Here is a 72089-nt window from a genome sequence, read left to right as displayed (position 1 = left end):
ACGCTGGTTTTAAAATTTCTTTATTCGGTCCTGCTTCAGCCCCTACATGACTCCGCCAAAAATTATTAAAGGAGACGCGACCCCGATCCCGCCCAGCGGTAAGCGGCCTAAAACTGAAACCGGCTCTCCTGACAAAATGGCGGCGAAACACGAGGAGACGCAAATAGACATTCTCATTAAAGAAATGCGCTCCTTCAAGAAAATCATGCAGGAACAGGTAGATGCAACCAAATCGGTACGAGCAGAAATTGAGGCCTTAAATGATCAGTTCGTTGATGCCAGACACCGATTAGACGCCCTTGAAGAGCAAACATCTTCCTTAACTATGAAATGCACGCTGCTGGAAAAACACGACAAACTGCTGACCACGCTGCAGCGCGACTTGGAAGACCTGTCGAATCGCGGCAGACGCAGCAATATTCGTATCATTGGGATACCGGAGGCAGCGGAGGGGTCAGATACCATTTCCTTTCTAACAGAGTTTCTACCGAAATCGCTTGGCTTGTCGTTTGCAGTCCCACTAGAAATAGAACGGGCCCATCGTGTCCCCTCACACACCTCGATGCATCTCACCAAGCCACGGCCCATTGTGGCGAAAATATTAAGATTCCAACATGCATTACAAATAATAAATGCAGCGAAAACGCATCCTCAACTGCTCTTTCAGGGTAAGAAATTTTTCATAGCTCCTGATGTCGCTAAATCTACTGCACTGAAACGGAAAGAGTTTTTATCTTACCGTCAACAACTGAAAGATCTCGGGGCCAAATATGGACTTCTATATCCAGCTAAAATGAAGGTGACCTACAATCACCACACTACTTCTTACTTGGAACCGGCGGACCTGAAATCTTTTTTGGACTCCATTCAAAATGCTATGACCTGAAATGTCTGCATTTTCCCTGGCTCTTTTTATTTCTAGGGAATAATTGATGTTGATTTCTGCTGTTGGTGTGGAGCGGTTCAATGCTCCTTGGGTTGCTCTTTGATACCCAGGTTCACCCATACGTTGTGATTTGTATGATACACATGCGCATGCTCTTATTTGCAAGTATGCCTTGTGTATGGAATGCTGATTCCTTTCTCTCCTTTTATTTTCTTACTTGCCTTCTCTCTCCTGTTACTTCTGTGTGGAATGGTGTTGCTGTACTCATGTCTGATATTTATCTGATTCAACATCCCTTGCTTAGGGATGGCGAATATGCAGCTATTTTATTATTGTGTTTTAGCTATGGCTGATCTCCATATCCTAACATACAATGTCAATGGGCTTAATCACCCAATTAAACGCAAAAAGATGGTTAATTATTTAACTGCTAAGCATCCAGATGTTATTTTCCTTCAGGAGACACACCTTCCCTCTGCATCCGCTCTCAAACTGTCCATCAAAGGTTATACATCTCATGTGTTCTCGCCCGCCCCTAATAAAAAACAAAATGGGGTTTCTATCTTTTTTAAGAATTCCATGCCTGTCACTATATTATCACACAAAGCGGATGCAGAGGGCAGGTGGTGCCTAGCTCATGTTGTACTACATTCTGTGGAGTATGTCTTTCTAAATATATACGCACCAGTTTCAGATCATCCAGAATTTTTCAGAAACATTCAATCTGTTTTGCTTGAATTCTCTTCCAAATCTTTGATCATTGGAGGTGATTTCAATCAAATTCAAGATATAGTCTTAGACAGATCCTCTTCTTGCAAACCCTCTCAATCCAAGACATACCTTGAATTACATAGCCTTATAAAAAACTTTTCTCTCCTTGATCCGTGGAGATTACTTAACCCCAAGGGCAAAGAATTCACTCACTTTTCACCTCCACATAACACTTACACAAGATTAGATTACTTTCTTGTGTCCTCTAGCCTCACTCATCTCCTCACTGCTACCACCATACATCCTATCAATCTCACTGATCACGCCTCTGTCTCCTTGTACCTCCTCGCCTCTGTACCATCGATCTCTCCTCCCTCGTGGAGATTAAACAACCATCTTTTGATAGATGATGATGTCATGGATAAAATTAGAGCATTTACTGTTGAATTCTTTGATATTAATACCAAAGACCCTGAGGTATGCCCTTCAATTATATGGGAAGCGTATAAGGCCACGTTGAGAGGTGAACTGATTAAACTCTCGGCCTGGAAGAAAAAACTCACTTTGCAAAAAGAAAAAGAATTAGAATCCTCCATCAAACAACTGGAATTGCAACATATGGCGAATCATATTCATGATCCCTCTACTTATTATAAATTATTAAAACTCAAATATGAATATAATTCTCTATCATCTTACAGGGCTAGGCAAGATTTATTTGTAATGGCCTCCGGGCATTATATCGGGGACAATACTATGGGAAAACCACTTGCTAATTACCTTAAAACGAAGTCTAAAAGATTCACTATATCATCTATCTGTACTTCCTCAGGTCAACTAGTCACCAACGATGAATCTATTAAAGACCAATTTGAGCTATTCTATTCTCATCTTTACAACTCTGATCTTCCAACACCTACCCCTGACTTTGATTCATTTTTAAACAAGTTAAGTCACCCGCAATTAACAGTTTCAGCCAAAACTACACTAGAACATCCCATCTCTGTAGATGAAATCATTTCAGCTATAACATCCATAGCGAAAAATAAAGCCCCCGGCCCAGATGGAATTACCAACGAATTTTATAAAAAATTTAGCGCCCTTCTAGCCCCATACCTCTTACAATATTATAACTTTATTCATACCTCTCCCGACAAACAATATAATTTTGCAGAAGCTACTATTGTAGTATTCCCTAAACCTGATAGAGACCCAACCTTGGTTAAAAATTATCGCCCAATTTCTCTTTTGAATTTGGATTACAAAATTTTGGCTAAAATACTTTCTACCCGGTTGAACAATGTTATTGCTGACCTAATCCATGTAGACCAAGTAGGCTTTATCCAACAACGCTACATAGGAGACAATCTGCGACTTTTTCACCATATTAATGCCTTTGCTAAGTCATCCTCGGAACCGGTAGTCGGACTGGCCATAGATGCTGAAAAAGCCTTTGATCGAGTAGAATGGCCTTTCCTACTACGGGTTCTTCGGTGGTATAATTTTGGTGATTATTTTATTGATTGGATTAAAACATTATATATGTGTCCAGCATCTAGGATTCTGATTAATAATTCTCTTTCCAACAAATTTTTTCTACATCGTGGTTCTAGACAGGGATGTCCCCTCTCTCCACTATTGTTCAATCTCGCCTTAGAACCCCTCCTCTTAGCCATACGGCAATCCACTCACATTGAAGGTATCCCATCCATTCATCGACAAATCAAATTAGCGGCCTATGCCGATGATGTCCTTCTATTCATTCGTAATCCCACATCTTCTCTCCCAGCTCTTGTCACTATTATTAAAGAATACTCATACCTATCCGGATACTTGGTTAATTGGGAAAAATCAGAGCTTTTTCCATTGAATGATTTAATTTCCCAAACGGATCTAGCTCACTTTCCGTTTCATTGGGCTACCTCACCAGTCAAGTATTTGGGCATTTTGATAGATAAAGATCCCTCCCTTATTATGGATCTTAATATTGCTAAGATTAAATCTCTCATTCAACAATCTCTGACCACCTGGTCCCCCCTGTATCTGTCATGGTGGGGTCGCCTGGCTTCGATCAAGATGAATCTTATGCCTCGAATTACTTATATTTTATCCATGCTACCATCACTGTGTAAACAATCGATCTTCTCTTGGATTGATAGGAACTTACTGCGTTTTCTCTGGAATAATAAACAACCCCGAATTGCTCTCACCAAATTACGTGCCTCAAAGGAACGAGGGGGTATGAACTTACCTGATTTCTACCTCTATTATTTGGCTTCATTGGCTAAATATGGAGCTCATTGGACACGAGATCACTTCCCCTTGGATCTACCTCCTTGGTTGGAACTGGAAATTCATATCTGTTATCCTTTTCCCTTACATTCTTTCTGTACCATGCTTATTCCTACCCCTTTGAAGAAATATGGTTTATTAAGTGCAACTCAACAGGCGGTGCGACGTCTGGATGCCATGACAGACTCCCCGTTATCTAGTAATATCACAATGTCTATTTGGAACAATCCCAGATTAAAACATAATAGTAAAATGTTCTTTTGGAAAAAATGGCAAAAGACAGGCCTTTGGTTTGTAGATCAACTCCTGCATAATAACAAGTTAATGACTTATGCCTCCTTCTGTACTCAGTTTCCTTCCCTTGCGAATACTTACTCTCAGTGGTTGATTTTGACTTCGACCATATCTTCTATGCTTTCCTCCCTGACGCCTTCTTCTTCCAAGTCTTCACTCCACACTTGGAACAATATGGCGCTATGCGGAGGGAAAGCGGTTTCTTTGTTTTATAATATTATGAGAGACTATAAATACACTTTCTCCTGTCAAGATATGATTCACTGGAAATCGATGATATCATCATCCTTCTTGAACATTAACTGGTCCCTCTACTGGACGAGAACTAATCGCCCACTACTGTCCTCCAGGGTTTCCCAATCCCTTTATTTTGTGATGTGGCAAGCGAATTGGACACCTCATCGCATGTGGAGGGCGAAACTGAGACCTACTCCTACCTGCTGGCATTGTCAGACCACTGATGGGACCTTGGATCACATGCTATTCCATTGTTCTGCTGTTCGTCCTTTCTGGGACAGCATTTGGAAGACAATTAAAACTGTTACAACCTGTCAATCAGATATCTCCTTTGACATTGTTATGCTACGTTCTCAACATCCTTGCTTTGTCAACACAGACTGCCCGACAAAACTGATAGACACTATGTTTGCCATTGCTATTATGCATATCCTTCGGAATTGGAAATCGGCTTCACATCTGGACTATACGTTCTGGTGGAATTCACTGTGTATGTATAATAAACATGAACAATATGTCATTGAAAAGCGCTGCATTTCACATCTTCCCTCTAAGATCCCTACCTCGCCTTGGAAATATCTTGAAAAGGCTCATTAATATGTGTTATCAACCATTCCACACTTCATCTTTCGATTTTGTTTTCTTCCTTTCTTACCTCTTCCTTCCCTCTTCCTTCCTTTCTCTCGCACTGTTGTGCTATTTCTTGCTTCATGATCAGTTTTTTTTTTCCCCAGTGATAATGTGATAATTCTATTGTTATACTAAATATGGATGCATTTCAGTGTGATTCTTGATTATGTTTTTTGTATTATTACTCAAAAACTCCTAATAAAAAGTTTTGAACTAAAAAACAAGAAGAGTTCCACCTCTTTATCATTTTGGTAACTCTTCTTTGAACCTTTTCTAATTCCGCTATATCAATTTTTGAGACACGGCAACCAAAACTGAACACAATACTCAAAGTTGCACCATGGAGCAATACAGAAACACTGTAATATTTGTGGACTTATTTACCATCCCTTTCCTAATAATTCCTAGCAACCTGTTTGCTTTTTTACCAATCACTTCTGCAGCTTGGGCAGAAGATTTCTGCATATTATCAACAATAATACCTAGATCTTTCTCTTGGGTGCTGACGCCTAAGGTGGACCTTTGCATAAGGTAACTATGATCTGGATTATTTTTTCCAGTATGCATCACTTTGCATTTGCCTACATTAAATTTCTTCTGTCATTTGGATACACAGTCTCCCAATTTCCTAAGGTCTTCCTGCAATTTTTCACAGTCCGCATGTATTTTATCAACTTTGAATAGTTTTGTGTCATCTGCAAATTTAATGACCTCACTTATCAGTCCAATTTCCAGATCATTTATAAATATGTTAAATAACATCGGTCACTGTACAGAATTAAGTGGCACTCCACTTTTCACCCTCTTCCATTGAGAAAAATGGCCATTTAACTCTACCCTTTGTTTTTTTTTTTGTTCAATAACCAATTCCTAATCCACAACAGATTAGGTATTGAATGGAAGGGGAAGAGACCACTGATGGGGAAGGAAAAAAAGGAGATAGGGAGGACTTGTGATACAAACTATTAGAGATGAACTTGAATTTTGTTTGGGGGGTGGAGGGGGGGAAGAGAAGGAATCCTGAGAGATAATGTACAAGATAGAGAATGATGAAAGGAAGAGAGAGCAGTGGAGGACGAGAAATGGAACAATAAGAATAGGCAAGAAAAATAAGAAGGGAAGGAAAGAAAAGAAAGGATCAGGAACAATGGGCAGAAAGAGATAAAAAGAAGGATTGGTAACCATTATATCAGGGTTAATCTTGATCAGGATAAAGGATCTTTTTTAAGGTAACCCATCAAATAATATGGTGAACATCCCACTGTAGAAGGATTAGCTATCCTGCGTGGTCCTGCTTGGAAAATTATAAGAACAGCCTTACTGATTCAAACCAATGGTCCGTCTAGTCCAGTATCGTACCTTCAAAGTGGCCAGTTCAGGTCACAAGTACCTGGCAAAGACCCAATAGTTGCAACATTTTACTACTACTGACATGACCGATCCAGGGCAAGCAGTGGCTTCCCCCATGTCTGTCTCAATAGCAGACTTTTCTTGCTTGACAGATTTGATGCCTTGTAAAAAGTTCACAAAGACAGTTACAGGTTGTGGACTGAGAGTGTTGTGCTTATTCAGAGAAGTGGAAGATATAGAGATCCCATTCATAGGCATTGTTACAGAGAAGACTATTAAACAGGAATAGAAATGACAATCATTATATCCCAATAGAAACAAATTCAGATGTACTAGGTCCAGGTTCTCATGCTGTCAAGGATGAATTCGTGGTACTGGCTGAGGTCCCTACCTCCCTGGCTAAAGTGACTTCATTCCTCTTTCCTTATGGACTTACCTCCTCATTCTAAAACAAGTCACCTAAAGTTAGGCACCAGCTGAATGTGTAAGTTATAAAATACCAGCACTTGTGGTCGAGATTGTTAGTTATGTGCACGAATGCTAATCAGGTGCTCAGTGTTATTCTGTAACTTATGCGTACAATTGCCTAGTATGTAATTATAAGGGGAGCAACATGGGTGGGGCATGGGCATGTCCAACATTTACATGTGCAGCTTACATAATTATGCAAGTTACATGCTAAAGTGCCAGATTTAGCATTAACATTAGGTCTACTATTGATATTAGAGAATGACACGGTGAAAAAATTGGTCCCCGTCACCGCCCCGTCCCCGTCTCACCATCCCCGTCACCGCCCCGTCCCCGTCTCACCATCCCCGTCACCGCCCCGTCCCCGTCTCACCATCCTCTTCACCGCCCCGTCACCGCCACTGCCATCCCATTCACCGCCCCGTCACCGTCACTGCTGCATACATAAAAGCCTCAAACGGGTACGATTTTATATACTTTTCTAATATCTCCCCTATGTATCTGCCATTGCCCCCCCCTGTGTCCATATTCCATCCACATGGCATGTCCCCTTTTTGTCTCTGTCCCTATGCCCCAATGCACATAATTTCCCCTCTTTCTGTTACCTTCCTGTGTCCAGATTTCCCCTACCTTCCTCTTCCATACCAGTGTGTCTCTTCGTTTCAACCCCATCTAGCTTTTTTCCCTCTTTCTTCCCCCCCCCCTGCTTCTAGCATCTGGCTCACCTGCCTGTCCTTCCCTTTCTTTCCTGCTGTGGGTTTTTCTTTCCGTTTTCATCACCTTGGCCCAGAATCCTTTTCCCTTTCACTCCCTCCTTACAGTCTGAGCCGGGAACACTAGCGATCGCACGGTCCTCGCAGCCCCCACCCGCCTGCCCAATCGATCCTAGTGTTTAGCCAGCTCTCTCCCTTCTCCTCACCTTAATTTGCAGGCTTTCTTTTTCAGCGACCTGCACGCTTTCCCAAAGAGCCGCACACGCGCGGCTGCTCAGTGTTCAATCTTCTGCTCTGCTGCAACTTCCTGTTTCCGGTTGCGTCAGAGCAGAAGATCGAAACTGAGCAGCAGCGGGTGCGTGGCTCTCTGATAGCGTGCGGGTCGCCGAAAAAGAAAATCTACAAACTAAGGTGAGGAGAAGGGAGAGAGCTGGCTAAACACTAGAATCGATTGGGCAGGCGGGTGTGAGCTGCGGGGACCGTGCAATCCTTCATGCCTCACTGCGGGGACAAGACCCATTCACCGCCCCGCGGGCGGTGAATGGCCTTGTCCCCGTCGCCGCAGCGACTGCTAGTTTTCTTCCCCGTTTTCGGCGGTGACCCGCGGCTAAAATGCGGTGGCCGCGGGTAAACCGCCACCGTGTCATTCTCTAATTGATATGTCTTAAGTGGACATGCCTGAATGTAAATGTACAGATGTTTTCTATTCTAGTGAATTTCAACATTTTTCATCTCATGGTACACTGAAAATGTGCTAGAATTACCAAGGCACACCATCAGTCCAGCATTTGTACCTTCATTCCCCCCCTACACACACACACACACTAATGGTTGAGCATTTGGTCTTCCTCCCCCATACCAATGGTCCAGCATTTATTCTTTCCTCCTCCCCCTACACTAATGATACACCATTTGTTCTTTTCTCTCACATACGCACACCAATGGTCAAGCATTTGTTCTTTTCTCCCCACCCCTAATGATCTAGAAGCATTTGTTTTCTCCCCCTCACACATCATCAGTCCAGCATTTATTCATTTCTCTCCCCCCTCCCCATGCCTGTGTCCCAACATTTGTTCTTTTCACTCCCCCCATCAGTTCAGCATTTGTTCTTTTCTCTCCTCCCCTCCACACCAATGGTTCACCATTCCTCTTTTTGCACCACAAGCAATAACCCTTCATTTCTCGTGTTCCACCCAAAATAGGCCAGCATTTCTTCTTCTCGCTGCCCCCAGTAGTCCAGCATTCTACCTTCTCTCCCCCATCAATGGTCCAGAAACCCCTTCTCCCCCTCCATCAATGGTTCAGCATTTCACCTGCTCTCCCTCCCAAATCAATGGTCCAGCATTTCGCCTTCCTTTTCTCTCCACAGCCCCAGTTCAGCATCTGTTCTTGTCTCTCAAGCTCTTCTTCCACTGGTGATCCAGGTCTTTCTCTTACCTCTCAACCTGCCCCCTCACCCTCCAAAATACCTTTTAAACATTGTTTTTTTTCATCCAGAAATCTCTGTCAGCAAAGAACGATTCATACTCACTGCTTGCTCCAAGCTCCAAGTCTTCTGTCTGATGCCTTCTATCTATGCAGAAACAGGAAGTGGTATCGGACAGAAGGCTGTGAGCTCTGGGTGAGCAGCATGTGTGAATTGCTTCTTACCATTGGAGACCTCTGGAAGAAAAAACTAGTTTAAAAAATTACTCTGGGGACTAAATCCAGTCCTGAAAACCAAACTGGCTAGGTATGCCTCCAGGAGAGAGTTTTGAAGCAGTGTGCTATTCTATAAAATGGTACCTTAAAGCAGTGTTTCTCAACACATGGTGCACGTACCCCTAGGAGTATTGAACTGCTTGTGGGAGATATGCAGCACAGGTCTCCTGCCCCCTTTCTTCAAGCACAAAAAATAAAGTCACTACATACATTAATATGTTTAGCAAACTTGTTTCTTGCTTAGAACTCTGCTCAGAGACATGAAGGCTGATTACTCGGCCTCACCTACCAATCATTGCAGTGTTCATAAAAACTTTTATCTTCAATACTCTTTTTTGCGCTAGCTTATCCGCTATGCTGAAAATGTTAATGTGTTTATAAGTTCTAGTGAACTATACAAAATTACTTATCTTAGAAACAGTGACTGGTTCCGACGTGCACGTTTCGTTTGCTGCGTCAGGGAACCGACAGTAACAGCTGAGTTTAAAGCTGGTAGTGAAGTCACTGAAACAGAAAATAAATATTGTGAGTACTTGTATACTAGAGTGTAAATGCAAGTTATAAACTTCAGTACTATCTTATGGCTGTTAACTGGAAGAGTACACTCACCATTAGATTACAAAAATAGATGTCTCAAAATAATGTTCTTTCTTCGGCGTTTCAAACAGAGCTAAGCAGGCTTACAGACGCTATTTATAGATAATGCAGTGCCGGTGAGGCTGTCACGTCAGAGCATTAAGACGTCACTGCCCTGGCCTGCAAATGCTATTACATCATCAAATTTGAAACTAAAGCTTTATTCTCAAAGGAAACCTGTTATTCACTAATGCACTCGTGCTGGAAAAATGCATAAAGGAATGTCTGGGTGGGTACAAATGCAGTCTGGGTGGGTACAAATATTGAGTTAAAGGATTTCTTAGAGTGGTTGAATCAACAAGATTCCACGTTACAATTTACTGCCCAATCCAGCAACCAATCTTTACCATTTCTTGACATGAATATTTCCATCGCAAATGGGGAATTCAGTACTTCCATCTATAGGAAACCAACGGACCGTAATAATCTTCTTAGATACGACAGCCACCATCCAAGACATTTACGTAGAAATATTCCTACGGGCCAGTTTTTGAGGCTAAGAAGATTATGTTCCTCTAGGACTGAATTCGAATGCAAAGCTGAAGATATGAAAGAGCGATTCAAAGAAAGAGGTTATCCCACCTCTGTAATAAAGAAAGCTTACAAAAGAGCATATTGGTCCAATAGGGAAGTACTGTTATCCCCTTCTGTTAAATCCAAGGATGCTGAAACAGTATGTGTTTTGCCATACTCTCAACATGTTTTTCAAATTAAACATATAATTCTGCAACATTGGGATATTTTAAAGTATCATGAATGTTTCAACATTTCTCCCAAGTTTGCCTATTCACGAACATGGAACCTGAAACAACACCTTACAAAGGCTCTTTACCGTTCTGAATCATTCAGACAGTATGAGAAAGGCACTCACTCCCCATGCACAGCGTGCTCTGTATGTCAGTACAGTGTAAGATTAGAAGATTTACAATTACCTGGATGGGTGATTAACCGTAGATCCACAGCCCTTACTGACTGTAACACGAAAAATGTGGTCTACATTATTCAATGTCCCTGTCAGAAGTTATATATAGGGCACACTGTCAGAAAAATTCGCGTACGCATCGGTGAGCATGTAAGCAGGATCGTCAAAGCAGTTGCAGAAGCCCCTCTTACACCACACTGGCTTCAACATGAACATCCCATTTCCTCACTGCGATTTTCTGTTTTAGATGCTCCTATTCTCCCCAGGGGAGGTGACATGAAAACTAAACTGTATGCCTTAGAACAAAAATGGATTTACACCTTAGATACTTTGCTCCCCCGTGGGCTAAACAGTGAGGTGGAGTGGAGAGCTTTTTTGTGATCATTTTGTACATTCCTTTATGCATTTTTCCAGCACGAGTGCATTAGTGAATAACAGGTTTCCTTTGAGAATAAAGCTTTAGTTTCAAATTTGATGATGTAATAGCATTTGCAGGCCAGGGCAGTGACGTCTTAATGCTCTGACGTGACAGCCTCACCGGCACTGCATTATCTATAAATAGCGTCTGTAAGCCTGCTTAGCTCTGTTTGAAACGCCGAAGAAAGAACATTATTTTGAGACATCTATTTTTGTAATCTAATGGTGAGTGTACTCTTCCAGTTAACAGCCATAAGATAGTACTGAAGTTTATAACTTGCATTTACACTCTAGTATACAAGTACTCACAATATTTATTTTCTGTTTCAGTGACTTCACTACCAGCTTTAAACTCAGCTGTTACTGTCGGTTCCCTGACGCAGCAAACGAAACGTGCACGTCGGAACCAGTCACTGTTTCTAAGATAAGTAATTTTGTATAGTTCACTAGAACTTATAAACACATTAACATTTTCAGCATAGCGGATAAGCTAGCGCAAAAAAGAGTATTGAAGATAAAAGTTTTTATGAACACTGCAATGATTGGTAGGTGAGGCCGAGTAATCAGCCTTCATGTCTCTGAGCAGAGTTCTAAGCAAGAAACAAGTTTGCTAAACATATTAATGTATGTAGTGACTTTATTTTTTGTGCTACCGACTTCTTTAGTCACTCAACAGTAACCTTACTGTAAGAGTTACCCCTACATATTTTGTTTGACTTAGTCTGCAACTTCATTCAAAGGGGTTAGATTCGATTATGGCATCCACCGGATGGGACATCACCATGTCTTATAGTGAGCAGCAAGCTATGGACCTTTTAGCAGAGTTTCATCTATTCAGTGCTTCTGAACAAAACACTGCTTTTTCAGATTGGGATCAAATTGAATCCACTCATAAAAGAATAATACGTGCTGAATTGCATGCAGCCACTTTAGCTGAATATTGTAGAGTAAAACGCATACCCAGAGGCTTAAGAATGCGTACTGAACCTCGTCTTTTTCTAGAAAACAGTAACTTTGTACAAAAATGGAATGCCATCTTAAATAAATGTTCATATGACCTAATGTTGTTAATTATCGAGACCACCAAAGTAGAAATTGATCAGTATAAAGTTGATTTACAATCCTACACTGATTTTTTGAAAACTACTGTACAACTTGATGTATATGACACACAATTTCAAGATCTTCAAAAAAAACTTGATGAATTTAGAGCTGACTTGAAAGTTTCAAAAATTAAGAAATTTCGACGTGATGAACTTGACTACCAAAGAGGTTTTGTATACAACTGGATGGATAAATCTAGGCGAAGACCTGTTAAACGTCAACCATATGCACAAACATCCAGTGACACGTCAGAAGAAGACACACAAGCCATATCAAAAACCGTATCTCTAGTCACAAGTTCAGGTACAACAACTTCCAAGAAGCCTTTTTTGTCCACAAGTGCAAAAGCAGTCAGTTCAAGATCGACCAGGCAAAAAACGACACGACCGTAGCAGTTCAATCTAATGTTTTCAACCTATCAAGCAGATCTTTGACCAAGCCTGAATTGGAACTCTTAAACAAAGGGTTATCGTTTGTTCCAACGGCTAAATATAATCCTTTAGACACACGAATAGGGCTCTATAAATTCATGCGCAAGCTCAAACTGAAATACTTTTTTGATAACAAGAGTGAAGACAGCACGGATCAAATAAGTGAGCAAAATGAGGAGGACAAGGAGCAAATATTAACTACTCCAAGACTTAGATCTAAGTGGAGTCCTCCGGGACCTATTGATCCCCATATTAAAACTTTTGAACAACTAGTTGAACGTGACCTAGCTATTTTGGAAACTCAACCTACTGTGATCAGGAACAATCTAACATCAGTACAGAGAACAGCATTAAATAATCTAATGTCAGATAAGAATATAGTGATTAGATCAGCAGATAAAGGAGGAGGAATAGTCATTATGAATACCAGTGCATACACGCGAGAGGCATGGCGACAGTTGTCTGACGCGGCATATTATCAATCTATTGACCATGATCCTTTAGTAGAATTGCAAGAAATTATTTCTGTTGTATTAGTACAAGCTTTAGAATCAGGAGTTCTTACTGAAGGTGAATATAAATTTCTTATATGCCAGTATCCAATTACACCTGTCATTTATTTTGTGCCAAAAATTCATAAGTCGTTGATAGACCCTCCGGGACGCCCTATAGTAGCGGGTATAGGCTCTATTTTAGAGCCACTATCGGAATTTTTGGACCTTCAACTTAAAGATCAAGTACCTTTAAGTGTATCGTATGTAAAAGACACTGCCTCCATGATTAATGTTTTGAATACTTATAAAGATATTCCAGATCATGCCACTCTAGTCACTCTTGACATTGCTGCCCTGTACACGAACATTTCGCAAGAAGCAGCAGTTTCCATTATACAGTATTATTTGAATCTTCAGAATCTATCTGCTAAGCGAATTGATTTTTTAGTCACCATAGCACGGTTGGCCTTAAGTAAGAATTATTTTGAATTTGATGGGCATTTTTTCTTTCAAATTTGTGGTACTGCCATGGGAGCAAAGATGGCACCTACCATCGCATGCCTTTATGTGGCTGCATTTGAAGATCAACATTTATACCCTTCTCCACATTTTGCAAAGTTTCTATTATGGAAAAGGTACATAGATGACGTTTTTGCAGTCTGGGTGGGTACAAATATTGAGTTAAAGGATTTCTTAGAGTGGTTGAATCAACAAGATTCCACGTTACAATTTACTGCCCAATCCAGCAACCAATCTTTACCATTTCTTGACATGAATATTTCCATCGCAAATGGGGAATTCAGTACTTCCATCTATAGGAAACCAACGGACCGTAATAATCTTCTTAGATACGACAGCCACCATCCAAGACATTTACGTAGAAATATTCCTACGGGCCAGTTTTTGAGGCTAAGAAGATTATGTTCCTCTAGGACTGAATTCGAATGCAAAGCTGAAGATATGAAAGAGCGATTCAAAGAAAGAGGTTATCCCACCTCTGTAATAAAGAAAGCTTACAAAAGAGCATATTGGTCCAATAGGGAAGTACTGTTATCCCCTTCTGTTAAATCCAAGGATGCTGAAACAGTATGTGTTTTGCCATACTCTCAACATGTTTTTCAAATTAAACATATAATTCTGCAACATTGGGATATTTTAAAGTATCATGAATGTTTCAACATTTCTCCCAAGTTTGCCTATTCACGAACATGGAACCTGAAACAACACCTTACAAAGGCTCTTTACCGTTCTGAATCATTCAGACAGTATGAGAAAGGCACTCACTCCCCATGCACAGCGTGCTCTGTATGTCAGTACAGTGTAAGATTAGAAGATTTACAATTACCTGGATGGGTGATTAACCGTAGATCCACAGCCCTTACTGACTGTAACACGAAAAATGTGGTCTACATTATTCAATGTCCCTGTCAGAAGTTATATATAGGGCACACTGTCAGAAAAATTCGCGTACGCATCGGTGAGCATGTAAGCAGGATCGTCAAAGCAGTTGCAGAAGCCCCTCTTACACCACACTGGCTTCAACATGAACATCCCATTTCCTCACTGCGATTTTCTGTTTTAGATGCTCCTATTCTCCCCAGGGGAGGTGACATGAAAACTAAACTGTATGCCTTAGAACAAAAATGGATTTACACCTTAGATACTTTGCTCCCCCGTGGGCTAAACAGTGAGGTGGAGTGGAGAGCTTTTTTGTGATCATTTTGTACATTCCTTTATGCATTTTTCCAGCACGAGTGCATTAGTGAATAACAGGTTTCCTTTGAGAATAAAGCTTTAGTTTCAAATTTGATGATGTAATAGCATTTGCAGGCCAGGGCAGTGACGTCTTAATGCTCTGACGTGACAGCCTCACCGGCACTGCATTATCTATAAATAGCGTCTGTAAGCCTGCTTAGCTCTGTTTGAAACGCCGAAGAAAGAACATTATTTTGAGACATCTATTTTTGTAATCTAATGGTGAGTGTACTCTTCCAGTTAACAGCCATAAGATAGTACTGAAGTTTATAACTTGCATTTACACTCTAGTATACAAGTACTCACAATATTTATTTTCTGTTTCAGTGACTTCACTACCAGCTTTAAACTCAGCTGTTACTGTCGGTTCCCTGACGCAGCAAACGAAACGTGCACGTCGGAACCAGTCACTGTTTCTAAGATAAGTAATTTTGTATAGTTCACTAGAACTTATAAACACATTAACATTTTCAGCATAGCGGATAAGCTAGCGCAAAAAAGAGTATTGAAGATAAAAGTTTTTATGAACACTGCAATGATTGGTAGGTGAGGCCGAGTAATCAGCCTTCATGTCTCTGAGCAGAGTTCTAAGCAAGAAACAAGTTTGCTAAACATATTAATGTATGTAGTGACTTTATTTTTTGTGCTACCGACTTCTTTAGTCACTCAACAGTAACCTTACTGTAAGAGTTACCCCTACATATTTTGTTTGACTTAGTCTGCAACTTCATTCAAAGGGGTTAGATTCGATTATGGCATCCACCGGATGGGACATCACCATGTCTTATAGTGAGCAGCAAGCTATGGACCTTTTAGCAGAGTTTCATCTATTCAGTGCTTCTGAACAAAACACTGCTTTTTCAGATTGGGATCAAATTGAATCCACTCATAAAAGAATAATACGTGCTGAATTGCATGCAGCCACTTTAGCTGAATATTGTAGAGTAAAACGCATACCCAGAGGCTTAAGAATGCGTACTGAACCTCGTCTTTTTCTAGAAAACAGTAACTTTGTACAAAAATGGAATGCCATCTTAAATAAATGTTCATATGACCTAATGTTGTTAATTATCGAGACCACCAAAGTAGAAATTGATCAGTATAAAGTTGATTTACAATCCTACACTGATTTTTTGAAAACTACTGTACAACTTGATGTATATGACACACAATTTCAAGATCTTCAAAAAAAACTTGATGAATTTAGAGCTGACTTGAAAGTTTCAAAAATTAAGAAATTTCGACGTGATGAACTTGACTACCAAAGAGGTTTTGTATACAACTGGATGGATAAATCTAGGCGAAGACCTGTTAAACGTCAACCATATGCACAAACATCCAGTGACACGTCAGAAGAAGACACACAAGCCATATCAAAAACCGTATCTCTAGTCACAAGTTCAGGTACAACAACTTCCAAGAAGCCTTTTTTGTCCACAAGTGCAAAAGCAGTCAGTTCAAGATCGACCAGGCAAAAAACGACACGACCGTAGCAGTTCAATCTAATGTTTTCAACCTATCAAGCAGATCTTTGACCAAGCCTGAATTGGAACTCTTAAACAAAGGGTTATCGTTTGTTCCAACGGCTAAATATAATCCTTTAGACACACGAATAGGGCTCTATAAATTCATGCGCAAGCTCAAACTGAAATACTTTTTTGATAACAAGAGTGAAGACAGCACGGATCAAATAAGTGAGCAAAATGAGGAGGACAAGGAGCAAATATTAACTACTCCAAGACTTAGATCTAAGTGGAGTCCTCCGGGACCTATTGATCCCCATATTAAAACTTTTGAACAACTAGTTGAACGTGACCTAGCTATTTTGGAAACTCAACCTACTGTGATCAGGAACAATCTAACATCAGTACAGAGAACAGCATTAAATAATCTAATGTCAGATAAGAATATAGTGATTAGATCAGCAGATAAAGGAGGAGGAATAGTCATTATGAATACCAGTGCATACACGCGAGAGGCATGGCGACAGTTGTCTGACGCGGCATATTATCAATCTATTGACCATGATCCTTTAGTAGAATTGCAAGAAATTATTTCTGTTGTATTAGTACAAGCTTTAGAATCAGGAGTTCTTACTGAAGGTGAATATAAATTTCTTATATGCCAGTATCCAATTACACCTGTCATTTATTTTGTGCCAAAAATTCATAAGTCGTTGATAGACCCTCCGGGACGCCCTATAGTAGCGGGTATAGGCTCTATTTTAGAGCCACTATCGGAATTTTTGGACCTTCAACTTAAAGATCAAGTACCTTTAAGTGTATCGTATGTAAAAGACACTGCCTCCATGATTAATGTTTTGAATACTTATAAAGATATTCCAGATCATGCCACTCTAGTCACTCTTGACATTGCTGCCCTGTACACGAACATTTCGCAAGAAGCAGCAGTTTCCATTATACAGTATTATTTGAATCTTCAGAATCTATCTGCTAAGCGAATTGATTTTTTAGTCACCATAGCACGGTTGGCCTTAAGTAAGAATTATTTTGAATTTGATGGGCATTTTTTCTTTCAAATTTGTGGTACTGCCATGGGAGCAAAGATGGCACCTACCATCGCATGCCTTTATGTGGCTGCATTTGAAGATCAACATTTATACCCTTCTCCACATTTTGCAAAGTTTCTATTATGGAAAAGGTACATAGATGACGTTTTTGCAGTCTGGGTGGGTACAAATATTGAGTTAAAGGATTTCTTAGAGTGGTTGAATCAACAAGATTCCACGTTACAATTTACTGCCCAATCCAGCAACCAATCTTTACCATTTCTTGACATGAATATTTCCATCGCAAATGGGGAATTCAGTACTTCCATCTATAGGAAACCAACGGACCGTAATAATCTTCTTAGATACGACAGCCACCATCCAAGACATTTACGTAGAAATATTCCTACGGGCCAGTTTTTGAGGCTAAGAAGATTATGTTCCTCTAGGACTGAATTCGAATGCAAAGCTGAAGATATGAAAGAGCGATTCAAAGAAAGAGGTTATCCCACCTCTGTAATAAAGAAAGCTTACAAAAGAGCATATTGGTCCAATAGGGAAGTACTGTTATCCCCTTCTGTTAAATCCAAGGATGCTGAAACAGTATGTGTTTTGCCATACTCTCAACATGTTTTTCAAATTAAACATATAATTCTGCAACATTGGGATATTTTAAAGTATCATGAATGTTTCAACATTTCTCCCAAGTTTGCCTATTCACGAACATGGAACCTGAAACAACACCTTACAAAGGCTCTTTACCGTTCTGAATCATTCAGACAGTATGAGAAAGGCACTCACTCCCCATGCACAGCGTGCTCTGTATGTCAGTACAGTGTAAGATTAGAAGATTTACAATTACCTGGATGGGTGATTAACCGTAGATCCACAGCCCTTACTGACTGTAACACGAAAAATGTGGTCTACATTATTCAATGTCCCTGTCAGAAGTTATATATAGGGCACACTGTCAGAAAAATTCGCGTACGCATCGGTGAGCATGTAAGCAGGATCGTCAAAGCAGTTGCAGAAGCCCCTCTTACACCACACTGGCTTCAACATGAACATCCCATTTCCTCACTGCGATTTTCTGTTTTAGATGCTCCTATTCTCCCCAGGGGAGGTGACATGAAAACTAAACTGTATGCCTTAGAACAAAAATGGATTTACACCTTAGATACTTTGCTCCCCCGTGGGCTAAACAGTGAGGTGGAGTGGAGAGCTTTTTTGTGATCATTTTGTACATTCCTTTATGCATTTTTCCAGCACGAGTGCATTAGTGAATAACAGGTTTCCTTTGAGAATAAAGCTTTAGTTTCAAATTTGATGATGTAATAGCATTTGCAGGCCAGGGCAGTGACGTCTTAATGCTCTGACGTGACAGCCTCACCGGCACTGCATTATCTATAAATAGCGTCTGTAAGCCTGCTTAGCTCTGTTTGAAACGCCGAAGAAAGAACATTATTTTGAGACATCTATTTTTGTAATCTAATGGTGAGTGTACTCTTCCAGTTAACAGCCATAAGATAGTACTGAAGTTTATAACTTGCATTTACACTCTAGTATACAAGTACTCACAATATTTATTTTCTGTTTCAGTGACTTCACTACCAGCTTTAAACTCAGCTGTTACTGTCGGTTCCCTGACGCAGCAAACGAAACGTGCACGTCGGAACCAGTCACTGTTTCTAAGATAAGTAATTTTGTATAGTTCACTAGAACTTATAAACACATTAACATTTTCAGCATAGCGGATAAGCTAGCGCAAAAAAGAGTATTGAAGATAAAAGTTTTTATGAACACTGCAATGATTGGTAGGTGAGGCCGAGTAATCAGCCTTCATGTCTCTGAGCAGAGTTCTAAGCAAGAAACAAGTTTGCTAAACATATTAATGTATGTAGTGACTTTATTTTTTGTGCTACCGACTTCTTTAGTCACTCAACAGTAACCTTACTGTAAGAGTTACCCCTACATATTTTGTTTCCCTTTCTTCAAGCGGCATGTCCCCACCACCACAGAAGAGCCTTCATGTCCACGCACTTGGGAAGGTCTTGTAGGCTCCACCCACTTTGACACGTTTGAGTCAGAGGGGCAGTACCAACAGTGCCTCATGAGCGGATAGACTTGAAGGTTCTGCGTCAGTTAAGCTAGTGCCAGTGCTGGGCCTTGTATAGACTCCAGACACCCTGACAGGCAGCGGGAGGGTGGCAGAAGACAGATTCATCTGTCCGATTTCAATGGGTGCTAGATGGCCAAAGTCGGCAGTAGGAAAATGTCCATTTTTGAAAAATATGAAACTAAACCTAAAGTTTATATACCGCATCCTCTCCATAAAGATAGAGCTCGGAACGGATTACAGAAACTTTAATATAAGGAAGGAAAAACAAATAAGAATTAGTGATTATAAAGAGGGTAGCGAGATTTACATTTTTGAGAATAGCCAAGTTTTTAGATGCTTTCAGAATAATTGGAAGCAGCCCATGCCACTGATCGTCCAGATCACCAGTACGTCTATCTTTATACCACATTTTTGACCAAAAATTGGTCTTATATCCCAAACGCCCAGAACAAGACCATTTGGATGTGGTTGGGGCCAGCATTGTGATGGACTGGCCACATGGCAACAGAGCAGTGGGGCACCTTACACATTCTGATAACACCCATCCCCAAAGACCAGAAGACCTCCCTCACACTGACATCCAACTATAGACCAATAGCAAGCACCCCATTCTTCACCAAAATGCTGGAAGGGCTGGTCAACCTGGAATTAGTTAACCACTTAGATAAATTCAACCTCCTAATTGACCACCAATCTGGATTCAGAAAAGGATTCAGCACCGAAACAGTCATAGGCTGCCTCCTTAATCACCTATATGACCTCTTCAGTCAAGGTACCAGCGCCCTGATCCTGCAATTAGACTTCAGTAGCGCCTTCGACTTAGTGGACCACGAAATAATGCTTACATGCCTAGATGAAATGGGGCTATCAGGAAAAGTGTGGACCTGGTTCCAAGGATTCCTAACAAAACGACATTATCAAGTGGTCCATGACGGGAATTACTCCAAACCTTGGAAAAACCCTTCAGGAGTCCCTCAAGGTTCCCCCCCTATCTCCCACCTTGTTCAATATATACATCTCCTCTGTAGGTCACTTACTTCAAAAGTTAAAACTAACTTACTATATATACGCAGATGATATATCTATACTAATTCCAATTACAAAAGCGACCACCGTCAACTCAAAACACATCTCATACATCATGACCGAAATCGAACAATGGACTATAAACTTCAAATTGAAACTATACTCAGAAAAGACAAAAATTTTCCTGGCAAGCCCAAAGGAAAAAATTAATACAACCACAATTCACGTAAATGGTCACGATCATCCAATACTACAAACTATAAGAATACTAGGAGTCACTTTAGATACCCACCTGACCCTGACCAATCACATAAATACGGTGACAAAAAAATGCTTCTTCACCCTCTGGAAACTGAAAACCATAAAAAAATACTTCGACCCTCGCTCCTTCAGACTACTAGTACAGTCACTGATTCTACCCATCCTGGATTACTGCAACATCATCTACCTGGGGATACCCCAAAAAAATGTGAGAAAATTGAGAATAGTTCAAAACACAGCCGTCCGCTTAATATTCGGACTAAAGAAAAGTGATCACGTTAGTCCCTTCTACAAACTGTTGCATTGGCTACCAATTGAGACTCAAATTTTATTCAAATTCTCCTGCTTCTGCTACAAACTAGCCTGGGGAATGGCCCCCAACTACCTTCTACCACACTTCGAATTCTATTCCCCTATCAGGTTGACCAGAAACCGCAACCTTTTTACATACCCGAAAATCACAGGCTGCAGATATCGAACCTTCGTAGACAGAACATTCAAGTTCCAAGCTGGTAGACAGCAAACTTGACTAGGCTACCTCATTGATGCAGCCAGACTGACCTACAGTGTCTTTTGGAAAGAATTAAAAACCGCCTTATTTAAGAAATTCATGTCCTAGCCAGATTTTTCCCCTCATGATCAAAGCTACCTCACCTCACCCATATTCCTTTATTCCTCTCAATTAGAAGCCCCATTTTTTTCCGTCTACTATTATGTCTTCCTCATAATTGTACCCAGCTTTCAGCTGATGCCCAATATTTTTCAATGTAATATGAAAATTAAGTTAACTCTTTTCAACAACCTATGTACATCTTTCTCCTAACCATTTGGCACCTTCTAATTCACTGATCGCTGAATGTTCTCACTTCTATCTATACTCTGTAATTCGCTGACTGTACAGCTTATCTTCATTGTGAACCGCCTAGAAGTCGCAAGATTATGGAGGTATAGAAAAATAAAGTTATTATTATTATTATTACAGGGCATTGCTGTGAATGTCACAAAAAGGGTGCCACATAAACGTCTTACCAGAACCCCCTTATAGGTTATGGTGAGCCCCCCAAAACCCAATATACCCACCTGTCTACAACCCCAATAGCCCTTATTACATTACATTACATTAGTGACTTGTATGGCTGCAGGTGCCACCTATATGGCATAAAGTAGGATTTTGGTGGGTTCTCATTTTCCATCATGAATGTAGTGGTTAAAGTGGCTTATGGGCCTGGGTTCTCCTCTCTATAGTTCACTAGCCCCGTGTTCTTCAACCACCGGTCCGTGGACTGGTGCCAGTCCACAGAAATTTCCTGCTGGTCCACAGGGCCGGCATGTGCAACAGGCCCAAAACAGTGTTCTTTAACCGCCGGTCCACGATGTGATCGATGTGGCATTATCTTCGAGCCAGCTCCCTCTTCCTCACTGATTAGGGCACAAAGCCATGGGCAGTGGCTCCTACACGCGTCCTGTGCCTGAACCGGAAGCCTTCTCTCTGATGTCGCAACATCAGAGGGAAGGTTTCCAGATGAGGCGCAGGATGCGCAAGGAGCTACTGCCTGCAGCTTTGTGCACTGCATCAGTGAGGAAGAGGGAGCCAGCCTGAAGATAACACCTGGGTCGGCATAAAATGGCCAAGTGGGAGCAGGCCAGAAGGTAAGGCATAGCAGAGGGAGGGAGACAACAAAGGTAGGGGGAATTATTTTATTTTTGAATTTTGTGATTGAATTATGTCAATTTTGAGAATTTACATCTACTGTCAGTGTGCTTTGTGTAGTTTAATTTTGTGGTTAACCATTATGTGTTGTTAATAGGATTATATTGTGTGTATCTATGAAAAATGAATGGAAAAAATAGTGTTACAATTAGTACTATCATGGGGGCGGGGTCTGGGGTGGAGATTGGGTAGAGATGGGCGGTCTTGCCCACGACTTAGCCCAGTGTTCTTCAACTGCCGGTCCACAGACCGATGCCGGTCCACAAAATAATTATTTTATTTCTGCTGGTCCATAGGTGTAAAAAGGTTGAAGAACACTGCACTAGCCTACCGCTCAGGCTACTTAAGACACCTGTATGTAGCTTTACTAGGCTTTCCTATAGCAGTTGCTGATATTCCGGAGACAGGTATGTATGTTTTTATTCTGATTTTTGTGGGGGTGTGAGGGGGTCAGTGAGCACTGGGAAAGTGTATGTGGGTCTTTACGTAGTCTCTGCAGGATGACTAAGTCTAGGTCGGCCCACATCCAGCCCTAACCACTCCTCCAGAGTCGCCCTTTTTAGTTTTGATTATTGGCACTTGGATGACCTGTCTTTTAGGCCGTCCAAGTGCCAACTTGGGTGGGTTTTCAGACATGTTTGAGTTTCAGTTATGAGCCCCTTGTTGTACAGTAAGTTCTTAAAGCTCCATCCTAAAAATCCATTACGAGTCAGCAAGAGGAGGCAAGTGGAACAAAATGATTTTCAAATACCGTATTATCTCGTGTATAATGCGCACTTATATTCCATCCAAAGAAATGTCAAACTTGATGCGTATTATACATAGGTATACCATGATCACTGGGCTCAGTCAGAAGGTGCTGAATTATCTATGGTATTACTTTAACGTTTATAATTAAGAATGGGCCAGGTGCAGAGAGTGGGTAGAGCAAGGCCCTAGCTAGTTAGCAATGATATTCAGACTTCTAACTGGCTAGGTAAGCGCATAAAGTTAGGATAGAAAAAAAGCAGTCCTAACTTTATGTGTCAAGTTCCACTCAAATAAAGTCTCACAGGCCCACTCCTTTGAAATCCCCCCTCCCACCCCTACAGAAAATATAAGGTAGCCCCAACCACCGCACATCTCTGAAGGGCGCTGCTGCTAAAGAAATCCATTCCTGGGTTTCACATAAGCATGCATATTGAAAATTGGGTACATCCAACAAACCACAGTGTTTAGATCTGGAAACCGTAGGTAATCATAAACTCACAGTAATATAACTTTGGTTAGGCTTACTTCATGATTAAGAACTTTGTATGCTAACATAAAATCTTATATGGTATACAATAACTAATAGGTTACCAATGTAATTCTTGAAGTAGTGGAGCAATAAAGTCAAAATTATTTCTACCCATCAGTACTCTAGCTAATGAATTCTGGGCTATTTGTAAAGGTCTCAATGCCAATTTTGGGAGTCCTAGCAATAATCCATTACAAAAATCAAAATGGGGACCTATGAAAGTGTTATATACAGTACACATATTCTCAATTCAAGGCTAATTTTAATTGATGCAGCACTTTTAATTAACAAAATACTGTTTTGACTACAGTATAATCCCGTTTTAACGGACTTCAAGGGACCTGGATAAACGGTCCGTTATATCCAGAGTTGCATTTTTTTTTTAAAACTATATTTAGGGCAACTTGAAACAATGTAAATCGATGAAGAACAGTCACTGCACAAGCATATCAGCAACATCAAGAACAAAACTCAGCAAAACATTGGTATGGCACGAAATGATTGCAAACCAGAACACTGTACATTTTTTTTCTGGGCTGCATTTTGATACTATATCACCAACATGCCACGTGCCTTGTAGGTGGAGCCTGCATGTCCATTAAAGCCGAATAAAACTACAACTAAAAGCGGCTCTGGGGACTAAAATAGTTGTCCGTTATATCTGAAAGTCCGTTATATGCGAGTCCGCTATATCCAATGATTTTCTGTATGTTTATAATGGCGCTCATCCGGGACCAGAGGATTTCATCTGCTATAGGCAAGGTTCCGTTATAAGCGAGTCCGTTATAACAAGATTATACTGTAATTTGAACAATATGTTCTCCCATTGTTAAAAGAGAGTCTTGATATCAAAATTCCAAATGTAACCTGAAATTGTTAATGAGTGAGCATTCAAAACTATCTTCTTAGGCACCTTAAAGGCTAGAGATCCTCAAAGAAACATACCAGCTGAAATTCAGTGTTATTTAACTGGCCAGGAATGGCTCTGGCTGGTTAAATAGTGCTAAATGAGATGGTAGCTCAATTTATTGGGACTTATCAACCACCCTTTTCATGAAGAGATTCATAATACATTGAATAATCAGGTACTCTTAAGTATTTTCCCTATCTTTCCCAGCAGGCTCACAAGCTAGCTTTGGTAATGGACTTGCCTAGAGGAGCAGACTGGGATTAAACTCACAACCTCAGGGTGCTGAGGTAACTGCTCTAACCACTAGGCCACTCCTCCATGCATGTAGGGTTTAGCAGATAGCCTAATGAGGCCACTAAAATAGCTGGTCTATCATTAGCAACTATAAACTTATCTGGCATGCACTGAATATCAGCGTAACCAGCCATGTTTATAGCAATCAAACTGGATATCCAATGTCACTCACCGGATACAGCCCGGTACTGAATATCCAGACTCAGCGTCGACTACAGGGATCAGCCTAGCTAACTCCCACGGTATGAATATGAGTTTCAAGTTTCAAGTTTATTAATATATTTGATGAATCGCTTATTAGGATTACTAAGCGATGAACAAAATTAAAAATAGAGTACATATATTACAAAGAAACTAATTTATTGACAATATTCTTGCATAAAATACAAACATGAGTTGGGAGGGAAAGTGGAAAAGTTACAATTTTCATCTTGGTAGAAAAAGGGAAAAAACAAGAGGGAGGGGGTAGTTAAATTATAGCACATTTTGAAACCTTTCTTAAAAAGTTTAGATATTAAAAGCATCTTTAAAAAGATAGGATTTTAAAGATTTTTTGAACAATGTGAGATCTTTTTCGTTTCTAATATATTGTGGCAGAGAGTTCCACCATTGAGGACCCATCACAGAGAACATATCAGATCTTCTTATTCCTATAACTTTCAAAGAAGGAACAGAAAGGAGATTTTGGCTTGTTCAAGCACAATTGATTAGCATGGATGCTTGTACAAGTCCATTCCTGCATGCATTTGTAGATCCTGTTCTAACATATCTGCAGAACTTCACATGTCCTGACCTGGATGTCTCAATCCTGGGCGGGTTATATGTCCTTTCTAAAATCCACCTCCATGTACGTTACAAGATATAGCAAAATGCAAGACCTATCAATGAGGGAAATGTGCAAGTGTTCTGAAGGAGACAAATTTTGCAGACAGGACTGGACTAATATTTTGCAGAAAGAAACCACAAGAAATATTGCTACAGGTCCTATAAACTTTATTGAAATATCAAGAATATTCTCAGAAAACCCACTTAGTCACCGTATACATGCTAATAAGTGTTATTTTGTTTTTCTGACAAGCAGAATACTGTATGACCCCTGAGATTTCTAACTTAGTAAGTGGCTACAGGTAAATCATATATTCAACAATAACTTTCATATTTCATCATACTAGCAATTTTGATAGGAGAGCCCAGGGAGCAGAAGACTAATAGGTTAAATGATTATAGTATTTTAGATTTATGATTATTATACTGGGTTAAACTACTTAGGCTTTATAAGGTGGTGATAATGAAGAATGCATAGCTGGTTCCAGAACCCAGAGCCACTTTCTCTGCCATTCCACGGCAAATGGTCTGATTCAGATATTCATGCTATAAATTCTTATTACCTTTTGAAATGCAATGTTAGACCTTGGCCAGTTAGAAAGAGCATAAGGGTAGTAAAGCTCAATGAGTCGATAATCTCTGCATCCAGAACTTGAAGTTGCTCTGATTCCAATGCAGACGTACTTCACTTTGTTTTTAGTGACATTGCCTTTGTCTGTAGGAAACGATGGGATTTCAGACCCTGCATGTTTCTTAAGCAGTGGTCATCACTCCAGTTACTTCCGTGAAGGGGATTTGATCCTGGGCAGTGTGTTACAGCTGCGCCAGAGTAGTGGGATTGCTAAATCCAAATTCACTAAGAAGCCTAATCCCATCTATCAAGGCATGTAAGTATTCCATGTGCCCGCTTTGGTGTTAATACTGTAAGCAACATTATTTCAGTACCGATAACTGCATAATGACAGCTTGTTCATCAAAATTGGATTAAGCGGTCAAACAAATCTTTAATAAACTTGAAAACACTAGCACGAGCAAGAGGTTTGCCTACAAGAAATATGTTTTGAATATCTGAGTCATAGATTACTGAAAATTTCCATTATACCTTGAGTAATAACATGTCATTTTTTACCAATCTCATGTTATTGCATATAGGATTGTTAATAGATGCTGTATAGTTTCTTAGTATCTAAGGATCAAGTCAACATTGCAGATTTAAGCCTTACTTAAGTGAATTACAGCCAAATGTCAAATATTCCAAAATGTCTACTGTTGAAAGAAATATTAGACTACTACTCGATATGTTTTGTAACATTAAAATCAGTATTTGGAAGGGCCCAAAGAAAAATATTCAGAGTGCATTGGAGACAATGCATATCGGTATACTCCAGTTTAGCCGATATACTCCAGTTTATTCACCAGTCTCAATACACAGCTCTTTACTCAGCAACAGAAATCGTCAGAATTGTATTTCCACCACAATTTTCTTTGAAATTATGCCACACACTATTATATTCTGATTTGAGATCTCCCTGCTACTTACATTACAATGCAAAACACCCCTCTTGAACTGTCCCCCATATGTACTTATTTACTGAGCAAGGTACTATTCTCTCCTCCCTATCCAGGATTTTCTTCCAACTCGGTTGGAGTTGCCATGTGTTACACAATTCTTATTACATGTTTACTATTTGAAAACCTTATTTGTCCATTTATGTTCTTGAACACTGGCAACCACCATGTTTGTTCTATATGTTATGTTCCACTTGTTTAAAAATTTCTATAAAAAATATTTAAAATTAAAAAGAATTTTATTTATGGCTTAACTTTGCATATATTCTGATATATGATAGTATTACTGCTATCCCTTGACTTGTGAATATTATTATTTATTTTCTATGGGAGAAAAAAATGTAGAGTCTGATTTTCTACAGACCAGTAGATGGCAAAATAAATATGGGGCTATATAGCCCCAAAACAACCAAGCATTACTGTATCTGTATAAGGAGCTAGCGTAAGTGAGGAGCAAACCTAAAATGAAATGGATAGGACTGGCACTAAATAAACAGGTCGCATCAATGAATATAATTATCAAGAGCAATACTTTCTACAGTCCCTTTACTTTTTCTTTTCTTTCCAGTATGTTGCCGTCTTTCGTTTAACCATGTAAAACTCTGTCGAAATAAAGTGTCAAAAAAGAATTGGAAAACAGGGGCATTTTTGAGGAAATAGTCTCAGAATTCCACAATCCAGTTGTAAAGGGTACAAAAGACATCGTTCATTTTTTGCTTCACTTTGGTGTACAAGCACAAGAAATAGAAGGCTCTCTAGTGTTGTAGTTCTCCTGCAGTGGTAGAAATCTTCACTTTAATATATTTATGTCTTAAATCTACTGTGATCTATGGTATGAGAGGAACCTCTGCATTGTTGTATATTACTGACACAGTATAGGTAAATAGTAAGCTTTTTGGACATTATAGGACAGGTTTGTCTAGCCTACGACCCACCAAATGCTTTTTTCTGGCCTTTGGAAGCTTGTCAATTCTTGAAACCATGAGACCAACCTGATTTTCTGGTACCAGATGGCTCAAGCTTACAGAGAGTTGAGACGTTGCAGGGAAGCATAAATCCTGCAGTTTCTTCTATATTTGAAGACAGGTAAGGGGAAAAAGACTGGGTGAATATAGGAAAAGAGGGGTACATGATAGAGAGACAGAGAAGGAGAGATGGGTAAAGACTTGGGGGTTATATGAAAGAGAGACTGGGTGAAGGCTTGGAAGGGGGGGGTTACCTGAGAGAGAATAAGAGAGAATGGGTGAATGCTTCGAGGAGTACATGGCAGAAAGAAACAGAGTTGTGAAGGCTGAGAAGGGGTACTTGAGAGAAATGGTAAAGGCTGGGGAGAACAATGCACAAAACATGTGGCAAAATATGATAGTTCATGGTTTGGTCCTCTGAATGTTACAAATATAAATTGTGGCCCCTGATAGAAAAAGGTTGGATAAGCCTGCTCTAGAACTTCTGTATTCTACAATCTGTATACTACATTCAGCTCCCTTTAGCCAGGCTTTTTGTGACTCAGTAAGATAAAAAAAATTCTTCCATGCTCCCTGTTTTATTCAGGAGATACGCAAACTTTATTCAGGGGTGTCCAACCTGGGGCCTGAGGGCCACATGCGGTCCCTTGAAGTATTTTACATAGTAACATAGTAGATGACGGCAGATAAAGACCCGAATGGTCCATCCAGTCTGCCCAACCTGATTCAATTTAAATTTTTTTTTTTTTTTCTTTTTTTCTTCTTAGCTATTTCTGGGCAAGAATCCAAAGCTTTACCCGGTACTGTGCTTGGGTTCCAACTGCCAAAATCTCTGTTAAGACTTACTCCAGCCCATCTACACCCTCCCAGCCATTGAAGCCCTCCCCTGCCCATCCTCCACCAAACGGCCATACACAGACACAGACCGTGCAAGTCTGCCCAGTAACTGGCCTAGTTCAATATTTAATATTATTTTCTGATTCTAAATCTTCTGTGTTCATCCTACGCTTCTTTGAACTCAGTCACAGTTTTACTCTCCACCACCTCTCTCGGGAGCGCATTCCAGGCATCCAGTACCCTCTCCTTTCCTCTAGGGTATACATATTCAGGGCTTCCAGTCTCTCCTCATACGTCTTCTGGCGCAAGCCTCCTATCATTTTCGTCACCCTCCTCTGGACCGCCTCAAGTCTTCTTACGTCTTTCGCCAGATACGGTCTCCAAAACTGAACACAATACTCCAAGTGGGGCCTCACCAATGACCTGTACAGGGGCATCAACACCTTCTTCCTTCTACTGACTACACCTCTCTTTATACAGCCCAGCATCCTTCTGGCAGCAGCCACTGCCTTGTCACATTGTTTTTTCGCCTTTAGATCTTCGGACACTATCACCCCAAGGTCCCTCTCCCTGTCCGTGCATATCAGCTTCTCTCCTCCCAGCATATACGGTTCCTTCCTATTATTAATCCCCAAATGCATTACTCTGCATTTCTTTGCATTGAATTTAGTTGCCAGGCATTAGACCATTCCTCTAACTTTTGCAGATCCTTTTTCATATTTTCCACTCCCTCTTCAGTGTCTACTCTGTTACAAATCTTGGTATCATCTGCAAAAAGGCACACTTTTCCTTCTAACCCTTCAGCAATGTCACTCACATACATATTGAACAGGATTGGCCCCAGCACCGAACCCTGAGGGACTCCACTAGTCACCTTTCCTTCCTTCGAGCGACTTCCATTAACCACCACCCTCTGGCGTCTGTCCGACAGCCAGTTTCTGACCCAGTTCACCACTTTGGGTCCTAACTTCAGCCCTTCAAGTTTGTTCAACAGCCTCCTATGAGGAACTGTATCAAAGGCTTTGCTGAAATCCAAGTAAATTACATCTAGCATATGTCCTCGATCCAGCTCTCTGGTCACCCAATCAAAAAATTCAATCAGGTTCGTTTGGCACGATTTACCTTTTGTAAAGCCATGTTGCCTCGGATCCTGTAACCCATTAGATTCAAGGAAGTACACTATCCTTTCTTTCAGCAACACTTCCATTATTTTTCCAACAACTGAAGTGAGGCTCACCGGCCTGTAGTTTCCTGCTTCATCCCTGTGACCACTTTTATGAATAGGGACCACATCCGCTCTCCTCCAATCCTCAGGAATCACTCCTGTCTCCAGAGATTTGTTGAACAAGTCTTTAATAGGACTCGCCAGAACCTCTCTGAGCTCCCTTAGTATCCTGGGATGGATCCCGTCTGGTCCCATCGCTTTGTCCACCTTCAGTTTTTCAAGTTGCTCATAAACACCCTCCTCCGTGAACGGCGCAGAATCTACTCCATTTTCTCGTGTAACTTTGCCAGACAATCTCGGTCCTTCTCCAGGATTTTCTTCTGTAAACACAGAACAGAAGTATTTGTTTAGCACATTTGCTTTCTCCTCATCACTCTCCACATATTTGTTCCCAGCATCTTTTAGCCTAGCAATTCCATTTTTTATCTTCCTCCTTTCACTAATATATCTGAAAAAATTTTTATCTCCCTTTTTTACATGTTTAGCCATTTGTTCTTCCGCCTGTGCCTTCGCCAAACGTATCTCTCTCTTGGCTTCTTTCAGTTTCACCCTGTAGTCCTTTCTGCTCTCCTCTTCTTGGGTTTTTTTATATTTCATGAACGCCAATTCTTTCGCCTTTATTTTCTCAGCCACTAGGTTGGAGAACCACATCGGCTTCTTTTTTCTCTTGTTTTTATTGATTTTCTTCACATAAAGGTCCGTAGCCATTTTTATCGCTCCTTTCAGCTTAGACCACTGTCTTTCCACTTCTCTTATGTCCTCCCATCCTAACAGCTCTTTCTTCAGGTACTTTCCCATTGCATTAAAGTCCGTACGTTTGAAATCTAGGACTTTAAGTATCGTGTGGCCGCTCTCCACTTTAGCCGTTATATCAAACCAAACCGTTTGATGATCGCTACTACCCAGGTAAGCACCCACTCGAACATTAGAGATACTCTCTCCATTTGTGAGGACCAGATCCAATATCGCTTTTTCCCTTGTGGGTTCCGTCACCATTTGTCTGAGCAGAGCCTCTTGAAAGGCATCCACAATCTCCCTACTTCTTTCCGATTCCGCAGATGGATCATTCCAATCCGCATCCGGCAGGTTGAAATCTCCCAACAGCAGAACCTCCTCTTTCCTTCCAAACTTTTGGATATCCACAATCAGATCCTTATCAATTTGCTGCGATTGAGTCGGAGGTCTGTAGACTACACCCACGTAGATAGAAGTTCCATCTTCTCTTTTTAGAGCAATCCATATCGCTTCTTCCTCTCCCCAGGTCCCTTGCATTTCGGTCGCTTGGATATTGATCATTACATAGAGAGCTACTCCTCCACCTTTATGACCATCTCTGTCCTTCCTAAAAAGATTATATCCCGGTATGTTTGCATCCCATCCATGTGATTCACTGAACCATGTCTCTGTGATAGCAACAATATCTAGATCTGCCTCTAATTTTGTGCGGCCCCAGTCGAGGGCAATGTAGTGTTTTCCTCTGCTGCCCCCGGGAATTTACCATCTTGCGGCCCCAGAAACATTTTTATCGGCCAATGCGGCCCAGGGAAGCCAAAAGGTTGGACACCCCTCCTTTATCTGCAGTATACTGCCATAGCTCATCATCCTGATACCAAAGCTGCTGATTTTAAAATAATAAGACTGCAGAAACTCATACAGCTGTGGATAACTCTTTAACATAGTTACTACAGCACACTTGCTAGCATACTATTGTTTCCCAGAATATTATGTGAAGTACCTCCAACATTATTACAATGGACAGGAATAAGAACATAAGAATAGCCTTACTGGATCAGACCAATGGTCCATCTAGCCCAGTATCCCGTCTTCACAGAGGCCAATTCAAGTCACAAGTACCTGGCAAAAACCCAAATATTAGCAGTATTCAATGCCACTGATCGAGGGCAAGCAGTGTCTTCTTCCATGTCTGTCTCAATAGCAGTTTATGAATGTTTCCTCCAGGAACTTGTCCAAACCTTTTTTTAAACCAGCTATATTAACCGCTCTTACCATATCCTCTGGCAACGCATTCCAGAACTTAACTATTCTCTAGTCTTTGTAATTTTTGATGGAGTAAAAAATTGACCCACTTCTATTCATTCCACACCACTCAGAATTTTGTAGACTTCAATCATACCTCCCCCCCAGCCATCTCTTTTCCAAGCTGAAGAGTCTTTCCTCATATGAGAGGAGTTCCATCCCCTTTATCATCTTGGTCACTCTTCTTTGAACCTTTTTTGAGATAAGGAGACCAGAACTGAATACTCAAGGTGAGTTTGCACCATTGAGCGATACAGAGGCATTTTACCATTCATACGGATTCTTCTATCAAATTGTGCTAGCAGTTTGCAGCACGGTGAGCCGTGCTGAATGGCCTGAGCTGCTCCCAACACTTATAGAGTTCCTATGAGCATCGGGAGCAGCTCAGGATTTTCAGCGTGTCTGTCTGCGCTAAAAACTGCTAGCGCAGTTGGATAGAAGAGGGCTTTAGTCAGGTTTACCATCCCTTTTCTAATAATTCCTAGCATCTTGTTTGCTTTCTTGGCTGCTGCCGCACATTGGACAAAATGTTTCAGCGTATTGTCCAGGATAACACTCAGATCTTTTTCTTGAGCGTTGATCCCCAAGGTGGACCATAGCATCCGGTAACTATGATTTGGATTATTCTTCCCAATGTGCATCACTTTGCATTTGTCCACATTAAGGGCCTGCTTTACAAAGCCGTGGGGTAACGGCCCCGAAGCCCATAGAGATTTAAAAGGCTTTGGGGCTGTTGCCACATGGCAGCTGCTAGCGTGGCTTTGTAAAACAGGCCCTAAATCTCATCTGACATTTGAACGCCCAGTCTTCCAATTTCCTAAGGTCTTCCTGCAGTTTTTCACAGTCCGCTTGCAGTTGAACAGTTTAGCGTCATATGCAAATGTAATCAATCTAAACCTAAGAACGTTTTCAGGGACAACAATATGCATGTTATACTTAGCAGGAAAGTTTCAGTGGCATACCTGGGTTTCTTTTTTAATTTCTTTTGTGTTTGTTTGTTATTTCTATTGAATTTTCAAACTGTTGTGTGGAAAATAAAGAAAAAAAAAATTGTTAACAGTACAATCAGAAAGATAACCATAATAGAAGTGTTGTTACACAGGGGAATGGATGGTGAACACATCCTACTCCACTTTCAACTTCATGATTGTGGGCACTTTGTTATAATTTCACATCATTAACCTCCCCCCCCCCTTTTTACAAAAGCATGGAAGAGGTGTTTAGCACTGGCTGTGTGCTGAATGCTCTGTGTTGATCTGATGCTCATAGGAACTCTATGACTGTTGGAGCAGTGCAGAGCATTCAGCCACTGGCCAGTGCTAAAAACCTTCTTCCATGCTTTTGTAAAGAGGGGAGGGGTAAGCTAGTAAGTCCAAGATTCAATTTCTTATAGAGCAATTATCAGTCTGAATTATTCCCAAGCTAAAACTTCTCAGCAAAAAAAACCTTATGTGAACATTTTGAAAATTCCCCAATAATGGTTGATTTTTTAAAATATTTATTCTTGAACTTTGTCAATTTTGGTCTATAGTGCAGTTCCACCTGCTTAGCTCATCTCTTTATTTCACAATTTCAACTCATAATTCAACATAATTCTCTCAGTCTTATGCAATTGTAAACACAGCGTCTTCTTCACACCAGAAAAATTTTTGCTTCCATTGTCAATAGCAAAACATGTGAAGGGTTATTTTAGAAAGGATGTCCAACTCAGAGTGTGGGGAATCCAAAAACAATCGGGAAGAGAAAAAAATCTCTTAAATGTAAACTCACTTCCACAGTTCTAGCAACAGCACAAAAACAAAAAAGGAAGCGACACTAATTGAAGTAACACAAGAGTGTAAAACACATTTAAATACACATATATAAACTTTAGTGCTCAGAGAAAAAGTTTGTCAGACTGCGGGACAAACCTGCTTGGTGGAGCATCTGAAGTGATGTTCTCTAATCATAGCACGTAAGTATGTGATGAATATTTTTATATTTTTTATAACAATGCAAATCAAAAAAGAAAACTTGTCTGAGAGGTGAACTATAGGTGGTTCAGAAACATGTTTTAGGTTCTGACGTGTTTCGCCAAGGCTGTATCAAAGAACCCATACTGCAGCGCTCAGATGTAATTCTGAAACAAAAATGAAGACGTTACAATCTGCTTTATATGGAGTAAAAACAAAAATACAATGCAAAAGTCATGCAAAACAATTATGGGACTCTAGATGGTACCTGTCGCACACAGCCACTTGTCGCTTCTCAGGTTTAAAGGCGACTGATGGAAGACGCTAACAGAGAATAAAACACTCCTGCACCAGAAGTGACGTCAAACCCGAACGCGGGAACTTTAAACTGGCTGATGACTAGCTGTCAAGAACGGTGCAGGAACATCCACTATTCAACTTCTTTATTGAGACCCAAAGGTGTCACAGTTTGCCAGTGGAAGATCCAGTGTTGTTCCCTTCTCTAAAGATATTCTGCAAAGTTCCCTACACATGTTAGTGTTGAGTCTTCTAGCACAGTAAATTGCAGATCGCTGAGGGCATGTTGATTTTCCTGCCAATGCAGTGTCAAAGGGGCCGCCGCATCTCCCCGGCGGATTTTGCCGAGATGCTCCATTATCCTTGTCTTAACAGCTCTGATGGTATGGCCAATAACCCACACGGGCACTGTATCAAGTACATAACCCCTGATGTACTACAACTGGTAGATGTTTTAAGAGAATGTGTGTGTTGTAAATGGGGATGCATGATGGGATCATCAAGAAGTGCATGCGGGCACACTACACAGTGCCCACATAGACAGTGTCCAATATTGACTGGTGCGGCTTGTGCAGATCGATAGTGAGATCTGATGACTTGGTCACAAAGATTCCTGCCCCTAGAGAACGCAAAACGGGGACACTCCTTGAAGCTTTCATGGACCTGCAATATATGGCAGTGTCTCTTGATGACTCTTTTGATCGGAAAGGCTAGACGCGAGTAGGGAAGAACACACACTGGACCTCCAAAAACCTCCCAAGTCATGAGATCTCACTATCGACCTGTACAAGCAGTACCAGCCAATATTGAACACTATCCGTGCGGGCACTGTGTAGTATGCTCACATGCATTTCTTGACGATCCCATCTATCTTATCTTGTTATAGAATGGCAAAGGGCTGTATACACAAATCCCTTTTATCCACCCTTATCTTTTAAAATTGTAACAGAAAATCACAATATTCAGCAAATAAGCTGAATAAATGTTCATTTTCTCATAGGACATCTCTTCAAACTTATAAAGACTATTTGGCTTTTATTTTTGCCATTGAGGAGATCAACAATAACCCTAACCTTTTGCCTAACATTACCCTGGGCTTCCATATTTATGATTCAACCAGTAACGCATATAGAGCTTTGCATGGTGCTATGAGCATTTTATCTGGACGACAAGAGGAAGAACCTATTCCAAATTACTCCTGCAAAAGAAAAGGCACACTGATTGGTTTCCTTGGAGAAAAAGCGTCTGACATATCTGCAACAGTAGCCAGACTTACAATGATTTATTGGTACCCACAGGTAGGGAACATTATTCAAATTCTTTAAACTATAATTTTGGAAAATGCTAAAACTCTCCAAGCTTAACATTCCCTCCCCTACTTTTACAAAACTGTAGTGCGGTTTTTAGTGCCAGCCACAGCGATAACAGTTCCGACACTCATAGAATTCCTATGGTTTTGTAAAATGGGGTGTAAGTTTTCCAATGGGAGATAGGGAATGGTCTGAATTTTCATTGGAAATACAGAAAAGGTGACCTGTGATGCTCAATTTCTTTATTAGGATTAAGTCTCGACACTTACATGTTTCAGCCAATGGCCTGCCTCAAGAGTCTGAATCTTTATAAAGGAATTAATATCAACTATATAAGCTATGGTATTAGTTTGTAGATATGGTATTAGTTTGTAGATATGATTTCTGATGATTGTGTGTCTGTTTTATCATGTTTTTATAAAATTATGTATGTAAATTATGTAAACTGTTTAATGTTAAACGGAGTAGAAATTTTCTAAATACCGTAAATAAATAAGATTATAGGCCTTATTGCTGTGATTCTTGAAGTAAAAAATGTTAATAGATAAAATGTAGATAATAAAAGGTAGTATGTCTGCTAGCCGAGATGAAGTGACAGCTTCCATTATAGCTAAAACAAATTTTCATTGTCCCCATTCTGTGGTAACTGCCAAATTAGCACAAGCTAACCACATAATAACAAATCATTTTAATTTTTGTTTTTTTTGTTTGTGTGTCTTCTGTCTTTGGGCTTCTTTTATAAAGCTACAAAAAACTGGAGTAGACTAAACTATAATTTTGGGTGGAATTCCCTATGTCATATATATAAAATGGAAAGATATATTGCAATACAGCGAGGGTATTTTAGAAAATTTCAAGATATGTGGGAGCCATTAACAAAATATTGCAATGATTAAATGATTCTTTCCCCTTGATTTTACAGGTTCAATTACGAGGGGAGAGTGGTGATAATTTTATTATTTTATTAATGTATATTGTACATTGTATTTGATTATATAATAGGAAGGGTTGGGGAGGGTGGGGGTTAGTAGTATTTTATGTGTACTCTTGATGACTATTAAGTGATATATTTATGATCTATTTGTTATATTATATTGATGCACTTATTGTACGTTTGAAAATGAATAAAGAATTTTTTTAAAAAAAGCTACAGTAGAGATTCCCCAGCGGCAAATGCGCCAAAGCCTATTCAATGCCTAAGGATTTTGGTGCATTTGCCATGGGAGAATCGCTACTGCGGCTTTGTAAAAGGGGCCCTTTATATTTTTCACAGTATACGAGGAAATGCTTCACTGTCTTTTTGGTATTGCAATGTATGTAAAGTGTAGATTCCTGGGCTTTATTTTAATTTTTCTCTATTTCTATTTTTAGTTTGTTATAACTTAGGGGCCGTTTTACTAGGCTGCATTAGTTGCTAATGCTTGCTGCTGCTACTACTACTTATTGTTTCTATAGCACTGCTATACATATACTGCGCTGTACATTAAAACATTTAAGAGACAATCCCTGCTCAGTACCTAACACACCTTAAAGTGGTATTATGCTCAGGTATCCTGCATTAACTGCTAATTACTAAAACATTTTCAGAAGGTGTGCCGGGGCAGAGAATGGGCATTCCTGTGCTAATCAGTTAGTGCAGCTATATTGCCAAGCATTAATTGGTTAGTGCAAATACAGTGCATGAGCCCTTACCACTTACAAAATGGGTGGCAATAAGGCCCTGATTCTATAAAAGGCAGCTACTGGTAGGCGCCTAGATTGGGTTGCCTACAGAATTAGGCGACTAACTTAGACTGTTTTGGGGTTTGTTAAGTTCAATATTGAAGTTTGCAAAAACAAGAAAACAAACGTGTACAGTATAAACCATGAGTACAAAATGGAACAAAGCAGATTAACAGCATCTGAATGATGCACTCTATCTAAAGAGATAATAAGTAAAAGACTTAGACTGGTTAATTGGCACTGATAATTGAAAGTGCCATTAAAAACCCAATAAAAAACCAATTAAAAAAATTAGCCAGTAGGTGCCTACCACCTCACAGCAGGGCTCTACACCAAGGTGCCTACGGCACCTACATGAAAAGTAGATGTGGTTAGGGGTGGGGTTTGGGTGTGGATTGAGTTAGGTGCCAGTAGACGTCTGTGTTAGGCACCAGTATATTAGGCCAGGAAAATCATGACTTAATATACCGGTGCCTAATATTATGATACCTACTGATGCCTAAGTCAATTTAGGCATTGTTAGGCACGATTTTGCAAATGGTGCCTAACTTTGGTTGACATGTGGTAGGTGCCATTTTGTTAGGCACCTACCAAATTAGGCACTGTTTACAGAATATGGACTTATATGCTCATTCAATACATTTTTCTAATGGTCACATATTAATGGCGCATAATTAAGAATAAAGCATAAAGACATAACATGTTCCACAATTTGATAATATATATAATTCCAAATGACAATTGGATCCAGATAAAGATGGTACACAAAGAACCAGTGTGCTGGTAATGAAAACCAATTGAAATCAAGCAAACATTTTGTCCGAACCCTATTACTTGCAGTAAAACCAGTTGTAATCAGGCTAATTTGTAGTCAGGTGAATATGTTGTCCAGACCTGACCCAGTCTGTGTTTCGGCAGGAATATGCCTTCATCAGGGGTCCTAAGTAAATGATGCGAGTAATTAGTGAAGAAAAGTAATGAAGAAAAACAAGAGGGGTATAGAGTTGTGCTGATTAAAAAGTGAACCACATACCAGAGAGCTAAATCAATGTGAAATGGATACAGAAGTGACTCATGTGAAATAAAAGAGTGTGGTTCTAAACAAAATTGAGTGAAGGGTCCAAAATTAGTGATTCAAACCTAATTGCTTATTACAGATAATACTCAATGACCACAAATGTATGTGTTATCACTCCTGAAAAATGCCCTGCCAGGGCTACATATGTAACCACTCCTCCAAAATCGCCCCTTTCAGCTTTGGGCACACAGCGGGATTCAGAGGCCTAAAAAGTCCCTGGATATATGTCTAAAAAGCCATTTTGATTATCGGCACTTGGAGGACCTGTCTTTTAGATCTGCCAAGTGCCGACTTAGACGGGTTTTTAGATGTATTACAGTTTTGATTATGAGCCCCATAGTCTTTAGTCACACATAGTCTTTCTTAGCCAAAAACATCTAACATGTATCATCTTCTGTCTGTATTTGGCTATCTGATGATAATGCAGGAACAGTGGCAGTTTTTTTAAAGACTTCTTCTAGAGTTATCTGTCTAATTAATAAAGGTTTCTGTTTCAGTAGTCTCACTTTGATCGAGTAGACTGCCATAATCTCATGTTGATCAATAGCAGCTGGTCACTAAGTCCTAAACATGCTTGGATGCAGATGAAACTCCTGACATCTATCTTTTGAGGACATGAGGACTAAAAGCCTGATTCTCTATAGTGCGCCTACATTGTAGGCGTGTAGGTGTGCGGTTGACAATCAACTGCTAGATATGCATAGTAGAATCGTGCCTACAGTTTTATATATCGGCTTCAAGCACTATTCTTATCATGGTATTAGGGTATTCAGTATTAGTAAATAGCAGTAGGGAAAATATACTTTATAAACCCTATGAGTAACACCCTTCATCAATTTTTAGGATCCTCAGCAATACCACTCAGAGTTCAAATAGTCTCATTACTCCAAGCTTTATGTGTTAAATCTTCATCGGATCAACAGTGGTATTTTAAATAAAGATAGATTGATTTTTAAATATATTTTAAATTTTTTAAATATTTAAATAAATATCTCATTTAATAATTATGACTATGTTCATTTGTACTTAGCTTTGTACTTGTGGTCTAGACCATTGATGGCCCATTGGTCTGACCCAGTAAGGCTACTCTCATGTTCTTATGTTCTTAATGGGACACGCATGTTTTATAAAATACATGGATATGTATGAAAAGTAAGTTAGTAAATCTTTGTGTTCCAAACATTAGGCATAAGTGTGTGCATGCACTTTTGTAGAGTAATTTTGAAAAGGAAGAAACCAGCTTTCTTATAAAACTGGTATAATTTAAACACATGCAGAGACATAATAAAAAAAAAAGTCTATGTCCCCTTTAGGCCTAACTTTCCAAAATTTTTGTGAATCTCACTAAAATCTTTAAGACTAGGCTATCACACAAGTCTATAACCACTTAAATAAGTAATTCAGAGAGAAACCAGGGGTCTCAAGTGCTCACAGTCAGAAGCCCGATGTTTTTTTTCAAAGCTGGTGACTTATTTGGTGAGCTATCATCGGTCCCGTATGCTCTCTATAACATTATTTTATAGTTATTTTTATAGTTATTTTTATATATTATTTTTTTATGCTTTTATTCTTTATTTAGCACAACTAAAATTCTAATGCATTACTCTTCCATTTTAATTGAAATTACTTAGCTTTCATATTCTTTGGCTGAAAATACTTTATTTCAATTTTCTTCTCAACGACGGAAGATCTCCGTTTCGCTCCTATTCATTAAACAAGAGCTTCATCAGGATAAGCGCCAAAGGCAGCACTACGAATAAAGCATAAAAACTTATATTTTAAAAAGATACTAGCGTACTCAGTCAAACTATAAAGCACTAAATACTTGTGCTAAACAGGGCTCCAAGACACTACTAATGGGTAAACTTTTCAGTATTCTAGAATCTTATAACTCTAAATATTTCCAAAACCTTCCTGTTAAGGATTTTTTGTAACCTACATACCATAACTAGTTACACGGCTCTAAACCTGAACTGGATATAGACCTTGCCAATACGGGCAGCAAGAAAAGAAAAAGTAATTCACCCGGCGTACCTGTTAACACCACCGGAGCTGCAAAGATATATTAGCTGATGTAATGAAGAGTCTGCTCCTTACAAAGACCCAAACAGCTTAATGAGTCAAGGAACAACTCAAAGCCATATTGCGTGGCTTTAAACTATTGAAGAGCGTCTGACGTCACTTCCGGATAGCAACTAACCGGCATCAGTCAAACCGACACCCCCACACACACACACCCCCACGTATCCGCGTATTACATTAATTAGCAATCCTGAATTTAGACACTACCGAAAGAAAATGCATTAAGCACAGCCTCATGGTAAAAGATTTACTAAATAAATTACATATTTCCTAAACTGAACCAAGCCTTATAAAGTTGTAACCAGATCAAAAAAAGACCTGCCAATTAATAGCCACATTCAGACCCTGAGGTTGTAAGCTATGTAAGCGGTCAATCCACCTCTGTTCAGTTTGTAACAACTTTTTCCCTCTATCCCCTCCCCTTACAGATGCCATAACTTTATCAATAACCATACATTTAAGTTGGTCAAATGAGTGTTTATATTCCATACAATGCGCTACTAGCGGAGCTTCTTTTCCCTTTTGGCCTAAGCCATTAAACGCTGAAATTAGCAGCAGGGAAAATGTCCATTCTCAAAAAAAATGTCCAAAATGAGTTTTTTTTTTCAGAATGGCCTACCTCTACTTTCAGCAGTTTAATCACCCAGACCACCACTACATCTAACCTTAAAACAACCTAAAAATTGCCCAAGTCCCAAACACCCATAACAAGACCTTTTAGGCGAAAGAGGGGCCAGTCTTTCGCCTAAAAGCTGGATTCTGTAACCGGTGTCTGTGAAAAACAACACCGGTTACAGAATCCACCCCCCCCCCCCCCGCAACAATTGCGGCAGAAGAGATGCCTAATCTCTCCTTCCGCGATCGCGATCTCCCCCCTAACTGCTGCAAACCGCGGGAGAGATGCCCAACCTCTCCTGCCAGCACTCCAACCCTCCCAACAATACCAGCAGGAGGGAGCCCAAGCCCTCCTGCCGAGGCGTAAGCCCCCAAACCTCTCGACAATACCGGCAGGAGGGATCCCAAGCCTTTCTGCTGGAAGGTGACCCCACCCCCCCTCAAATACGGGCAGGAGGGATCCCAGGCTTCCTGCCCACAGCGCACTACCCATGACCCTTCCCGATCGACACCCCCCCCCCGAACACCCAATCATCCCTGAACCCCGGAATGGCCCCCCTAATCCTGACAACCCCAACACCCTCAACCACCGACAACCCCCCCCAACTTACTTGGACAGATGGACGAATCCCAAGCCCAGCAAGGCCAGCAGGCATGCCATCCTCTGAATGGCAGGCCTAGGGCCTGATTAGGACAGGTGCCTAAGACCCTGCCCATAGGACAGGCCTTAGGCGCCTGGGCCAACCATAATTATCCCAGTTGCCTTATGCTCCTCCTGTGGGTGGGGCCTTAGGCACATGGGACCAACCCAGCCCATGTGCCCAAGGTCCTGCCCACAGGAGGGGCCCAAGGCAACTGGGCTATTTCCTCTCCTATGGGTGGGGCCTTAGGCGCCTGGCCCAATCAGGCCCTAGGCCCACCATTCGGAGGATGGAGGGCCTGCCAGCCGGTCGGGGTTGGGACCTATCCGGCCGGCCAACCTTAAAGTAAGTTGAGGAGGGTGTCGGGGTTGGGGGGTCAGAGGGTATTGGGGTTAGGGGGAGTTTGTGGGCAATCGGAGGTTTGGGGGTCGATCAGGGGGGTCATGGAGGGTTGCGCCATGGGCAGGAGGGCCTGGGATCCCTCCTGCCCATATTTGAGGTGGGTTGCCTTCCAGCAAGAGGGCTTGGGCTCCCTCCTGCCGGTTTGTCGAGGGGTTCAGGGGCCTGTGCCTCAGTAGGAGGGCTTGGGCTCCCTCCTGCCGGTATTGTCAAGGGGTTTGGGGGATTGTGCTTCAGCAGGAGGGCTTGGGATCCCTCCTGCTGGTATTGTTGGGAGGGTTGGGATGCCAGCAGGAGAGATTGGGCATCTCTCCTGCCGTGGTTCGCAGCAGTTTGGGGGGATCGCGATCATGGCAGGAGAGATTAGGCATCTCTCCTGCCATGATCGTTGTATGTGTGTTTGTGGGGGGGGGCAGGTTGCCAGGCTGCTGAGCTGATCGCGGCAGCCGCGATCAGCTCAGTGGCCCCTATTCAGAACTTATAACTGTTTTGACTTGGTCTAAGTCAAAATGTATAAGTCCCAACTGGGTAACCTTGTTAAACTTTTGGTTATACTTGCTGAATGACTATTGGTGTACGACTAAGTCTAGGTCGGCCCACCTCCTGCCCTTTCCCTTCCTCTAAAAATGCCTCTTTAGCTCTAGGTGTTTAGAGGCTGGGTAAAGGCCTAAGCTGGTTTTAGATACGTCTAAAACCAGCTTTGATTATCGGTACTTGGACGATCTGGTTTTTTGATCGTTCAAGTACCGATTTAGGCCACATTTTGAACATTTTTTTAAATTATTATGAGCCCCATATCCTCCCCAGGTATTGCTTATGGAACTGCCATTTTTTAAAAAGAAAAAGCATGGAAAATTGTATAAAAGTAGAATTTAACCTTTTTATGTTTCTGTTTCTTCAGATCAGCTATGGCTCAACAGATCCAAACTTCAATGACAGGATTCAATTTCCAGCTTTCTACCGGACCATTCCAAATGAGCTTTCTCAAAACGCTGGTGTTGTTCAATTACTGAAACATTTTGGTTGGAATTGGGTTGGAATTATTGTATCAGATGATGACACCAGTGTAAGAGGTAGTGAAGAACTGAAGAAAAAGATAATCAGCAATGGCATCTGCATTGAATTTTTAGAAATATTTCCTAGCATAAGTGGATACTATGAGGACAAGTTTAACAGCATTTTAAAAACTGTTGAGAATTCATCAGCAAAAGTGGTGATTATCTACAGCAGTTCATCTGCCTTTGAACTAATTTTATTTGATATCTCTTTTTCAGTAAATAAGGTTTGGATTACCTCAGTCACCTTGGCGGATGCTCCAGATATGCATTATTGGATATCATCAATTTTTATTCCATTTAATGGCACTTTAGCATTTTCTGTCCACAGAGGCGAAATTCCTGGTTTGAAAGATTTTATCTATAGTATAAAACCTTCCAAGAATCCAAATGATGAGTTACTTAAATCTCTCTGGGAGATTCATTTTCATTGTGTCTTACCAAATGCTAATGGGACTTTTCCCATTAAATTACTATTCACAAATTGCATAGGGAATGAAACATTTGAAAGTCTTAGTCTGAAAATACTTGATGTCTACAATTTTCGATACACCTATAATGTTTACACTGCTGTGTATGCGTTTGCTTATGCTTTGCATGAGATGTATTCTCATAAAATCCAAATTGGTCAGCTTGTAGATAGAACACCTCCAACAAAAGATTTTCAACCATGGCAGGTAAATGATTTTAAATTACTGATTAACAGAGCTACTATTTCTTCCACTACCCATCACATATAAACTTTTCTTGATGTCACAGTTGTTTTGTTTGACTTTATTTTTATTAAAATTTCAAAATTACATTTAAGCATACAAACTTGAAAATATGAAAATAGAAATAACAAAACAGGAAATAAAGGACCAAACCTCACTAAGGGGCATTTTTCTTGTGATGGTTCCTCCTTATGGACCCTTTTACTAAAGCTTCGGAAATAGTGACCTTAGCGCACCCCTTGTGTGGGTCTTCCCGGGCACTAAGGTCACTTTTGCTGTGGACAGAAAATGGCTGATTTTCCTATCTTCCAAATTAATGGCCACACACTCATTTTGCCATTAGCGCACGGCCATTAAAAAAACACTTGAGCCCTAAAACCACCTGTTTTGTAGGTAGTAAGGATGTCTATGCTAACCCCACACTAATCAATTAGCGTTCAGCAATGCCTCATGTGTTAAATGATTAGCACTGTCACACCCATTCTCCACAAGCAAACACGTTACCTTCCCACAAAATAAAAACTTTTTTTTTAGTACGCAGTGAGCACAAACAAATTGGACCCCATTGTCCATCCTGCGGCAAGCCTTTTTAATGTGTGGTAAACACATAGGTCCTGATTCTAGGAACAGCGCTGTAAGTTAGGCGGCGGTAGCCATCCCACCTCCGCCTAAAATAATTGTTTTAATTGGTGATAAACAGTGCGGTAATTGACCTTATCATTTAAAACCAATTAAAAACCGACTAAAAGAAATGTAGGTGTCCATCTACAGAGACACATTACAATGCCTAATGCCACTGTAGGCATGGCTAACACTGGATATGGCATTAGGCTCATACAGCGCCCCTCTGTAGCTGCAATTCATGTGAAAGGAAGGCATAAGAAATGTAGGCCTTGAAAACCCTGGCTTACATTTCCAACGCCTACCTTTCACAAAGCCACGTTTCTAGAAACAGTGCCGTTGTGTACTTGACACACGATTGGCAGCCATTTTATATACAGCTGTAGCTGGTGCCATTTATAGAATCCAGTCCTCACTGCAGTTTAGTCAAATGACCCCTTAGAGCAATTAGAAAGTTTTGTTGACTTATTGGCTTTTGGACTCTTGGTGCATATATTGATTATGTCCTGTGTCAACTATTGTAGAGTATTGTTTTCTCTGGCTGTACCAAGGCTTCAATTAGTTCAGAATACAGCAGCAAAGTTGGTCTATTCTTTGCCTAGATTTGAACATATTACTCCTGTATTACCGGAATTGCACTGACACCTGGTAGAAGCTGGAGTCCAGTTCAAATTGTGTATTAATATGTTTTAAAATATTATAAGGAGAAGCCCCACTTTATATGACTGATGTTTTTTTTAATATATATTTTTTATTTATTTTAAAACTTTCAATAAGTGCAATATAAGATAAAAACATTTTACACTTTAAGATCACTTAACATTCTATCAGAAACTAATTCAAATCAAATATCCCACCCCCCCAAAAAAACCCAACAATTATCTTTATTTATAAGAAAACAATAAAGACAAAAATTATCCCCCTCCCCCCCATCTTGCATCAAGGTATGTACTGGATCCTCCCGGAGCTCATCTGCCTGATTGGTTATGGCTGGAATGGCAACTCATGTCTCCTCTGAGATTATAACTCCTTCAAAAATATCTTGTGCACCGCACTCAATTACCACAATATATATAGGCTGCTGCTCGAGCCACAGTTCTTTACATCTCATTCAAAAAGTTTCTGATAACTTTAATAATAAAAGAATATTATTATGGAACTGAAGCGCTCACAGTTGTACTGCCATTAGAACACATCTCGGCGTATAACTTTAATGTGAGCTATCATCGGCCCTCTGAGATTATGTCATATTTTGAGTCTCAAAATTCCTAGGTTATATAAGGACAATGGAATTTTAGTAGATACCTGGAAGACATTAAAATTTATTGATAATTTAACACCTATTCCAATTCATAAGTCAAATTGTCAATCCCTTTGACTGAACTCCAAGATTTATATGACTGATTTTAATTGTTCTTCAGCAAGTAGTAATCCTTATGGATTGTGTGATTCATTGGTATTGTGTTAGCCTTAAGATAACAACATAAAAAAAGTATTTATATATCAGAATATCTTTCGGTTCGATGCGGTTCACAAATGAGTGAAAATTGAACATATCAGTTAACTTAGGGCTCCTTTTTCGAAAGGGCGTTAGCCTTAACGTGCAGAATAGCGCACGCTAAAATGCCATGCGCGCTAGCCGCTACCGCCTCCTCTTGAGCAGGCAGTAGTTTTTCAGCTAGCACGTGCTATAGCGCACGCTAATTCAGTGCATAAGCTAAAAATGCTAGCGCTCCTTCATAAAAGGAGCCCTTAATCTTATAAACTCATATTACTCTACAATAAATTTAGAATACAAATAAATTTTCAACAACTTTCTGAAGTGCATATAAGATACTGAGGCTCAAACCAAAGGTCGGAACTCGGAATCCCAATGGGCAGACTGATAGGAAATCTTCCAATCTACATATCTTTTATACAAGTAACCCTTTACAGAAGTAAAAACAAAAAAAATGAAGGAGCGCAAGGAGCGACCTGATGTAGTAAACAAAACCTAATTGGTTAAATAATTTGATACTAACCATGCAAAACTTTATAGAAAATACAGCTGAACTTAAATAGCACTCTGGCCTCAACAGGATGTCAGCACAATCTCTGATAGTACAGGGTCACATGATCTAATTTTTCAACTTAAGGTTTTTATTGCCGACTGCTACGATAAACATAACATAACCATGAGTTCTAATCTAATCTAATCTAATCCTTAGGTTTGTATACCGCATCATCTCTACGTTCATAGAGCTCGACGCGGTTTACAGTAGGAGAAATAGGAAGGAACTACAACAGAGGGTTAGAGGTAGAAGTGTGAAGAAAATTTAGAGGACTTGGGATGCCAAGATATAAGAGTTTCCTTGATTCCTATGTTGGAGGGAGACTTACATTTTTTGAGAAAAGCCAGGTTTTCAGATGTTTGCGGAAAACTTGGAGAGAGCTCAAGTTCCGAAGAGGGGAGGTAAGGTTGTTTCAGGGCTCAGTGATTTTGAAGTGAAGGGAGGTCCCTAGCTTTCCTGTGTGGGAAATGCCTTTTAGCGAGGGGAAGGATAGTTTTAATTTGTGGGAGGATCTGGTGGTATTAAGGTTTGAGGAATTCCAAGAAAGAGGGATAAAGGGAGGGAGGATACCATATAGGATTTTGAAAGTTAAACAGGCGCATTTATAGTGGACCCTGGCGATTATCGGAAGCCAGTGGAGCTTGGCCAGGAGTGGGGAGACATGGTCAAATTTACTTTTAGCGAAGATGAGCTTGGCCGCGGCATTCTGAGTTCTACGTGGTTTACAAAAGATTATAAACTAAAAACAATTTAAGAATGACAAAAAGAAATTATTTGACCAAGTATTTTGAAAAGAGATAAGATTTCAGTTGAGTTCTGAAATATTTATAACAGCAAGCTCCAAGCAATAACAATCGAAATTCTCTGTCGTGTGAAGCTGCTTGGAATGCTAAAGTATGGTCCAGAAATTTCTTACTTTTACAGTCCTGTATTGACAGGATGGTGAATAGGGCATGAGACTTTCTACTATTTTTATATGATGCTAGAGAGAATCTATTAACCATATAAGACGGAGAGGTACCATACATAGCCTTATAGCAAAAGCAACCCAACTTAAACAAAACACGAGCCTCCATTGGCAGCCAAAGCAATTCACAATAAAATGGAGTCACATGATCATATTTTTTTAAGACCGTAGATCATTCTAACCGCTGTATTCTGAATCAGTATGAGTCAAACCATGTCTTTCTTGGGAATTGTTAAATACACAATATTACAATAATCCAAAAGACTCAATAATAAAGATTGTACTAGGAGTTTAAAAGCAGAAAACTAAAAAAAAAAGGTTTAATGGTGCGCAGCTCCTATGCTCATAGAATTCCGATGAGTGTCAGAGCTTTTACCACAGTGGACTGCAATAATAAACCCTTATGCAGCTTGATGAAAGGGGGCCTAAGTGCACAGCTGTATTTTGAATAATCCATAATTTATGGAAATGTCATCTTATTAACCCTCACTTTTACTAAGCCTGATGGCATAGGCCAATGCGGTAGGTGCTCCAACGCTCATAAGTATTAAATGGGCATCAGAGCATTTGTCCTGTGGTTTTGAAAAAGAGGCCCTAAATTTTTATGACATCTTCATTGCCCTTTTAGGCTGCAGTTGTATGGAATTCTTTGCCTTTATCTATTAGAAGTTTAGAAACATTTTTATTTAGAAAATTTCTGCTGGCATAATGATTAGCAAATTGTTTTAAAGGAGTTATAGAGGGCCTGAGGAATTAACCAAGGGCCAGTAACATTGGCTTTACTGCAGGAGGATTGGTAATGTATTTTTTGTGAGGGAACGTAGATATGGATCAATAAGAGATCAATCTACCTGCTTTAAATATCAGCAGAAGTAGAAAAACAACTGCTTTTACATACAAGCAGCAGCGAGACCTACCGCAACCACCAAGAGCCCACAGACCCGATCCTGCCAGGAATGTGAACTCCTCCCCCTGCAGTCCATTGGAGAGATCAATCTACCTGCTTTTAAATATCAGCAGCAGTGGAGATCAACTGCTTTTACACCTAAGCAGCAACGAGACCAGCCACAACCACCGAGAGCACACAGACCCGATCCTACCAAGAGTGTGAACTCTTCCCCCCCATGCAATCCGCTAAGAAGATCGATGTCGGCTCCGGGCGGCTTTCCCGCAGAGAAGAGAATCCTGCATTCACCGTGGGCCTCAACTGGGGCAGCCTCCTTGGAGCGGCTGGGGCACGGGCAGTGTGTCTGGGAGGAAATGCATGGATGGGAGAACATCGCAGGGGAGGAGACATAGGCATCCTGGGACTGTCGGCCAAGTCTCTTCCCTGAAGAAGCCCTTTCTGGAAACGTCAATCGCTCCTCCTAAACTTACTTGCTCCACTTCATCACTGACGCTGAAACCGTGGATTGAAGACAAAGTTTTATTTTATTTTTCTTTCCAGCTTATGATTTATCTTTAATCTTATCTATTGTTTTGCCTTTTGTCTTTGTTTTGTTCTATTTCTATCATTTAAATTTCTCCAGAATTCTACTGTTCAACGGCTCCCCCTTCTGCTTCTATTCCTTTCTCTCCTCTCTTCTACCTTCCAAAGTATTTAGATCAATGCTGTCTTATTAAAATGTTTATTTTATTTTTATTTTTCCTCTAACTCTACTTTTCACTTCTCTATTACCCTCCAGGTACTTTAGTTAGATTGTGAGCCTTCGGGACAGTAAGGGAATTTTTCAAGTACCTTTCTTATTTCTAATCTTAATGTATATTTTCTGTAAACCGCTTAGAACCTAACGGATGTAGCGGTATATAAGAAATAAATTACATTACATTACATATGGAATTTTAAAAAACATGTTAAGAAGTGGATTGGGAATAGTTAATAGAGAGTAGGAGGGGAGAAGGAGATAAAAAAGAGGGGGTGGTAACATAGTAACATAGTAGATGACAGCAGATAAAGACCGTTGTTGGGTTTTATTTTTTCTCCTTAGCTATTTCTGGGCAAGAATCCAAAGCTATGCCCGGGACTGTCAAAGCCCACTCCAGCCCATCTACACCATCCCAGCTACTGAAGCCCTCCCCAGCCCATCCTCCACCAAACGGCCACATACAGACACAGACCGTGCAAGTCTGCCCAGTACTGGCCTTAGTTCATCCCACATCTTTTTGAACTCCACCACCTCTCTCGGGAGTGAATTCCAGGTATCCACCACCCTCTCCATAAAGAAGAATTTCCTTACATTGCTCCTGAGTCTACCATCCCTCAATCTCAAATCATGTCCTCTGATTTTACCATTTTCCTTTCTTTGGAAAATATTTTGTTCTACGTTAATACCTTTCAAGTATTTGAACATTTGAATCATATTTCCCCTATCCCTCCTTTCCTCTAAGGTATACATATTCAGGGTTTCCAGTCTCTCCTCATACATCTTTTGGCGCAAACCTCCTACCATTTTCGTCGCCCTCCTTTGGACCACTTCAAGTCTTTTTGTGTCCTTCGCCAGATATGGTCTCCAGAACTGAACAAATTACTCCAAGTGGGGCCTCACCAATGACCTGTACAGGGGCATCAACACCTTCTTTCTTCTACTGGTTACGCCTCTTTATATAGCCCAGCATCCTTCTGGCAGCATCCACCGCCTTGCCGCACTGTTTTTTCGCCTTTAGATCTTCGGACACTATCACCCCAAGGTCCCTTTCCACATCTGTGTATATCAGACTCGCACCTCACAGCATATACGGTTCCTTCCGATTATTGATTCCCAAATGCATTACTCTGCATTGAATTTTAGTTGCCAGATATTAGACCATTCCTCTAACTTTTGTAGATCCTTTTTCATGTTTTCCAATCCCTCCTCGGTGTCTACTCTGTTACAAATCTTGGTATCATCTGCATAAAGGCAAACCTTTTCTTCTAACCCTTCAGCAATGTCACTCACAAACATATTGAACAGCATCAGCCCAAGCACTGAGCCCTGACGGACTCCACTACTCACTTTTCCTTCCTCCGAGTGACTTCCATTAACCACTACCCTCTGGTGTCTGTCTGTCAATCAGTTTCTAATCCAGTTCACCATTTTTGGGTCCTAACTTCAGCCCTTCAAGTTTGTTCAAGAGTCTCCTATGAGGAACCGTGTCAAAGGCTTTGCTGAAATCTAAGTAAATGACATCTAGCATATGTCCTCGATCCAGTTCTTTGGTCACCCAATCAAAAAATTCAATCAGTGTTCATTTGACACAATTTACCTTTAGTAAAGCCATGCTGCCTCAGATCCTGTAACCCATTAGATTCTAGGAAGTTCACTATCCTTTCTTTCAGCAACACCCATTATTTTTCCAACCACCGAAGTGAGGCTTACCGTCCTGGAGCTTCATCTCTGTGACCATTTTTGTGAATAGGGACCACATCCGCTCTTCTCCAATCTCCAGGAATCACTCCCGTCTCCAGAGTTTTGTTGAACAAGTCTGTAATAGAACCCGCCAGAATCTCTCTGAGCTCCCTCAGTATCCTGGGATGGATCCCGTCCGATCCCATCGCTTTGTCCACCTTCAGTTTTTCAAGTTGTTCATAAACACTTTCCTCCTTGAACGGCACAAAATCTACTCCATTTTCTCATGTAACATTACCAGACAACCTCGGTCCTTCTCCAGGATTTTCTTCCGTGAACACAGAGCAGAATTATTTGTTTAGCACGTTTGCTTTTCCCTCATCACTCTCCACATCACTCTAGCATCTTTTAGTTTAGCAATTCCATTTTTCATCTTCCTCCTTTCACTGAAAAAAAATTTTGCCTCCCTTTTTTACATTTTTAGCCATTTGCTCTTCTGCCTGTGCTTTCACCAGACATATCTCTCTCTTGGCTTCTTTCAATTTCATCTGGTAGTCCTTTCTGCACTCCTCTTCTTGGGATATTTTATATTTCAGGAACACCAATTCTTTTGCCTTTATTTTCTCCGCCACTAGTATGGAGAACCATATTTCCTTTTTGTCTTGTGTCCATATACCCTTCCATGTCTAGCATTACCCCTCTGTGTCCATATACCACCCCCATGCAGATGCAACATTCCCCTTTTTGTCCCTGTTCCTATGCTCCCATCCATGCCCACCATCATCCCTCTTTTGTAAAATCTCCCTGTGTCCAGTTTCTCCCCTCTCTTACTTCTTTATACAGATGTGCCTCTTACATTCTCTCTTTCCTCCCTCTGCTATGTTCAATATTTCCCTCACTCTTCCTTCATCCCCTTAGTTCAGCTTTTCTCTTTCCCTTTCTTCATCCCTGCAGGTCCTGCACCTCTCTCCCTTCCCTTGGGTCCAACACCTCTAGTCCCTCCCTTCAGCACCCAGGTGTGGGTCTGGCACCTCTCCCTTCCCTCCAGCTCCACTCCACCCATCACATCGGCCCAGCACCTATTTCAAGTTTCAAGATTATTAAAAAATTTGTTATACCGCTTAATCAAATTTCTAGGTGGTGTACAGTAATAAAAGAATATCTTAAGAGAAACAAAACAAGTAGGAGTTAAAATACTATACAGAACCGGGTTAAGTTAGTAAACACAAACAAAAACATAAAATACTAACTGCATAGAATTAGAGAAGAAAGGTAGAACTACAATCTTTGAGAGAAAGCAAACTAGGGTAAGACAATAGGTGAGGGTAAAGGCTGTAATTGTTTTAGCCCTTAAAAGGACAGTTTTTATCCAAAAGCATCTTGGAATAAGAATGTTTTTAGTTTTGCTTTAAATTGCTTTATCATGGATTCGATCCGTAAGTGATTGGGCAGCGAATTCCAAAATGAGGGTACAGTGACAGCAAAGTTGTTGGATCTCAAAGTGTTAATTACTTTTAATGATGGTATAACAAGAAGATTCTGTGATGTAGAATGAAGAGATTTAATAGGATAATAAGGAATTAGGAGTTTATCGATATACTCTGGTTGATTGAGCGAGTTGTAAAAGTTAGTAAAATTTTATAGTTAATTCTATGTTCAACGGGTAGCCAATGTGCTTTGAGTAGAAGAGGAGAAACGTGGTCATATTTCTTTGCGCCATAAATGATCTTGATAGCAGTATTCTGCACTATCTGAAGGCGTCTTATTTCCTTTTTTGTAATGCTTTTATAAAGGGCATTACAATAATCTAGACATGAAATTGCCAAAGAGTGGATTAGTATATTCAGAGATGCTGGATGTAGTAGCTTAGAAAGAGAACGTATCATTCTAAGGCGATGGAAGCATTTCTGGACCAGACCAGACCAGATCCAGCAACTGTCTCCCTTCCCTTCAGCTCCAGCCAGTCCAGAAACCCAAGCAACTCCCTCCTCCCTTCACGGGTGCAATAGCAGCCCCCGCCCCTTTACACTCTCCCTCCCTCATGATCACAGGCGGCAAAAAAATTCCAAAATAACAAACCTACAATGCTCCTGGGTCGGTCCCTTTGTGCCTCCCGGGGTGGACCTACCAGCCTCTTAGAAGCTGCTCCGACTGAAACTTTCTTGCCGCCGAGTCCCTCCTTCCGATGTAACTTTCTGCCCTTTAAGCAGGAAGATTCTAAGAGGCTAATAGGCTCACCCCGGGAGCCATGAGGGATCTGACCCAGGAGCATCGCACATTTGTTGTTTTGGGGTTTTTTTGTTTTTTTTATTGTTGCTCACAATCGGGAGGGAGGGTGCAATGGTGAGGGACAGTTGGGCCCGTGATAGGGAGGAAGGGGAGCTGCTGGACTTATGAGGGGGTGGGGCTGCTGTTGCACCTGTGATCACGAGGGGGGCTGCTGACCGGGAGGGGTAGAAAGGGAGGCAACTCGCAGCAGATCCTTTACTATGGGGGCAAGGCCATTCACAAGGCCTTATCCCCGTACCTGCGGCAACCAGTTGATTTTTTCCCCCCATTCCTGTGGGTTACCCGCAGCTACCTGTGGCTAGCCGTGGTTAACAGTCATCATGCCATTCTCTGGTTTAAAGTTGAATCCAATTTTTATTGTAAAATTAAACAAGCCAGATTAATACAGATCAATTCTGCACAGTCAATATTAATAGAAAACCATGTCCTTTTCATACACACAGAACAGAGATATACCCTCACCCAATATAGAATAAGTAATCACAAACTAAAGATAGAAATATGTAGACAAAAGCTAAACTAAACAGCCAAGAAGCCAGACTCTGCATACAATGCAACACCTCAGAAACAGTAACACATGTCCCCTAAAATTGTGCAAGATATAAAGATAGCAGATGTAAATTTGAAAAAACTGACAAATAACAATCACTACTTTACAAATTAACAAACATAAATAAAACAAAAATGGAAAATAAGAAAACACAATTTTATTAAACTAGTCCATTTTTAAATTAGCTTTCAGAGGCCAAAACTTCATTCTATAGGTCAGTACAGTTTACTGCTGTTACAATATCCTGTCCTGACCTGGTTAGTAAAAAAATGTATTAAAATTAGTCTAATAAAAAGATTTCTTTATTTCCATTTTTTTATTTAAAACATTTATAAATAAGCTACAAAAAAGTAACAAAATAAATCTTTTTTCTACATTTTGTAATTCTGCTTTAATCATCCTCTTTACTCTCTTCTTTCCATCCTGCATCTGTCCTCTCTCTACCTTCCATGCATCTGCCCTCTCTCCCTCTGCTCCTGCAATCCACTGTCCCCATCCCTCCTCCTGTAGCCTTGCCTCTCCTTCTGTTGAGCTTTTCTCCCTCTATTCCCTATCTCCTCCTACACCCCTCATCCCAGGGCTAGCATCTCTCTTTTTTTCTCTCCATCTATGAATTTAGCATCTTTCCCAATCTTCTCTCCTCATTTCTCTCTCTCTCTCTCTTCCCTCTGCTCTTCCAGCTCCCCTGTCCCGCATTTCTCTTTTCCTCTCGAGACTACAATGGGAACTCATGGCAGCCATTTTAATGACGGCTCTGCATGGGGCAGGAGCGTAGGATGTCGATCCTGCCCTGTGTCACCGCTAGACCACCAGGTACGGTCTGGGGAAGATCCGATGCAGAGTTTTGTTTAAAAAAAAAAATCACGACTAACTGAATCCGCGAGTACTGAAACTGCGGATTCGGAGGGGTTACTGTAGTTCAATAAAAGGTATCAACTTATTTTCCATTTTTTGTTTTCCATTATTTAATTTTAAAGTGCGTTATGTTGCTACCATAAATTCATCCTAAATTAAAGATAAAATTATTTTATCACCACTACAGAGATACATTTATGACAAAACTTTTTGAGTGTATACATTAATTGAATATTTTACTTTGATCCTTTAGCTTCAACATTACCTCAAAAATCTTCATTTTCAAACAATTTCCAATGACAAGATTTCCTTTGACAATAAGGGAGATTCAGTAGGTCGATTTGACATTTTAAGCTGGATTGTATTTCCTAATAGGAGTCTTGCTACTATCCCGATCGGAAGTTATGATCCTGCTGCTCCTGAAGACCAGCAGCTTCTCATCCATGATAACACCATTCTTTGGCATCCAACATACACAACAGTAAGTGCAAGAAATTGCTTTTTATGTATTTCTTTCTCTCATTGGTTATACTTGGATGAAGGAAACTCTCTCCTTTGATACAGTATAGTAAAAAAAAATATATATATATTAATGTAATTTGATCCCTCAACTATAGGATAAGCTGTATTATAGAAAAGCATTAGTGTCATATCTATAGCCCCCCTTATTAACTTATTACTTATTAACAGTATTGAAATTAAAATGAGAAAGCTATAATACATAGTAAAAGAGACATACCGGTAATACTAATAAGCACAAATCAGAACATTCAAATAACATAGGCCCCCTTTTATCAATCTGCGATAGAGCGTTTTAGTATGGGCCAATGAGGTAAATACTCCAACGCTCTTAGGAATTGAATGAGCATCAGAGCATTTACCTTGCCAGCCTGCGCTAAAACACTCTATCACAGCTTGATAAAAGGGGACCTATGTTGTTTGAATGTTCTGAGTTGCGCTTATTAGATGCTGCTGCAAAAGAATTATGTTTCTCTTTTACTATTCATTATATCTCTCTCATTTGAATTTCAGTTAATACCATAAGTTAATACCATAAGTATATTTTTGAACTGTTTCACATAGTCCTATTATTAAGTCTCAGTTTACTGATGTTAACTTTACCTCATTCATTGTATTTATATATATACAGTAAAATCTTGGTTTGCAAGCATAATTCATTCCGGAAGCATGCTTGTAATCCAAAGCACTTGTGTATCAAAGCAAATTCCCCATAGGAAATAATGGAAACTCAGACGATTCGTTCCACAACCCAAAAACTTTAATACAAAATACAGTACTGCATGTAAGATATGCCCGCTTAAGTCACTCCTATGATGTGGCTAGTTGTACAGCGCTTATGATGTGAGTACTTTTACAGAGCGTAAGAAGTGTGTACTTGTACTATGTGTATGTTGTGTGCCCTTGAACTGGAGGTAAATTGAGCGTGAAGCTGTCTTACATTCAGCCACACTCAGTGATGCGCTCAGTGATACGACACGCGTATATTGTGTGTACTTGACGTGATGCGAGTATACGTGCTCGTACTGTAAGACAACGCTTGTTTATCAAGTTAAAATTTAATAAAATGTTTTGCTCGTCTTGCAAAACACTCGCACACCAAGTTATTCGCAATCCAAGGTTTTACTGTACTCAATATCAATAGGCTCACCTTTATCCACAAGTTTATTCACTCCTTCAAAGATATGTAGTAGATTGATGAAGCACTTACTGCCATCTTAGTAAAAGTGTCCCTTAATGTGTCTTAATCAACTTAGTGTGTGTTATTGTGCAGGTTAATGCTCAATAAATTCATTTTATGCACACTAACATTTTTTGTGTGTAAATTAATGAATGCACATTCCTAACATTTTAGAGAAATGAGACTATTAAAATACAGTATCTGGATTTTCAAAAGCATTTGACAAAGTACCTCTTGAATGATGCCTGAGGAAATAAAAAAAGTCATGAGATAGGAAGTAATGTCCAATCATGGTTAAAAGTTGGCAAATAGAGAATAGGGTAAAATGGGCAGTAAATAGTGGGGCTCCTCAGGAGTCTCTGCTATTTAACATATTTATAAATGATCTAGAGATGGGAATAACTAGTGAGGTAATTAAATTTGCTGATGATACAGTTATTCAAAGCTGTTAAGGTTAACACTTTCTTATGCTATATCTAAAAAGATAGAAAACAAAAATATAAATTAAAGATTAAAATAGACTAACAGATAAGAAAATATAAGAAAGACATGAAAGATATCCTAGCTGAATTAATGAGGATTGCAGCCTGGTTGGGTTAAGTTACCCGATCGGCAGTCTGAAGATCCTTTATACTCAACATACCTCCTTTGCTATGAGGGCTATGTAATGTGCTATGCTGTAACACGGGGGAGGGGGGGAACTCGGCTATATATTATGCCTTGTTTGGAAACTAAGAGAACATTTTGAACAATGTTGGATATGAACTTTTCAGGCAAACACCGGTGAAAACTTTCAAGAATTTTGCTGGTCTTTTGAGCCTTAATCTTGAGATGTTGATAGCACTGTAATTTCACTTGCACTGTGTGATAATTGTATTGTTTGAATAACACTTCATTAATATGATTTGTGCACATATGTAGGTATGTGATGGTGCACAGCGGGGCTTGAAAAATAACCTGCCTATAATTTGTTAAGCCAGGAGCACTGGTCCACCAGAGCAACCTAGCTTTGACTATTACACTGAAGCTACATTATATATATTCATAAAAAATTTTATATTTATATATAACATCAGTGCTACCCACCTCTCTTGATTTATATCTGGGGATTTTTTGTTTGTTATTATCTGTGATATTCCTCTCTGGGTTTTTTGCAATTGTATAACGCCAGAAGTGGCATTAGGCACCTATGGAGGTGCAATTCACATCAAAGGTAGGTGCCAGAAATGTAGGCCTTGAAAGCCCTGGCTGACATTTCCAGTGCCTACCTTTTCCAGAGGCGTGATTCTCTAAATGATGGCCATTGCGTGACCGACACGCAATTGGCGGCCTCTTTTAAGGCAGCTGCCAACAATGGTGCTGTTTAGAGAATCTGGGCCTCACTGCCCCTATTCACATTAAGTAACTAGCAACAGATTTCTACCACACTGGCTGTTTTAAAGCACAATTTAGATGGTGGTGAGTCCATACTAATATATAAGGCACCTGAAAGTTAGTTATCAGAATCCTATGTACTATCTTGGTGAAACAAATGAATTCAAAATGATTTACACCTGATAAAATACAATAAAAAAAAAATCAGAATAAAATTATAAGCAGGGAAGAAAGTAGGATCCATTAATAATCAAGCCCCCAAAGGATTCCCTGTCTCCCCTCCCCTAAATCATACAAAAATCCATACATATTCCATAAAACAAACCCACTGTTATTTCCCATTCAGTATCCACCAATTGGAAGAAAAAAGAAATGTTTTTAACCTCTTACAAAATCAGGTTGTTTTCTCAGTTCAAAGGATAAATTTTCCTTTTCTAAATCCTTACAGTGCTAAATGTTTTCAAGCTCCAGACTGCTCTTCTGAATCTTTGTAATACTGGAGTTTCAAAGTTTCCCATGTGACAAGATTTCTTTGGGACAAAAAATTTTATGCTGGCTTCTAAGTTTTTAATAGAAGATATATAAACAGACAAGATATTAAAAACCTCTATTATACAACAATGAATAAAAGAGTACCTGGCATGGCGGTGTTTTGCCAAGCGAGGGCTGTTTCAGGGGCAATACATGTACTGGTAAAACAAAAAATAAAGTTAGCATAATAAATCATAAAACCTAAATGATATAAAAAGACACAAATATCATACTCAAATTGTAATATATTGTATATACTTGAATATAAACGGATTTGAATATAAAGAGGGATTGCTGCTGCCCTGCCTCACCACTTGACAACCAAGGACCTAAGGTAGTACCGGGAGGGGAGGGAAGGAGAGGAGGTAGACTTATTAGCTGGTTGCATGGGCAAAGTTGTCCTAAGGAAGGGAGGGTTTGACAGCAGCTCTGGCTCCCCGCACCACTGGACTACCAGGGCAGTACTGGAGGCCTGCGGTAGGTGTGGGATGGGAGTTCGATCGAATATTAACTAAGACCCCCATTTTTGGGCCATATATATGACCCAAAAATCTCAATTTATATTCGAGTATATAAGATGCCCTAATAAAAACTTCTAAAAAAAAGTACATAAACCCACATACTAAAACTACTGTAAATCCCCAATATCGTATAGAGTAAGTGAAAATGTAAAAGTAATACACTCAAAAACATCAAAATGTGTATAGGGACCAGGCAAAGTACACTATCTACCCTTGTGGTGTTAGAGATTCACTTTACCCAAGGTTGTTAAGTGCTATTGACTAGTGCTTGAGTCCTAGCAACTTGATGAACATCATCAAGGTTTTGTGGCAAAACACAGAAGTAGATTGATCCTCCACCTCTAACACTGCCCATCTTCTGCTGCCCAGATGGGTGGTACACTGTTAGTCTGACATCTCTGCTGAAACCTATTAACTTTGGGAGGCCCTGCTGGTAGTGAAACTATTGATGGCATAGCTTTCAGCTTCTCAGATGTGTGTAAGCCCCATTGGCATGACAAGTGCATGTACCATGACAGGAGCCACCCAAGTGCAATAAAAATAGTGCAATAATTTAAAAAATTAAGAAAGTCAAAGCAATAAATAAACATTAAGCTTCAAAGCCACTCAGTAGAAATTATGAAAGGGCAGCATAGAATATTAAAGGTGCACTCACCAGGACCTCTTATCACCAGGGGGCTCTCTGCTTCAGCATGAATACTAGAATTAAAAGCTGTACCTGCAGGATCCAGCATAGTTTCAGATGAGGACTGTGAGGCTGTAAACATACCCCCAGGCCTCTTTTTGGTGTTCTTTGTAGATAAAGCAGACGTGGGCTGCTTTTGCTGGCCACGTGCTAGCTTTAAGTAAACCAGTGGGAAAGGTGTTTTGCATGTCTCCAGAGCCATCTGTTTCTCTTTTGTGCTGGCCGCGGGTGCCATTTTAATCTTCTCCAGCAGAAGTGGCAGGAATGGGCTTCCCTCCCCCAACATTACCTGACTTGGGCCCTAAGGGGGAGGAGCCATAGGTGAAGAGTGCTGTGTTGGAGATTTCCCTTCGCTAGAGGTGCAAAGTGCTATCAATGCCACCTTATCCATGAGGAAAATTTTCCCGGTCCTAGCAACTGCCAAACAATTGGACTGCTGGTTGCTGAGAAAAAAGCAAAAAAAAATTTTTTTTTAAATGCCGGCGGTCTTCGTTGTGCATATTGTTTCTTCCCTCTTTTTTTTTTAAAGAAAGAAAAGTACTATTTATTAAAGAAGATTAAAATTTACTTTGTGGATTTTTTTTTTAACCTGACTGAAGAAGCAAGGAGAGGGGAGAACTGCAACCTGAATCGGCACCGGTCAAAGAAAAAATTGACAGCTGAGGAGTGGAGCTCCAGAGGCAAAGTAGCCCGCACATGCTCAGTAGAAAAAAAATCTATTGAATCTAGGGGAGAGCACCAGCCTGCAGGCTCGGTCAGAGGACTTTACCAGCAAGTATGCCTGCATTTCCCCTGCTTGTCTCCAGAGGAAGGTGTGATATGATACAGACATTCAAATATCTGAAAGGTATTAATATACAAACAAACCTTTTCCAGTGGAGGGAAGGTGGTAGAACTAGAGGACATGAATTAGATTGCAAGGTGACCCAATTCAGGAATAACATAAGGAAGTACTTTTTCATGGAGAGGGTAGCAGATGCTGGAATGCCCTCCCATAGAAGGTAGTAGAGATGAAAATGGTAACGGAATTCAAAAAAGCATGGGATGAACACAAGGGATTCCTATATGGAAGGCATGGAGCCAAACAAGTTTAACAGTGATGAAAAAGCAACATCAGTAATTTAGAAGCTGGGCAGACTTCTATGGTCTGTGCTCTGAAAATATCAAGGACAAATCAAAATCAAACATGCATATGTAGTCTCACATCATACTTATGCTATGAATTTATCTTGTTGAGCAGACTGGTGGTCCATTTAGGACTTAATCTGCCATCATCTACTGTGTTACTATGTTAAGTTAAACTTATACAGATTTCTGAACTTGTCCTATCAAAAAAGCGCTGTGTCCAATGAATTGAGCAACAGGAATATAAATGTTGGGATTTCAATAAATTGATATGGATTCAATAAACATGTAGGGTAGTAGTTGCATGGAATACTCTCCTGGTGGAGACAAAGACTGTGTCTGAATTCAAGAAAGCATGGGACAGGCACATGGGATCTCTTAGGGAGAGGAAGAGATAGTGTATGCTGTGGATGGGCAGACTGAATGTGTTAATATTCAAAATGATTCAAGCAGCCAAGAGAGGCTCCTCACCATTTAAATCGTCTGTCCAGAGCTAAAAATAAATAAACAGGCATATTATGTAATTATTACAGAGGAAGATTTGGGGGGAGGTTTATTCATCAGTTGTATTTTATATTATCATGTATGTATTCTGTTTTGTTAATGATGATTCCTGTATGGTCAGTATTGTGTGTTTAAAAATTTTAATAAAATTCAAGTTAAAATTGTGTCAATGGATTAACAGCCTTACCAGATATCACCCACTTTACTATTCTGCTTTTTTCTTCTTAGACTCCCCGTTCTGTGTGCAGTGAGAGTTGCCCAGTAGGGTACAGGAAAGTTCCTATTAAAGGAAAGCCCATATGTTGCTATGAGTGCACCCAGTGTCCAGCAGGAGAAATTTCCAACAAGATTGGTGAGTTATTGCTTAAATTACTTCTTACCACTTATTTCATATCACTTCTAGTTCTAATGATCAAGCCCCTTTTCAGAGGCTCTTTGATTTTTTAAATCTCTCCCCTCAAACCTGCCCCGTTGCGTTTATCCTTACTTATTCAAACATTTGTAGCTCTTTCCCTCTTCCTTTTGAGACTGATTATTGTCTGCTTTCACTACTTTAAGAACAGACAAGCAGTGCTGCAAAGCATTTGAAACAAAAGATCTAAAACATTTCAAAGGCATGAACTTCAGATTTATCCTGACTTGTATTTCTATATCTTGGAAAAGAGAAGGAACTTCCTTCCTCTGATACAGTTACTCCAAGATAGAGACATTCTGTCTTGCTGAGAATTTCCGTCTGCATTAATCTTAAGCTGATTAATATGAACTACCATATCACGGAGTTGAAGGACTGTATGGACGGGCGGATGAGTTGAATGGTAGTAGCCCACCTAAACCATTACATTTGATTCAGAATTCAGAATGGAAAGAGTCTACATCCAAGCAACGGAAAATCTAGCCGAAAAACTACCGCCTGTTCAAGAGGAGGCGGTAGTGGCTAGCGTGCGCAACATTTTAGTGCATGTTAGGGCCCTAATGCGCCTTTATAAAAGGAGCCATTAGTCATCAACGATAAATAAATAGATATTGATAAGCCACCTTCAAAGAAAATATGGTTGAGAATTTTCATTGTGCTATAACACTGGCACTCATACATCTCCGCCTCTCAAACAATCAACTCAAAATAAGACATCTTTTGGCAAAGACTGACCACATATTTATTACTTTCAGTAACTCTTCAGCTGTTTCAGTACATTTTTTTCTTTGCACTGTAATAACACATAACATAACATCACTTTGCAGTTAGTCAGTTATAAACTAACAAACATTTATATAATTATTTATTTAACCCTCCATGACAGGACCTGTGGTAACATAAGATACTACCTTTTCCTACTTCCAAAGGTTCATGAACTATATCATAAGTATCTGTATACTGTATATGTAAACCACTTTGAATGTGTAACCACAAAAAGGAGATATACAAGTCCCAGTCCCTTTCCCTATTCTCTTAGCTTCATCCCCAAATGCTTGTTACAACCAGTGGCATAGTAAGAAGCCTTACAACAAAGAACTTAATGTTAAATTGTTATTTTATAGATCAATATAAATATGACACAAACCATTAAACAAATTAGAATGGTTAGTGGACTTTTAGTTCAAATCCTGTAGTATTTAAATTTTAAATTTAAACTGTGGGACAGGCCTCAGAACATGGAGTTAATCCTTCCCATATTTGGGACTTCAAAAAGAAGAAACCATCTTCTCTTGCACTCCTTTTAGCATCATAGGCTTGAGACCCACCTCCCTACCAACTAACTTAATTATTTAATTAATTTAATTAATTTTAATTTACTCTACTCCTTCCTTTAATTCCTTCAGCTTTAATCACAATTAAAACCTCCATTTTATTTGTGTAAGTGAGGTATACAAACACACACAAAACAAAGTTTAATATTTAAAAATATAATTTCTAGGTGGGGTTTATAAATTAGGGACTTGAAAGATAATGGGGTGAAGGTTTATTTACTGGGAAAGTTGAAGGATCATCTAAGACAGTGTTTCCAGAGTTGGCCCTGGATACCTGCATATGCATGAAAGAGATGTGTATATAATAGAGGTGGTATATGCAAACCAATTTCATGCATATTAATTGTGGATATCCTGAAAACCTGACTGGCAAGGGGGTACTCCATGACCAACTTTGGAAGCAATAATCTAGAACACTCAGGGCTCCTTTTACAAAGCCGTGCTAGTGGTTTAACACACGTAATAGCGCACACTAAACCGCCGGCCTCGCTAGCTGCTATCGCCTCCTCTTGAGCAGATGGTAGTTTTTCAGCCAGCGCGGGGGTTAGCGCATGATGAAAAGTCACGCACGTTAAACCCGCTAGCGCGGCTTTGTAAAAGGAGCCCTCAATGTTATTGCACCTGTCGTGCCTTCTTCCTCCCCTTCCCCCTTCCATCTCATCCCAAGCAAACTAGGATTCAAATCCCCTTTCTTTCAGATACACTTTTTGGGACTCTGGCCAAAACTTATATACATTTACTCACACACGGGTAATTTGAAGTTGTTATTCAAAACATTTAGAAAATTTTAAAGAATATGTTAAGACAACATTATTATGCTGATTTTAAAATATTTATTTTTCAACAGATATGGAAAGCTGTAAAAAATGTCCACAAGATCAATGGTCCAATGAAAAGAGAGATAAATGTATCCCAAGAATCATAGATTTCCTTTCCTATGAGGAGCCTTTGGGTGTGACTTTGGCTTCTATAGCTGTCTTCTTTTCTATAGTCACTTCTGGAGTGCTGGGAATATTTCTTAAATACAAGGACACACCAATAGTGAAAGCCAATAACCGAGAATTGAGCTACATTTTCCTACTTTCCCTGATATTATCCTTCCTGTGTTCTTTGATATTCATTGGTCGTCCTTCGAATGTGACCTGTCTTCTCCGACAAGTTGCTTTTGGAATTATTTTTGCAATTGCTGTTTCTTCTGTTCTAGCAAAAACCATCACGGTTGTCATTGCCTTTAATGCCACAAAACCTGGTAGCAACTTAAAGAAATGGATTGGGACAAGAGTATCTGGTTCTATAGTCTTGCTGTGTTCACTGGGTGAAGTTATGATATGCATTATTTGGCTGAGCCATTCTCCACCATTCCCTGACAAAGATGTACAGTCTGAAATTGGGAAGATGATATTACAGTGCAATGAAGGCTCTGTCATTGCATTCTACACTGTAGTTGGTTACATGGGATTTTTGGCTCTTTTGAGTTTCACTGTTGCTTTTTTAGCTAGGAAGTTACCTGACAGTTTCAATGAGACCCAATTGATCACTTTTAGCATGTTGGTGTTCTGCAGTGTTTGGGTGGCCTTTATCCCAGCATACCTGAGCACCAAGGGTAAATATATGGTGGCTGTAGAGATCTTCGCTATCCTGACTTCCAGTGCTGGACTGCTGGCCTGTATATTTATTCCCAAGTGCTATATTATTCTGCTGAGGCCTGATATCAACACAAAAGAGCATTTAATTGGGAAAAAGACAAACAACAAATTGTTCTAGAAACTATTTCTGCTAAATAATGGCTAGATGATGTTTCCACAAAATATAAAATTATAATTACAGATATCATCATTTAACCTTGAATAAAAAAACTGAAAGAGAAATATAATTTATGCTAAGAAACAATAGCCAATCAAAAGTACAGTACATGAAATATGATAATATAGCATTAATTTGTTAAAGCAAACACAAAGTTAATGGTTTAGAACATACAGTATGTAAACTAACCCCCTCTTTTACAAAACTTTAGCACCTGGTAGCTGTCCACTTACCCTATGAGCGTCGGAGCTGTTACCGCCATGGCTGGCACTAAAAACTGCGCTACGGTTTTGTAAAAGGGGGGGAGGGTAAATGTAGTAACATAACTAGTTGTTTGTCAACATTTCTGCACAACTACAATTTTGAAACTGATTTATTCAGATTTTCTGAAATTTTCAATGTGAGGGATAAAAACTGTGAAGGTGGATTTATCTTCTGGTTGGTTTTCTATATTTCTATGTGACTATTGTTGATTTGGATCTTTTCCAGATAAGCCCCGCAACTAATGGAAAAAGTGGACGCGCCGAAAGTTAAGCCCCGCCACCTTTTGCCAGTGCACGCAAATTTAACCAGTGAAATTCTCAGCACAACGGCCCCACAACGCGGCGCGATGTGTATAAAGTAAAGTGGGGGGGTTCCCCCACACACATCCCCCCGTCGGAGCACCCAAAAAAGATTATAAAAAAGAGGATATGAAACTTAACATTATAAAAAATAGGATAAACTGTCAACCATTTATTTAAGGGCTCCGATGGGGGGTGTGTGGGGGGGGAACCCCCCCACTTTACTTTCTACAGATCGCGCCTCTTTTTTATAATTTTTTTGGGTGGCGAGGGTTAACTTTTTGGCGGGGCTTATCTGGAAAAGATCCGTTGATTTTTAGGGTAGAATACAGTTACAGTTATCTTATTTGATATATCGCCATTTTTAACAGAAAAAAGTTGAATCAAAGCGGATTACAATACATAAAAACAATGTGCTATATCAAAAATCAATAAAAATAGAAAAAATAAAAAACAGAACAAGGGAGATTTACACAGACCAAATGACTAAACTATGCAGTCGTCCATTGTAATAGTGTAAGCAATGGAGATTAGAATGCAAAGAAGCCCATTATGTACCTATGGGCTTCTTAAAATTTAGCCTATCAGTTCAGGCTCAAAAGATTCTCTAACAGTCTCTACCACCATATGCATAAGCTTGGCTCTAATGCTTAAAACTTTTCTCCCTAGCAGTCCCTCAGCTATAACAGGCAGTGTCTTCCTTCAGTTGTTCCTAGGACCTCTCTGACTTCTTCCTACTCAAAGATTTATCCTTCCTAATCTGGAGCATGCCTTTACTTCCTAGTTTTAGCTCTGTTAAAGTGGCCCAGGAAGCATGTGTCTCAAGAGGCTTTTCCCAGGCATTTCCTCGCATCCATTTTGAGTCTATTTTGAGATGAAATGTATATTGAGGGATTATAAACATCCTTAGTGTTCTCTTAGAAATAAAATCAAACAGCTACCACTTAATACCTTTCTTGTTATAATGGATGAAGTATCCTTCCCATGCTACATTTGCAAAAATCTACACAGCAAACCAAACTAATAGCTGTAACTACTTTCACAGATCCAGTTTTCATTTATCCTATATAAGCAGTCTACTATATACAGCCAAGCTACTGGGAGTGGCCTAAGACTCCGATTGGCTAGATACCAAAGGCCACTCCCATGGGATCTAGCCAATCAAAGTCAGGCCACTCCAAGTTCATCCCAGAATGCACTGGAAAGGAGGCCTAAGACTCAGTTGGCCCAGGTGCCTAAGGCCGCTCCTATGGGAGAGGCCTTAGGCATCTGGGCCAATTGGAGCCTTAGGCCCCTCCCTGGTACATTCCAGAATGCACCAGGAAGGGGAAGGCCTGCCATTTTGGAAGAGGTAGGCATGCCAGCAGGAAGGAGTAAGCATTCCTCTTGCCGGCCATCTTCTAAAGGTATCGGGGGGATGTTGGGGTGTGAAGGAGTATCAGGGGGTGTCTGGGTATATTGGGGAGTGCTGGGAATGTTGGGTGGGTTTTGGGGAGTGTCGGGTGGGTTTTGGGGAATATTAGAGAATGTTGGGTGGGCATTAGGGAGTTTGGGGAATCAATGGGCCGGCAGCAGGAGAGAGTTGACATCCCTCCTGCCAATTGGATGTGGCAGGGGGTATTGTGAGTGTCAGGTGTTTGGGAGATCAATGGGGTTGGTGATAGGAGGGAGTGGGCACCCTCATGCCACAGACAATGGTGGGGGTTTAGGAGTGGCGGAGGGAAGGAGTAGATATCCTACCTGATGTGGACAGTGTTGGGCGGGGGTTCAGGGGTAGCAGTGGGAGGGAGTAGACATCCCTCCAACCAGTTGACTTTGCGGGGGTGGGTTCTCTCCCATGGCTGCCAGCTGATTGCCACAAGGAGATTTCCTTGCAGCGATCAGCTCAGTGGCCACGTCTATGTGAAATTTAGACCAGCTTCTTATTGGCCTACATTTCAGGCACCTATCATGGCCCTAGGGAGATGCCTAGGGCTGTTTAAGCTCGCCCAAGGCCACTTTCAGGTGAAACCACGCCCAGCCTTGGACAAACTTAAGTGTCCCTAGGTGCCTCCCTGCACCCATAACAGATGCATATAGTGTAGGCAGCCTGCCTCAGGGTTTTTTTTAAAGACAGCATTAGGATGCCTACTGCTGCCTACAGTCGGGATGCTGTTACACAAGCACATCTGTGCACATTAAAAAACCCTATTCTTCCTGCCCCAAACAGCTGAGTGGCAGGAGGCCAGAGTCTTATGCAGGGGCATTAATACCTCCATAGAGTTCCTATGAGCATCGGGAGCAGCGCAGAGCATTCAGTGCGGCTCCCTGCGCTAATAACCACATGGGAGGGTATGCAGAATTCTGAATTTTTAACACAGAATTTTGAATTTTATACATAAATATATTCATAGGCAGCAGAACGCTTTTTTTTCCATGAAAATTTATTAAGATTTTGAAAAATACAAAAGAATATAAAACTGAAACATCAATGAAGTTCACAGTACATCAGTACATGAATCAGTATAAAACATAGAGTTACAATATGTGTTTGCATGCTTACATTCAAAACCAGTGGAACAGAGAGAACTTGATATGAAGTAAGGTTTCAACATTAAACACTGCTGGAAAATGATTGCAAATATGCCTGCAGAGGAGACCAGTGTCTATTGAAAAAGACTGTGGTTCCAAATTTCTTGGCAATGATCAATTCATATTTATAATAATGTAAAACTGATTGCCACCAATGATGTGAGTAAAGAGAGCTAGTTGACTTACAATTAGAAAGAATGAGCTTAAGCGCTATAGAGAGAAGAATATCAAGGAGTTTAGTATGATTTTCACTTAGAACCATTCCTGGAGCATGAGACTTGAAAATTACTATGGAAAGAGAGATAGCTGGATATCAAAAATTTTAGTATAATATTCCAAACTTCTTTCCAATATTGTGATACATATGAACAATCATATATCATATGAAGTAATGAGCCAACAGCTCGTCCACAGTTCCAACAATTATTAGACAGAAGGAGGCCTGCCAGTGAGAGCTTATGCGGAGTCCACAGGGCTTTATGGTACAGGAAATACATGGATTGGAACATGTTAGCTGCAGCCAAAGGCCTTGCCGTTCTTTTCCAAAATTGCAACCAGTCCTGTTCCCCCAAGGGAGAGCCTCACAAAGACAATCATGTAGGCATTAGATATCAAATAACAGTATAGATTCATGATAATCATGGTAATGTCAATATAATATTAAAGAGAAAAATTGTAAGCTGCAAGAGAAATGTTCCATAGGAAAAGGAGATTAATGAAGCTGTAAAGGAAGTGGGGAAATAGAATTCTATACCAGGTATTGCCATCCATAGGAGAGGTCATTAACATTAATACCATCTATCTGCATACAGAACATAAGGTTAAAAGGCAAACTTGGCTGTAGAGGCAGCAACAGCATGATTCATGCTCTGTAAGTCACATATAGCATAAATTGGAGATATGCATCGTAATACAAGTTAAGAAACTGTAGGAGAGACTTGGCATAGAGATTCAGAAAGGTATTAAATATCAAATAACAGTGAAAATTTATGATTATCATGAAATCTCAATATGTTAATGAGAAAACTATAGGCTGCAGAGGAGATTTTCCATTGGAAAGGAGGTTAATGAGGCTGGGAAAGCAGTGGGGAAGAAAATTCCATATATACAATTATTGTTATCCACATAATAAGTTAATTTCATTGATAACATCCATCAACATAAAGACCATAAGGTGAAGAGGCAAACTCGGCAGTGAAAGCTGCATCAGTGTGATACATATACTGCAGGTCAAATGCAGTAAAAAAAATATGAGATATACATAGTTATACATATCTAGAGGGTATAGGAGAGGTTTGGCACAAAGAATCAGAAGGCGTTACATATCAAATAACTGTGGATATTCATAACAATCAATATAATAATAAAGAGAGAACCTTGTACAATTTGCTATTGACTCAGAGAGAATGGATGCTTAAGTTGTTTTTTTAAGTTTAAGGATATACCATTTATGACTAAACTAGTGAGAATGTATCCTGATGTGTCACAAATTACCCAAAAGAGAAGAAAACAATTTCATATCTTGAGACCAAGGGTCTTGCAGTTAGGTGCGACGTTCGTACTCAGATACCCCTGTAAATGTGTGATGATCTATCAAGGGAATAGATTTGGGGTTTTTTAACCTCAGCAGCTGATAAAGTTTATTTCTGCTAAAGAGCAAACTTAGTATTCTTGAGAGAATTTCTGTTCCAAGTTAGCTCAGTTTTGTTTTTTTAGTTCAAAAAATTTTATTTAGTTTGGTGCAGCTCGCATGTTTCTTGCCTTGTTAACATTTATTGTACTTAATATACCAAGCTCAGTTTAACAAGGTTCTTGTTCCCACTCAGCTACCATCTTTTATTTTCCTAGTACTGTTTGATTAGAAAATTCAGCGAATGCATAGCTTTCTTCCCTCTTAATTGAGGTTTAAATTTACAATCCAGTATATATATGTTATGGCTCAAAAAAATTATTTAACAGTAGACCACTTATCTAAAAAGGTCAGTTCACGGCACCTTTTCAGATAAGTGGTATACTGTTAAATAGCTTTTGTAGAGCCATAACATTTGCTACTCCAGCAGAAGCAAGATTCCTTGCTCCATGCAATGTGTTATGATTAAAATCCAATTTACTAAAGCACTCAAATTTTGATAGACCTAACTTATTTGAGAAATCTATAACTTATAATTACTCGTAGGCAACTGTTCATACTCATAAACAGTGTCCAGTATATTTCTCAAAGCCATTCACTAACAGTCTTCAGTGATATCACCAGGGACTCAGTAACTTTCATAGTCCGTGGCTTTAAGTGTCCTCTCCTCATCGGACTCCTTTTTATAATATCTTTATTTACTTTTATTTTATTTATTTAAATGATATTTATTTATTTCAATGTTAATTATTTAGTTCACTGATAATTATTAAGGTCTTAGCTTAGTGGTCACAATGCAAGGATATCAAGCCTTTGTATCTCTTCTCTGTTGCACCCATTGCTTGATATCCCTGCATTGTGACCACTAAGCTTAGTACTTATTAATTATCATTGAACTAAAGTATTAAATAAAATAACAGTAAATAAAGATTTTATAAAAAGGAGTCTGATGAGGAGAGGACATTTAAAGCCACAGACTATGAAAGTTATTGAGTCCCTGGTGGTGTCGCTGAGGACTGTTAGTGAATGGCTTTGAGAAATATACTGGACACTGTTTAAGAGTATGAACAGTTGCCTACGAGTAATTATGATTAAAATCCAAGCACCTTTCCAGCGATCTGGGTGTCATTGTAGACAATACACAGAAACTTTCTGCCCAATGTGCGGTGATGGCCAGTAAAGCAAATGAGACGCTAGGAATTATTAGAAAAGGGATGATAAACAAGACTAACAATGTTATAATGCCTCTGTATCGCTACATGGTGCAACCTCACCTTGAGAACTGCATTCAGTTCTGGTCGCCTTATCTCAAAAAAGATATAGCATGATTAGGAAAGGTTCCAAGAAGAGCAACCAAGATGATGAAGTTAATAGAACTACTCTTATATGAGGGAAGACTAATGAGGTAAGGCTCTTCAGCTTGGAAAAGAGACAGCTGATGGAAGATATGACTGAAGTCTTCAAAATCCTGAGCAGTGTAGAACAAGTTACAGGGAGATACTTTTAAAATCAATAGGAGGAAATATTTTTTTGCTCAGAAAATAGTTAAGCTCTGGAATATATTGCCAGAGGATGTGGTAAGAGCGGTTAATGTACATGGTATTAAAAAAGGTTTGGGCAAGTTCCTGAAGGAAAAGTCCTGCTATTGAGACAGACATGGGTGAAACCACTGCATGCCCTGTATTGGTAGCATGGAATGTTGCTACTAGAGAATGACACGGGGAAAAAAATCTGTCCCCTTCACCACCCCTTCCTCGTTCCCACCATCCCCTTAACTGCCCTATCCCCGCCGTCCCCTTCACCACCCCATCCCCGTTCCCGCAGCATATACCCTTCCCTCTTGCCACCGCACTGCCCTTCGTCACCCCTCGTGCGGTCTGTGCATCTCCTTCCCTCCCCCTTACCTTCTCGACACGTTTTAAGGTTTCAGACTTGGTAAAAGCCGCCGGAGCATACGTGCAATCATGTGTGTGTGTGCAGAAGCTTCTCCTCTGATGCAACCGGAAGTTGCATCAGAGGAGAAGCTTCTACCCACACACGCACGCGACTGCACGTACGCTCCGGCGGCTTTTAACAAGTCTGAAACCTTAAAACATGCAGCGAAGATAAAGGGGAGGGAGGGAGATAGATTCGGGTGGGTAGGTAGGAAGGAGGGAGGGGGCCGTGCTGATCGGTGACCGTGTACGTTCCCTCCCTTAACTGCGGG

At 40.1% G+C, this 72089-nt stretch overlaps 1 protein-coding gene across 1 annotated transcript; it reads left to right on the top strand.

The window, feature by feature from the left end:
* The first annotated feature begins 16671 nt into the window (after positions 1 to 16671).
* Positions 16672 to 65080, top strand: LOC117360362 (vomeronasal type-2 receptor 26-like). The gene is made up of 7 exons (XM_033944060.1): positions 16672 to 18754; positions 26697 to 26862; positions 35858 to 36155; positions 43606 to 44436; positions 55385 to 55612; positions 61799 to 61922; positions 64164 to 65080. The coding sequence occupies exons 1-7, from the start codon at positions 16672 to 16674 to the stop codon at positions 65078 to 65080; spliced, it is 4647 nt and encodes a 1548-aa protein (XP_033799951.1).
* The last annotated feature ends 7009 nt before the right edge of the window (positions 65081 to 72089 follow it).

This window comes from Geotrypetes seraphini, chromosome 5 (assembly GCF_902459505.1).
Source record: "Geotrypetes seraphini chromosome 5, aGeoSer1.1, whole genome shotgun sequence".
NCBI lineage: Eukaryota > Metazoa > Chordata > Amphibia > Gymnophiona > Dermophiidae > Geotrypetes > Geotrypetes seraphini.
This window is presented reverse-complemented; position numbering and strand designations above follow the sequence as displayed.

Excerpts from the sequence above, each read along its gene's own strand:
- LOC117360362 (XM_033944060.1), top strand. The coding sequence starts at position 16,672 with ATGCGCAAGCTCAAACTGAAATACTTTTTTGATAACAAGAGTGAAGAC. Across the intron at positions 36,156-43,605 it reads TGATTTATTGGTACCCACAG|ATCAGCTATGGCTCAACAGA; the intron begins GTAGGGAACATT and ends CTGTTTCTTCAG. Across the intron at positions 44,437-55,384 it reads AAGATTTTCAACCATGGCAG|CTTCAACATTACCTCAAAAA; the intron begins GTAAATGATTTT and ends TTGATCCTTTAG.